Consider the following 72,089-nt stretch of genomic DNA (forward strand, 5'->3'; position numbering starts at 1 on the left):
AAACTTCCATGTGAGAACATTGGAGAAAGGCTGTAATGCTCAGGAGCATGGACGCTGTGCCATCAGCCCCAGGGATGTACCAAGAGCATCCTACTTTGCTTTATTTCTCTTGCCCAGCAGCAAGATGAATCACTCTTTTTGTGACATCAGTCCTACAAATCAATCTTACAATGAATCTAAATAGGTCTTGCTAGAACAAAACACAAGCCAACAGTGTCATGTCCTCCCACAGGCTCCAGGATTTCTGAAGAGAACAGCTCAGGCTCTCCCACACCCCCCAACACCACATTGGACTTGCATGAGGCCAGACCAGCCCTGGGGACAGGCATGACGCTCTTGAAATGTCAGAAGCAGCCCTGCAAGCCTCCCGTCCTCCTCCACATTCTGTGCGATGGGTATTGATTTCAGACACTGTTTCAGCGTCTTGTCAAGCACTCAGCCAGCCTTGCACTAGGGGCCTAGCACCGGCAGCCTGGAGCTGGTGCCTTTGAAAGCAGAGCCTGGCCCTCTGAGGCTTGTTTCCTCACTCCCTGAGATTCGATCAATGACGCAGCCAGTCAACATTTTCATTATTTTAACAAGCGTACATCGAGTGCTCAGACCAGAAAAAAAGGAAAGTTGAAGGAAGAAAAGAGAAAGCCTTCAGCCATCGGTGTTGACAAGATTCAAGCAGAATAAAAATGTCAACATGCTCTGATGCTTCGGTCTTTGATACTTTTGTGGAAGGGGTAGGGGGGTGGTCTGTTATCCTTTTGAAAAAGTCTGTGCCCACTCAGTAGACATTTCTTACGCATCATGGTAGGCTTTGCAGTAGGGAGTAGAAGACGAATAAGGAAGTCCTTGTCCCAAGGAAACTTAGAATCAAGAAAAGAAAACAGACGTGAGTATAAATGCCAGGAAGAAGTAAATCAAAGTGGGTGAGGAAGTGGGAAATGGGGAATGTGGTCTGAGCTGAGTTGGTGCTGGGGAAGGACCGATTTTTTAGTCGGGTCCCAGATGGATTACCAAAGGGAGAGAATATTAGGCTCAAGGGAGAGGCTTGTTCTTCCATCAAGTCCATGTGGAAATGCTAACATCAACAGGCGGCTTGAATTTGATCTCATCACCGGATAGAGAGATCATTTAGTCGAATATTCTCTTCACATTTTAAATCCAAATGATACTTGCAATATGCTAATTGCAGACCTTCAAATTTGAAGAACCCCATGTTTTGAGTGTATGATCCTGCAGACCATCTTTCCACAAGAAGGCGCAGAATGCGAGAATAAACTCACCTATTAGTAGGAATGTGGGGCCTGAGCAGGGAAACTGTCTGATATTGAAAGTGACCTTGAGGTTTCTCCCTCCAACCCCAAAGAACCACAGGAGGAACAAGCAAAATTAATGGTGGAAATAATGTAAGACAGGTGTTTAAAATGGTCTACTGTGCTATCTATTTTTAATGATCTCGGATGCTAGAAACCCAAGGAAGGAAAGTCAGATTTAAAAATAACCAGTGAATCTTTGCTTGGTATACCATATTTCACAAACTTTCTTAACTTCCCTGGATTACTTTTCACGATATCTTAATAATTAGTGTCCCCAGTGCTTAGAGATTATACAGAGATAGGGAAAATAAATGCATAAGGGAAGGCAGCTTTTATAAAAAAGACAGCTAAATAATAAGCTAAATGAATGGTTGAACGAAGCCAATGGTCAACCTACAGATTCGTAAGACAATCTTGGACCATTTGTTCATGCATTTATCTCATTCAGCCAATAAAACCTTACCAAGCTCCCAGTATTTGCCAGCAACTGAGCTGGGTTGCTGATATTCCAGAAACTTGTTACTCCATAGATCATGCTAAGAAATTGTGGGTGAACCCCGTCATCTTTCTTCATAAATCAGGAAGTACACATTAGTCATTCTACTTCTACCTTTCTCTCATTCAATTGTGTACCAAACAAAGTGTTTGTTTATATTTAATTTGTACCAGGCATTTTCTGTCTCTTTAGAAGATTAATATCTTGATTAAGATCAAGATTAATAGAATCCAGGTCCTGCCCTTAAAGAGATCCAGTCAAAGATTTTTAGCAATTCCAATTAATAGTGATCAATATAATAATTATTACACAAACAAAATGCTATAAGAGATACCAGTAAAAGGTGGGAAGAGAGGGAGGGAGTTTTAAAGTTTGGAGAAGAAAGAAGAGGTGGCATTACTCAGGGTCACCAAATATGTGTAGGAGCTTCCCAGGCCAAGAAAGGGCATTCCTGGTGGAGAGCACGATGTATGAGGGGCCAGGGTACAAGAGTTTCTGGAGAGTCCAGCCAAGGGAACCATGTCCTTTGGGCAGGTGGCCTGACTCCACACCACAAAGTCAGGTGCCAATAGGTAGATCTTGGCAGCCTTAGGAGAAGTTTAGACTGAATGTATGAGGGTGCTTCCAGACACCTGCCCCCAAACTTTAACAAGTAAGCTCAGAACATTTAGGTTTGGTCCAAGAGCAAATCTATCACGAGCAAAGAGCTATTTCATTTTGCTAAGGGAATTAAACACAGCAGTCCTTCAGGCTAGGCTGAATTTTGAGTGGACATGGAAATGTCTGATCTATGGGGACACACAGCGTCACTATAAGCCACATTTAGGGTTCCTTTGTCATTCCTCTGTGCATTTGTTCAATAGCTTCACATCAGTCCCTGCAGGATGCCAGGCACCATGTTAGAGCTCCACAGTATAAATCATGATGAAAATAGACATACAAGGCTTTGGTAGAAGTGTCAGGAGGCCGCACGATACAATATGTGTCAGAGGAACTCCAGAGCAGGCACTCTAGATCTGGCCTGGGAAGATGGGGTCTATGCCTTAGACATGAGTTGCCCCATGGTAGTCCATTGGGCAAGCCCATGTGGATGAAGTCCAAACACACCTACCACACAGTACCCACCAAGCAGATCTGGTCACCCTGAGTGGCTACATCTCCTACGGATATGCTTTTCCATCTGAATGCACACTGACAGTGAGGGATGCAAGTCCGCCTGCATGTGACAGAACTAGTTCCAGAGTCACCGTTTTCTCTGTCAGTCTAGAGTGACCCTTGAATCTTACTCATAAAACTCTAATTGGAAAGGAAAACAAACGTGTTTCATTGAAAGGCTGTGACTGACTCTATCATTTCCGTCAGCAGATAGGAAATTCAAGTGCGACTCCTGTATATAATTACCCATCACGTCTTGAATACAAAATTACTGCTTTCACACTGTAGACACATTCCACATAGAAAAACTGCCACAGTATAGAAGGAGAGTTGGGCAATAGATTTCATAAATGAAACAGATGAGTAGTAGAGACCTTTTGAGCCACTATTTTATTTTATGCCTCATGATGACATATACATGCTGCAAATTTGCAATTGCCTCTAGGATCAGATTTCTTTTCCTGTGATCACAAACTCTCTCTCATCCTCCCTTATTCCCCTCCTCATGGTTTCCTGGGGGCCTGGCAGCAGCACTAGACTAGGAGTCAGAAAACATGGCTTCTGAGACTGTCACAAAGGACCTTGTGCGGGCAAAGTATTTCACCCTTGCTCAGTGTTCTCTCCAGCACGTGAGCGGTGGCACCTAGCCCGCTGAACTCTCAGCCTGCGGGCAGAAGCCCTGGATTTGGAGGCAAGAGGTTAAAGCTGCTGTTGGGTGTTGCTGCCAACTGGCCTATTACTTTGGGTAGGTCACATAAATTCACTGAGACCAGGTTAATTCACCTGTGGAGGTCTAATTCCACCTGCCTCATGAATTTATCCCGAAGAAAGTAATCCGAAGTGTTTTATAAGCCACAGTTACTTATGGTAACATAAGGTATTATTAATTAGGATCAGATCAGATCAAGAATAAGATCTGATAACTACAGTGCTCTGAAGAGCACACGGTATGCGCGACACTGAATTCTTTATGCAGCCCACCATGCTGTGTGCATTCCCATACTCAACCTTCAAGTGCGAGGACCTTTTAGGGCCACCCCCCTTTTATCACCAGCAGGGGAAAGACGGGACGATCTCAAACAGCAGGATACTCTAGAGGGCCACGTTGCCTTGCACTGGTCTATCTTAGAAACATCAGATGAGTCTAAAACTCTGAAACTAAAGAGTGATGGCCTGACACTACTCCCGGGCTCGGGAAGGTGGGCAGGAAGAACGAGGGGCTCCTTTCTGCCCCAGGAATTCTAAGGTTCAATAGTAAGGGCGGGGTGGGGGGGTGGCTCATGTACTCTTCCCCTTGCTCTGGTCAGCCAGTTCAGTACTCAGGCCCAGGCTTGTTCGACAACAACCAGGAGAAACCCTTTTAGACTAATGACACAGGAGACTGAATTTCCAAGTGGCTTTCTGTTGTAGTCTGCGCTTCTAAACTCAAGTGCATCCACTTCACTGCCTCCCTCGATCTGTCAGCCGTTTCAGAAGCACTCAGGCTTCTCCAAACTGACCCACGCATCCACAGCACACTTGGCCAAAAAGAGAGGGAACATGCCGTCCACATATCCTCAAGTGTCCCCTGCATGTGGGACGTCTTGACCAGGAGCAATAGAAATAGCACTGGCACCTCCCTGCTTTGGCCTTGGTTTGGGGCACTGAGGGGCAGGGCGGGGGAGCCGGGGGGCAGCATTTACCGCACCCCATGCCAAGCCAGAGCACCAGGACATGCTCACCAGCTGTGCAGCCCAGGTTCCCCACAGTAACTTTTATAGCTCCGCTGTAGTAGTTACTTTTTAAAGGTCAAGATTTACATGTTTATTTTGACTGGTGTTTCTTGGCCTAATCCAGACTGGGGGGGGGGGGGTGACAAAAAAAAAAAAAGAAGATATTGACACAAATAGATTAATAGTTTTCAAGTGAAATCTACAGCTCATTTTGGGAAATCTCCCACGAGAGACTTGCTTTATGTCATCGAAAAGGTCAAGAAAGAGTGACATTTCAGCTCAGCTCAGGGTGTCCAAGGGAGCAAAGAGCAAGTCTCAGAGAAGAATATCTGGTTGGCTTGGACAAAGCACCAGAGCACCTGCACACTCCTCCTGTGTTTACTCTGTGACTGATTGTCCATTATCTGCACAAAGTAGATTTCGGAGCTGGAAACAGGCTGTTCACGCCAAGAAAGTCAGGAATGATAAGGCAGCCTGTTTAGCTTGGAAGTCTCCCCATCCCAGCATGGGCGGGCCCTGCTGAGCCAAGACAGCTTTGGAACATTTTTCTGCCTCGCGCCTCTTTGCTGAAACCTCTACAAGTTTGGAGCTGGAGAGCAGAGGAGAGGCGTTGGGGGGCGAGAGTGGGTAGAAGGACTCTGGGCCTCAGGATGCGGTTAGGATATGATTTATTCCTCTGTGATGATTTTCTGGCAGGGCTTTTCGTGTCTTAGCCTCTGGGAGGAGTTGCACGTATCAAAAACAACACCAACACAAACCACTTTAACACCCACACTTACAGGAAACTTTACCCCAGGGGCCAGAGTGCTTCTAAAAGAACGAGGAGGCCTGCCGTCCTTAGCTCTGCCCTTGGCAGCCGTGGATGGCAGCTCAATGCACTATTTCTTCTGCCCTCTTTTGAAGCCCCTCTTGGTCTAGAAAGAAGCATCCCTCACGCAGACCCCACTGGAAGAGGTCAATGGTGCCCACACAAAAGAGGCAAGCCCCTTCACTGCCGGGGTGGGGGGTGTGCCTCCAACCCAGCACCATTGCCTGTTACCACCCAAGTAAATGCAGCAGGGGGGGGCACCTAGGTGGCTCAGTGGCTGAGCATCTGCCTTTGGCTCAGGTCATGATCCTGAAGTCCTGGGATCGAGTCCTGCATCAGGCTCCTTGGAGGGAGCCTGCTTCTCCCTCTGCCTATGTCTCTGCCTCTCACTCTGTGTCTCTCATGAATAAATAAAATCTTAAAAAAGAAAAAAAAATGCAGCAGGAGTCTGGTAGGTATCCTGAGGCCATCAGCTTGGGGACCATCTGAAGCCTAGAATGAAGATGTGAGAAGAGTGTGGAAAAACAACAGAATCACATTTATTTGAGTCTCCGCTGAAGGCCAGTCTGGACAATTAACACTTTACATGCTTCTTCTTGTACGTTCTCCTGACAACTCTACTCTCCTTATTTCACAAACAAGGGGAAGGAGGCTCTGGGAGGTTAAGCAATTCTTCCAGATCACGTTACTCAGCCAAATGGGAACGCTGGGGTTTCAACCCGGGTCTATCTGCCTTTTTCCCACTGCATCACGTGACCCGCAAAAGGTTGCCACGCATGAATATCCCTTTCGTCTCCAAGTTTATTCAGAAAGACCCAGCATGGTGCTGAGTTGCTTGTGTGTTTCTAATGGCAGAGACTGGTCTCCATTTCCTCCCTCAAGCCTCCCCATCTCAGTCTGAGCACAAGAAGAACATTCCAGAACAGTGGAGGGTGTGCTGCACTAAAAGAATGAGAGGGGCTATGTTCAGTCCTGCCTCTCCCATCCTCAGCTTAGGTGTTCAATCCAGTTCTGTTTCACGCAAGAACTGCAGTGCATGATGCCATATATGTTTGCTGTATTATTTAAGGATGTTCAATTTGACTCTAAAAAATAAGAGGAACTGTGGCACCTGGGTGGCTCAGTCAGTTAAGCATTTGTCTTCCCCTTGGGTCATGATCTTAGGGTCCTGGGATCGACCCCCGTGTCAGGCTCCCTGCTCAGTAGGGAGTCTGCTTCTTCTTCTCCCTCTGCCTGACGCTCCCCCTGCTTCTTCCCTCTCTCTCAAATAAATAAATAAAATCTTTTAAAAAAAGAGAGAGAGAGAAGAAAAGAAGAGAAACAGACCAACAAGGTTAAAGGAGATAAAGTAGAGATGCAAGTAGCTAGTGAGACATGTTAAACACAGATAAAGTAAGTGGGGCATACTGGTGCCTACTGGTGGTAGGTGAGAAGAATGGAATACTTAAAATTACAGTAAGGATATCTGAAGCACTCAAAATTCACCAGGCCTTAAATTGGCCACTCATTGAGAACGCCCATCTTGTTTGTACCTATGCTCTGCCTAAAACACACCTTTCCCTCTCCCTCTCCCATTCTCTCTCTCTCTCTCTCTCTCTCTCTCTAAAAAAAAAAAGAGAGAGAGAGAGAAGGCTGATGTATCAGAGAAACAGAGAGAAAGAGAGAAACTGTGAGCATTGCCTAATACACGATCCAGGGAGTGTGATCCTTTTAACCCTGTTTGTACTCACCATGGGCGTGTTACTTCTCTATTTCATCTTTCCCTTTGCTTCTCACTGCATGTTTGAAACCAGTTTGTTAAACCATATGATGCAAACAGCTTAATTTGGCACTTGAGCCTTTATGTCCCTGATCTCTGCAGTTTGGGTGGCTTGGTAATGTACTTGGAGGGTACCATTGCTTCCCACTTAGAATATGACTTCCCAGATCCAGCCTACCTTTAGAATTTTGTGGTTCTTGGTCTTCCAAATATGGGAAATCCTGCTGGAATGGGTCAATGGCAAAGAAAAGCAGCTAAACCCAAGAAGATTAACATGATTTTTTAAAAAGACAATACCTATAAATGGTCAATGAACGTAATCGTACCATTGGAATTTGCATTCATTTACTTTAAAAAAAAATCCATTCAATGTACTTTGGACTCAGTCTGTCTATAGGCACTTTTACTATTCTCAAAGCCCTCTCAGCCATGTAGAACCTATGTGAGTGTTACACTGACCTTATCAGGTTCTCCCAACAGATAAAATTGTTCCTATGACAAATTGAATTCCTATTACAAATGAATAAATGTGCTCAAGTCGGTAGAAAGAATCACCTAAGGCTAAGTTTGCTACTAAAAGTTAAGTCCAGAGTTAACATCCTAAATAAATATTCTTTCTGCTAAAACATGTACACATGAAATGGATATAGATTCTTATTCCCATGTGGTAGACATTGAAAAATAGAGAGAGATAAAGATGGAAGGCAAGATGGGATGCCTGGATGACTCAGTGGTTAAGTGTCTGCCTTCATCTCAGGGTGTGATCCTGGGGTCCTGGGATCGAGTTCCGCATCAGGCTCAATGCAAGGAGCCTGTCTCTCCCTCTGCATATGTCTCTGCCTCTCTGTGAATAAATAAATGCATATGTCTCTGTCTCTCATGAATAAATAAATAAAATCTTTAAAAAAATAGATGGAGGGTAAGAGGTAGAGAAAGGCTAAAAAAGAAGATAGGTGGTAATGAATGATATAATATTTATATTTTACATACACAGTATATATAATCCTGTTTACTGAAGTCCTATTTGGGCTCCAGCAATATAATATGTGTCTTGTCAACAATATCACTTTTCCTCAAAGTGCCAGGCAATGTTATTCTCAATTCACACTTGGTGAAAGGAAGATTTAGAGGTGCTTCTGTTACAATGTGACGAATAACAAGTAGAAAACCCAGATTTCCAACCTAGATTGGCTGACCCTAAAACTCGCTTTCTGAGATGTAAGGATTGTAAATATTATCATTGTCAATTAAGAATCCATAAACTTTTTGAGGTTTTCAGTATTGATGTTAAGCATTCTACACGTGCCATCTTAGTTTTCCTCATACCAATCTTCAGAGAGCATCTTTAACAAGATATTACCTTCCCAAAAGAATAAAGTTTAACAAATAAACTTTATTGCAGGGCTGTAGACTTAAGAGGATGCAACATTGCAGGGGCAGGAGGGGGGTGGGTTGGCGCCTAGTTGGTTCAGTTGGAAGAGCATGTGACTCTTAATCTTGAGTCATGAGTTCAAGCCCCACATTGGCTGTGGAGGTTACTTAAAAATAAATAAACTTTAAAAAAAGAAGAAGATAGCTTTGCTCAGTGGCAGTATCGTAGTCAATGAGGTTTATCCGAGGGGCGATTATTGCTTTAAAAAAAAAGAAAGAAAATGCAATGAGGAGCAATCAAAATACCCTGCCAAAATGGGGATTGTCTTTAGTCCTTGATGCTGCCTTCGGATCGTTTCCCAGGCAGAGTCTAGAAGAAAAGACTATGAACCCAGGGACCAGGACTTGTCCCAGCAAAATGAACTAGAGAAAGCAGAATGAGTGACCCAGGGGGACAAACACAGCATGCAGACCTTCTTGGGATTCTACTTCTAACAAACTAAACATAAAAAAGACATCAAGGGGCACCTGGGTGGCTCAGTCAGTTAAGCGTTTGCCTTCAGTTCAAGTCATAATCTCAGGGTCCTGGGATCAAGCCCTGCTTCAGGCTCCGTACTCAGTGGGGAGCCTGCTTCTCCCTCTGCCTCTGCCCTTCCCCACCCTACCCCTGCTTGTGCTCTCTCTCTTTATGTCTCGTGCTCTCTCTCAAATAAATAAATAAAACCCTCTTTTTAAAAAAAGACACCAAATATGGAGTAGGTATTAGATGACACTAACAAATTATTTGGCTTTGGTTTTTCAAGGTGTGACAATATTATTGTGAATATTTCATAAAATATCTTCATTTTTTAGTGATGCATATGCACAAAATGAACAAAATTTACAGACACAATTCACGATTTCTTGAAAATGCTCTAAAATACCTCAGCAAAAGAAATAAATAAGGGCAGCCCCAGTGGCCCAGTGGTTTAGCGCCACTTTCGGCCCAGGGTGTGATCCTGGAGACCCAGGATCGAGTCCCACATCGGGCTCCCTGCATGGAGCCTGCTTCTCCCTCTGCCTGTGTCTCTGCCTCTCTCTCTCTGTGTGTCTGTCATGAATAAATAAATAAAATCTTAAAAAAAAAAAGAAAGAAGATGAAGGAAATAAAGTAAAAATGCCAACAATTCTAGTTGATAGGTATATAGGTGTCCACTGTAATATTCTCATAACCATTCCACTTCTATGTATTCAAAATTTTTTGTAATAAAAAGGAAGAAAGAAAATATGTTGGTGAGTGATGATGCTTAGACAGGAATGGTGGAGAAGAGAGCCTGGGAGGGAATGGTCTGGAATGAAAGTGTTGGGGGCACCTAAAAAGACAAGAAAATTGATAAAACCAAGAAATGAGCTCCGTGAGGTGAGGGGGATTTGTCTGGAGTTACTATGTATGCACGTGATACTGTGGCTTATAATAAGAAATATATATTTGCTCTCCATCCCTATTCTTAGCACAGAGCTTCTAAAACCGTGGAAATTTATGTTAATGAGATGATTTTTGGGAAAGTTCCTTGGTAACCCAAAAATGGGAGCTGGTTGCCAGGGGAAGCAACTCTGTGATTAGAGGGTTGAAACTTTCAGCCCCATTCCCCAACTTTGGGGGTAGAGGGCCAAAGATTGGGTTCAGTCACAGCTGGTCAATGGCTTAAACAATTGAGCCTTTGTAATGAAGTCCTCATTAAAAAAAAAACAAAAATACAAAAAAAAAAAAAAAAAAAAACACAAAAGGACAGGCTTCTGTGAGCTTTCAGGTTGAGAAATGCATGAAAGTCCTGAGAGAGTGGCATGCTCAGGAAGAGCAAGAAAGCTCTGCACTCTTTCCCCCATATCCTGCCCTCTTCCATTTGGTGTTTCTGAGTTATGTTCTTTTACCATAAACTGTTAACCTAGTAAGATGTTTCTCTGAGTTTTGTGAGCCTCTCTAGCAAATTAATCAAACTCAAGGAGGAGATTATGGGAAGCTCCTATCTATAGTTCCTATTTATAGGTCAGAAGCCCAGGGGAAAACTTGGGCTTGGGATTGGCATCTGAAGAGAGAGGCCAATCTTGTAGGTCCTGAGCCCTTAACCCACGGGATCTGATGCTATCTCCAGGTAGAGAGCATCAAAACTGAGTTGAATTGTAAGATACCCAGCTGTGTCAGAGAATTGCTTGGTGATATTGGAAAAAAAACACACACACACACACTATACTACAAGATCTTATTAAACTTCATCATCATGAATCCCATAAAGTATGTAATTGTGCCTAAGTGATAGATAGGAACACTGAGGCCCAGAGAGCTAAAGATCTTTGCTTCAGTTCCCATGGGGCCTGAGTCACAAAGGGGTGCCAATGGTTGGGGAGGAGAATGGAAAAGCCTATCAAGGAGAGATCCAAGGAAACTTCTATAAAAGCAACACCAAGTGTTTGCATTGATCTTCATTTGAACAAGGCACAAAAATCAAAGATTTAGAAAATTAAAGATGAATGCTTATCCCTTGAAAAATGTAACCCAAAGGTTAATGTAAACATAAAGGAGAGTCACAAATGAGAGTGCCCAAAAGTTACTTTTCAAAGTTTCTACATTTGGGTCACCCTCAACCTCACTGCAATTATTGCTACAATCTCACCCATAACTGCATGCAATTTGCACCCAGAAATTCCATCACACTCAGTACTTTGCTTAGGAACTTGAAATTGCTTGCAGGAAGGGGGAGGGGGGAGGGCCATGGAGAAGTAGGCTGGGGGAAAAAAGGATAATTTAATCAGGCAAGGCTAAGCCCCTGAGGTATGGTCTTTGAAGAAGATGCCAACTCAAAATGCTGCTGCCCTGGAACTATGGCATCTGATTGAGGCAGCCTTCAAGTCATGTGCAAGATGGCCTCTTAATCAGGGGTGGGGAGGCAGTGAGGGGGAGCATTTCCCTGCTTTGTCTTCTCCACTTGGGAAACCAATTCATACAGGCTCCTTAAGCCAGATGCAGAGCCTGCACTGATCTCTTTGTGTTAAAGTTGTCAGTGATGTGATTAGCATCCCATCTGCCACAACGATGGAGCTTCCAGGAACTGTGTAACTTAAAAATAATAATAATAATAAGGTTGGGTTTATGTTTGGCTGAACCCTTTGCTCACTGTGTGGCCTTGGGCCAGTCAGGTGACCTGCTTGTGTCCTGATAAGTCAAACCAGCTGGGAAATTGAGCAAGATACAGGGGCCTCACTGGAAAACAGATGCTACAGCGGAGCTGAACATTTTTTTGAAGTAAATAAATTGGGGGCTGGCCCAAGGGGAGGAGGGAGTGGGGAGTTGTTTGAAAACTTCAAGCAGCTCCAAGCTGAGAAACAGAAAGTGTTTACTAGAACCTCTTTCCAGCATGGTCACCAGAGCTAGAGTCTTGTCTAGTCAACCTCGCTGCCCACTCCAGAGACATTATGTGCAATCCCTTGGCACCATGGGGGTCCTAAGAACCTCTTCAAGCACTATTGGATCACAGGTAGCCTCCCTTTAGACAACTTAGCCCTCAAAGTGAAGGTCTCAGGGATCACATTTGTTAAAATAGCTCCTCACTGAAGCTGTACTGGTGCCTACTGAAGTTGCAAGCTTCACCCCAGCACTCCCTAGTCTCCACTCAGGTGTATTTTTTTTATAAATTTATTTTTTATTGGTGTTCAATTTGTCAACATATAGAATAACACCCAATGCTCATCCCATTAAGTGCCCACCTCAGTACCCGTCACCCAGTCTCCCCCACCCCCCACCCACCTCCCCTTCCACCACCCTTAGTTCATTTCCCAGAGTTAGGAGTCTTTCATATTCTGTCTCCCTTTCTAATATTTCCCACTCATTTTTTCTCCTTTCCCCTTTATTCCCTTTTACTATTGTTTATATTCCCCAAATGAATGGGACCATATGTTTGTCCTTCTTCAATTGACTTATTTCACTCAGTATAATACCCTCCAGTTCCATCCACGTCGAAGCAAATGATGGATATTTGTCATTTCTAATGGCTGAGTAATATTCCATTGTATACATAGACCACATCTTCTTTATCCATTCATCTTTCAGTGGACACCGAGGCTCCTTCCACAGTTTGGCTATTGTGGACATTGCTGCTAGAAACATCGGGGTGCAGGTGTTCGGTGTATTTTTGGCCAGCACCTGCATCGGTACCTAGAATCTCAGGTGGAATTACTTACATTCTTCCCCCACCCTCACAAGGATGCAAGCTCCTCCAGGGGAGCGAATTGAGTCCCTTTCATTCACTGCTGTGTCCTCAGTGTCAGACAGGATCCCCATGACTAGATTGAGTGTCACAGTTAAGATACACAGGAAAGCCACTAGTATGCTTATCGAACAATTGGTCCAGTCAATCTTTAAGTAAGTGGAGTGCATTTCTGTCAATGTTCTCAGTGTGACAGGGTGAATGATCCTGACATCATAGTAACAGACAGACATACCAGAGGTCACACTGCTCACACATGAATCGCCAGGATGTTTACAGCCTTATTCCTACCGCCCTGCTCCCAGGCTTACAGGGCTCCAATCCATTTCCAATCTGCTATCAGCCTGCTCTTCCTAAATCACAAACCTGACCCTCTGGCTGTCGCCACCGCCCCCCCCCCCCCATGTGGCTCATCAACTGTATGATGAAGTCCAGCTTCACATAAGGTTCTTCTTGATCTGAGCCCTGTTTACCCTTCCTGCTGCCATTCCTGCCCCTACCTCCATCATACCCTACCTGCCAGCCACATTCTCTCCACCTCTGCTACTTTGGTGGGCATGCCATACTCTCCATGTCTTCAAACATTTTTTTCTGCTCTCCCCTCTTTTGAGACTCCTTTCTCAACTGGCCACCAACTATCGGCTTGCCCCACTACACTCCAACACCAGTTCCTTTCTGGATCCTGCCTCATCTATTACTCCCCACACACAGGTCCCTCTGGAGAGAGGCTCTACAACACTGTGCTGCACGTATTATAAAGGCTTGGATTTTCTCTGCCCTATTAAATGGTTAAGGTCTCAGGACAGGAATAGAGTCTTACTTATCTCCACACCAAGCCCAAAAGTGGGCAAATGTACAAGCCCTCTGCAGCTATCAAATGAATGAGAAGTCAAATCAGTCTCCTTTCTCTGGTTTAAGAGTTCCCTGGCTTCCTTTGCCTTTGTAGATCATATTAATATACCGAATGGGTAGTGTAAAGCTGCTGCACTATGGAAAAAGTAGCTCTTCTTCTGTTGGAGTTTTCATCAGGTATGACAACTCTGTCATTCTCTAATTCCCAGATAGAAAGTTAAGATGAAAGGTGATAAAAGATAAACTTCGGCATATTTTTAAAAATTTAAGAGTTTGTTTGAGCAAAAATTCATTCCAATCAGGCAGCACCAAACCAGAAGTAGTTAGGAGCACTCCCCAAACAAGAGCTAGAGAAAAGACATAAAGTATGGAAATGGGAGCACCTGGGTGGCTCAGTGGATTGAGATTCGGCTCTTGGTTTCAGCTCAGGTCATGATCTCAAGGTCAAGATCTCAGGCTCATGAGATCAAACCCTGTGTCAGGCTCCATGCTCAGTGGGGAGTCCACTTGGATTCTCTCCCTCTGCTCCTACCCCAGCTCATGCTCTCTCTCCTTTTCAATCTCTCAGTCTCTTTCTCACATATAAATAAATAGACAAACAAATAAATAAGTAAAATCTTTAATAAATAAAGAATAGAAACAAAAGAAAGTATTTGATTAGCTAGAGTTTGAAGCCTAATTGGCTGTTTGTGACTGATTGTCCTTAGCGTTTAGATTTCGTAACATTCAGGTATTTACAGGCTCAGATTTTGGTTTGCTTACATAGGTCATCATGGTATTAGAGCCACCTCGATCTAATGACCTTCTTTATTTAACAGGAGTCTTGAAGAGCTAGGTCAACCAGATGCTTACAAGCAAGGTGTATTGCTAGAAAGCACCAATGTGTAGGTAGCAGACGGGGACGTGGGGGCATTGAGAGAAAGACTCAAACCACACACCAGGATTTCATGAAGTTTACAGGTATCTACAAGACTCTTCAAGACCATTTTCACACCTAAGAGTGTACATATCGCAACACATTTTTAAGGGCTTGTCTTTTTTTCAAGATAAAAAGCTGCTTGGAAGAAGAAAAAAAAAACTTCCAAAAATTCATTTTCATGTAAAAACTGCTAAAAAAATTCATTTCTCTTTAAGGCAGGAGGAGAGAGCAGTCTAGAAACATACGAGTAAATTTTACTTTTCAAGTGAAATATAACAAAAAAAAAACCCTTGCTTTTGCTCCAGTCTTCGGGCTCACACATTTCCTTCTGACACACTGGAAGACTCAGCAATGGCAACACAGTCATGGCTACTCAAAGCCCATCCCTTTCTTCTAGAACTCGTAATTGACTAAAGATGAGGCCAGTTTCCTACAGGGGGAAGCTAACCACAACAGTGTGTGGATTCAGAAGAGCCTAAGCTGACTCAAAGATGGGCTGGGGGCCTTTTGTCTTTGCCAGCCCTCCAAACTTTCTCCATTCCTTGCTCCCCCGCCTGCCACCACTGAGATTACTAAAACACTGTCTCTTCCTGCCTCTTGAATCTGAACTTCCTCCCCAATGGTGCTGCTCAGGTCCAAGCTTGCTTCTGAAATAATGAGTCCAAGTGCCATGTGAGCCGGGACTGTGTGTTTTTTAGTCAACCATGCATTGGCCCCCAGATCTGGGCCATTCCCTGGAACAGAACAGGCACTCCAGAAATGTTTGTCGAAGAATAAAAGCTAGGCTGTGTGGATTTTCTTTATGATTCCTGATCTCTTTGCTGCATCTTTAGACCATGAAAAGGTGGCCCTATACCCCAGTGTGCATTCTTCAAAATGCCTTTGCAACTGTTGGTTTCCAATGGACTGTGAAGAAGAATAAAACCCAGGAACCAGAAAGAAAGTAAGAGAGAACTTGCTTACATGGCCCCAGGCTCAGCAAATCCACTGGTGCAGATGGAGCACTTCTTATAATGCCTGTCCCAGGAGAAGGGATTAGTCACTATGACCTTAGTCATTCTCTTTATACAAAGTGGGAGTTTTGTTTGGGCTGGTCTTGACTCATTGATCTACCCAACAGATTATATCTCTTATTTAAAAAACAAGCCGTGTTTTCAAACTTCTTATATCTATTCACCTCCTTCTTTTTAAAGACCTTAATTCGTTTAGACCAGAGTTTTCAAAATTCTCTGATCTTCTTTAGGTGCTATAATCAAAATTCTTCACAGGTCTTCATATTGATTGTCTTGGGCTGCCATATAAAAGTACCACAGACTGGGTGGCTTAAACCACAGACATTTATTTCTTATGGTTCTGGAAGCTGGAAGTCTAAATTCAAGGTGTCTTCAGAGTTGGTTCCTTCTGAGGCCTCTCTCCCTGGCATATAGATGGCCACCTTCCCCGTCACTGCACGCTGCCTTCCTCCTGTGCTCTGTTTCTGTGTCCAAATTTCCCATTTACATGAGAACACCAGTCATATTGGATGAGGACCCCCCCATAGACCTAATCTTCACATGATTACCTCTGGAAAGATCTTATCTCCAGATGAGGTCACATTCAAAGGTACAAAGGGTGAGGACCCCAACGTATTTTGGGAGGACTCAATTTAACCTGTAGCAGTCTTTCCATACTATTTGAAACACTCAGGCTGAGAATTAGATGGACAGCATAGAGAAGCTGTCTTTTAAAAACCCCAAAATGCCAAAAATTAACTTATTGTACAGATCGCCAACTCTTTCTCCACCTCCAAACTAAAAAATAATAAATACTACATCCCAAAATGCCTAACTGCCCTTTATTTTTTAAGACTTTATTTATTTGAGAGAAAGAAAAAGAGAGAGTGGGAGGGAGAAGGAGAGAGAATCTGAAGCAGACTCCACATTGAGTACACAGCCCAATGTGGGGCTACATCCCATGACTCTGATCATGACCTGAGCCAAAATCAGGAGTCAGATGCTTAACCAACTAAGCCACCCAGGTGTCCCCTAAGTGCCTTTAAAGCAACCCAAGCTTGCCTGCTGAACTTCCCCATTCCTGACAGATCAATAACCCTTTTTCCTTGCTTCTCTGTTATTATACCCAGTTTCTCTATGTCAAGCCTGTCAGCTTAAACTAAACCAGTGAGCTTGACTGTTACTAGGTAAATCCAACCAAAGAGTTGTGCTTTCCTGATCATGATTTTCCCATGTCAGTAAATTAGGCATGTATTGCAGCATGCAGCCCATAAAGCCAGAAAAAAAAGCAGGCCCACCCCCAAGAGTTCACATAGAGAGTAGCCAACACATCACATCTGGACTGAGAGGCAAGAGCCAAGCTGAGGGGGTGAGCTGAGTTCAGTGGTCACAGAAAGACACTGACAAATGATATGCAGCATTCCAAGATCAGAGTCAAGCTCAACCTTTGCTTGGAGAGAGGTTTGAAGAGCTGCTGTGGGGACCCCCAACTCCATCTTGCTAGACATTGTTCTGCCATCTTGGGCTAGTTTAAAAGGCCATTGGGCTATGCCAAATATTTCCCAGATATCCCTCTGTTTTCTCAGTCCTTAGCCACTTGGCAGCTGGTCACAACTAAACTGCACACCTCTATTAATATCACAGCCCCAAGGAGGAAGTACCAGGGAAATAGTAACAATGCTCCTAAATCTTTCCAGCACCCAACAGGGCAGCACACACACTGTGGGAAGGTGTGCTTTTCCCATCTATTTTGTTATCAAATAAAAGATAAAGAGCAAGACTGAACCTACTGGTCTAAATATCTTTGCTGAACCCTCAAAAGATTGCTCAGAAGATCCTTGAAGACATCACAAATGGCCATTCTTCCAAAATACCAAAGTTTTGAGAAAAAAACTTTAGGACAGCAGGAAAACACATTTAACAGTGTTTCCTTAACAGTATAAAAATTAGTAACAGAAGAAAACACTACTATAGTCTAACATTTTTTAAATGTTATCCTTTGCTCTTCAAAATGCCATTTTGAACTGAGCAGAGTTAGTACTATCAAACTGCATTCACCAAAGGTCTGTTTCCTAATCAAAATAATTTCTATGATACAATATGCAGATTTCATAAGACTGAAATATCTCCATTATTCAGAAAATGCTAGATGCTGATTTTTTAACATTTATTTTTAAAATCTGAATGAGACATTAAACAAAGGAACATGAGCACACAGGTTTTCTTGTGTAGAGACAGCAATAAGAATACTTTGAAATGTCACCAAGTCTTCCCAGAAATTTTAACAGTTTCACCTTAGATTGGATCAGTAACCATGAACAAAAGTCTAAAAGTTTAAAAAGAGAGAATCTTGCAACCTTTTAGAGGGAGGTAAAATTCTGCAGCGCTTCTAGATGCTTTTGAACAGAGACATTTTGCTTTGACAAGAGCTGTTTTTCCAGAACTCATTTTAAAAAACTGTCAGGCTTTCAAAATTTGCATTTCCATTTTGAGGCGAGAGAAGATATTTTTATCAAAATTTTCAAGTGTTTCAATGTGGGTTCACATCCAGATGAATTGGTATAAGGGAGGTTTCTGCTTTCTCTCCTCTAGAAGGAAACACAGGCAGGCAATGTCTCAGTCTTCTGCAAGATGTGTGTGGGTGTCCTCAGCTGGCCATAAAGGGTCTCTCCCTCTTCGCTTGTTGGCTTACGCTATGGAAATATCTATAGCTTTGGGCTGTATATAGCAGGCTTCTCATTAGAATTATTTACTGCTTCCAAGTCTGCACAGCTTATGTCACCAGGACCCCAATTCAGTCACTGAATACAAATAAGCAGGCATCTGCCCAAGGGCCAGAGGGGAAGCTCTCATCCCCATTTACAGAGGTACAGAGTCACAGACAGTCTGAAGTTTTCATACTCGGCTCTGATTTATGTCTTATGATTCAGGAAAATGGACTGACCTAAGAATCCTTGTCTCATTCAGTTGACCACCAATGCCAAATGGATTTGGAAGAAAGGGCAATCTATAATGACCATCGTCCTGTATTAAAGAAAAAAAAAGTTCATCCTTCTCTGCATGGGTCAACTCAGACCCATACCAGCTATTATTTCCTCATTACTGCCCTAGTCTAACAGTAATCTTGTAGCTAAACAAAACCAGCAGGGCAATTACATTTCAAACTTCTCTTGGAATCTAGACTCGGTGGTAACCCTACACCTCGCTACTGACCTCCTGGGGAGGAAATTGGTGTCCTCTGCGTTTGGAGGAAGTGAATTACACCCTGGAGGCCCTGGGTCACAAACTAACATTCCATTCTGTTTGTGGGCAAAATGGTTTCTTTTTTCATGATTTTGCTATTGATGCCAGTAGGCAGTGATTTTATTGACCTAGAAATGAAGTCACCAGCATTGTCTCTTTAAGAGAAAACGATTGTTAAAAATATATTTGAATTATGGCCAGTAAAGAGATGCCAGGCATATATCGCTGATTGCCTACAACTCTTTTTCAGCATGTGGCCTAACTTTCTATTAAAGATTTCATCAAGATGTTTGCCAGAATATGTGCCACGTATTTGAAACACACACCCTAAGAGAGATTTAAAGAAAAAAAAAGTCTTTAACTCCCCAGTAGGAGCAAAATGGAACTAAAGGGCTTGTCGCTTTAAACCAAGAATGATGGCATCAGCTTCAGAGGGTTGACTTTTGCTCCTGCATCTGAAAACAGCATTTTTGGAGTGTTGGGCAAGTCACTGTCTCCCCATATTTGAAAAGAGACTCAAAAATTGTTTCAGGCACCCATAAAAAGGAGGTATTTGTGAGGATTTCTTTTTAAAATAAAAGAATTAAGTCACGCGGCAAATGGGTACTGGGCTTCTGTTGAGGGTCATGAGCATGTCATGTTATCATGTGTCCAAAGCTCTGTGAATGTGCTAAAAAAAGTGAATTGTATGATATGTGAATTACAAGTCAATAAAGCTGTGACATTAGCAAAAAGAACTAAGTTGTAATGATGCTGTCATTATCATACAATTATTTTTAAGAACTAAGCAATTCAAATAACCCTTTTCATAATAGGATTACATTTTGGCAAGGAAATATTTGAAAAAATAATTTCAACTTTGACTACCTTGGCGATCATTTTTTTTTATGTTTTCCACTGAGGGGTGCCTGGTTGGTTCAGTTGGTGGAGCATGCGACTCTTGATCTTGGGGTGGTATGTTTGAGCCCTACATTAGGTGTAGGGCTTAAAAACTTAAAAACAAAATCTTCAAAAATAATAATAATAATAAAATAAAATTTTCCACTGAAATGAAGAATACATTTTTGATCTGTACATAGATGTAACACTATATCGTATAATTGCTATAATTTAATTTAGCCAAGCCTACCTGCTTATTATAATCTGAGTGGAAAATGTGACCTTTTGTGTTAATTAGGTCCGTATCTGCCCATGAGACCCAGGATAGTGAAGGAGCAGCCAGCGCCCTTCTTCCCTTCTTCGGGGCTAAAGGAGTCGTTGCACATTGTGTATATATCACTGCAAGACTTAGAACATGATTTTTAACTGCTACAGGGATCTGCTACACGGCAGGTGAGACTGTAAACTGATTCAACCCTTTGCAGAAAGGAAATGGCAATAGGTATTTAAAAATCCTAAAAGATATCTGTATGCTTGACCCTGTTGTCACACGTGTAGAGATCCATCCCAAACGAAATAATGCAAAGGATGGTGACCAAACTGTGCATCCAGCATCACTTCTGATAATAGACTTTAGAAAACAACGTAAAAATGCACGTATGTATGTAGAGGAATGTATTGGGTGAAATTATGAAAATCCACTTTATGCTATAGTCTGCAGCCATGAAAAAGTTTTTCATTATCTTAAAAGAAGGGCAGCCCCGGTGGCGCAGCAGTTTAGCGCCGCCTGCAGCCCAGGGTATGATCCTGGAGACTCTGGATCGAGTCCCACGTCGGGCTCCCTGCATGGAGCCTGCTTCTCCCTCTGCCTCTCCCTCTGCCTGAGTCTCTGCCTCTCTCTCTCTCTCTGCGTCTCTATGAATAAATAAATAAAGTCTTTAAAAGAAAGAAAAAGAGGGGCACCTGGGTGGCTCAGTGGTTGAGAAGTTGCCTTCAGTTCAGGGCATGGTCCCGGAGAACTGGGATCGAGTTCCACATCGGGCTCCCCTCGAGGAGCCTGCTTCTCCCTCTGCCTATGAGATGCCTGAGCTCAGAAGCAGATTCTTCCCCTGCTGAGCCTTGAAATGGCTGCAGTCCCAGCCAACAGCTTGGTGGTGGCATCAGGAGAGAGTCACCCGAGCCTCCCGGCTCTCCCTCACTAAACCATTCTGGGAGGCTCCACTGGCAGAAACTCTTATGAAAAATTATTCTGCTGACTTGCACCTTGAGCTCGTTTGTCACTGCTGGGAAATGATTACATGAACTCAAAACCTGTGTCCATTTCCAGCTGCCTTGATAGGATTTTATTTTTTAAAAAATCCTCAAATTATGGCAGTTGTTAGTGCCTGTTTTAAGACACTAAATTAGGACAGTCTGTTGTGGAGCAGATAGATAACGAATACATATAATAGAGGAAAGAATTATGGGGAAATATACTAAAATGCACACAGGGGTATTTTAGTCCGATGACAAAACATTTTCCCTCCTTTTGTCTCTCCATTCAAATAATCTGTAATTGAAAGTCAGTCCAGCCTGGTTGAAAAATATTTTAGCTCCTTTACAAACAGCAATTAAACTTTTTCCCAAGCCCTATGTATCCAAAGGATGGGGACTTCATAATTGTTCAGAGATATATGCGGAAGAGGGGCGAAACGACTGTCCCCTTAAGACATAGCTGCTCCTGACACAAACATCCATGTGTATGCTGTTCTGTGCTGCTCCTTTCTTTTTTTTTTTTTTTTAATTTTTCTATTTATTATTTATGATAGTCACACAGAGAGAGAGAGAGAGGCAGAGACACAGGCAGAGGGAGAAGCAGGCTCCATGCACCGGGAGCCCGACGTGGGATTCGATCCCGGATCTCCAGGATCGTGCCCTGGGCCAAAGGCAGGCGCCAAACCGCTGCGCCACCCAGGGATCCCTGTGCTGCTCCTTTCTAAAGATGCTACAGACTGAGCAACAGCAAGGAAATCATTGAACTGTTTTCTTGCTCCTTTTGGAGTTCACACTGATGCAGCCATATTCTGTTATCTAGCACTTTTTTTTGACAAATGCTACAGGTTTCTAAGCTATTAAAGGAAATAAAACACTGCAAGCACCTCATACAGGGCCTGACACAGAAGGGCCCCTTGGATGGTGGAGGCCATGGGCTGAGGAATGGGGGGGGTGGGGGCAGGAGGGGGAGTTTCTGTCTTCTGTCCTGGCAGGTACTACCAAGCCAGGACCACTGGGTGGGTTTGTAGACACTTCGAGCCTTATCACAATGCCTTTTTCAGGAAAAATTCTGCTGACTTGCCACCTACAGCTCATTTGTCACTGCTGGGAAATGATTATATGAACTCAAAACCTGTGTCCATCTCCAGCTGCCTTGATAGGATTTCATTTCTTTAGAAAATCCTCAAATTATGGATGTTTATTTTGATCCTATACTAAAATAGATCTCAGGACCCCTGGGTGGCTCAGCGGTTGGGCGCCTTCCTTCGGTCCAGGTCATAATCCCAGGATCTGGAATCGAGTCCCGCATCAGGCTCCCTGCAAGAAGCCTGCTCTTCCCTCTGCCCGTGTCTCTGCCTCTCTCTCTCTCTCTGTCTCTCACAATAAATAAATATTTTAAAAAATAAAATAAAATAAATAAAATCGATCTCTGTGCTAAGGAGGGTGTGATTTCAGCTCTTGCAAAGCCAGGAGCCGTGATGCATCGGGCACTCCACATGCGGTGAAGAAGTAATTGGGTGAGGGTACTCGTTGGTGGATACACCACGGAGGCCAATTATTCTTAAGCACCAATATACATTTAATCAGGGCTTGGATTGTTTTTCTCCAAAGGTGGGTGTGCTCATAATAGGGCCTTCAACCCAATTTGTCCTTCAAGGCAAAGGACCTTTACAGTGTTTAATTAAAGATATACAAAATGGTATAAGTGTGCAAAGTTGGCTAAAACAGGGAGTATTTTCAAGGACTCAGAAAATGCTACTTTTATTTAGGAAATCACACATACTTGGGCTACACAGAGTGGTAGTAATTATAACCATGATGACATTACCAGGAAGATGGGCTGCCATGGTTAGGGCTTAACCAAGAAAGGCAGCCAATGCTCGAAGTAGGGACAGAATCTCACCCACTGCATTTTGGAGAACTGTGCCACCTATCCCCCAGAAAATGGACCATCTGAGCCCAGGGAGTGCTGAATCATGACCCTCCACAATAAGGAAAAATGAAGATAAATCTAAACTCCTAAACAAAGTAAACATTATCTTGGGAGGTATAAGCATGAATCTGCTCATTGAGATAGATAGTATTGATATCACTGGAGTTAATCAATTCAATCCATTGACCACACTGGCCTAGTTTTAAGCAAAACAAGACAAGAGAACATACTGGAAAGAAATACTGTTTCAGGATTCAGGTAACTCTGGTTCTAGTCCTGTTTCTCACTTTGACTAAATGTATGATATTAGCTAATTCTCTTACCAACTCTGCTGGAAAATGATTAAAGGAGCCCGAAGTTTGGGACCATTACCATTTGCATTGATAGGGTTTTATTATTTTAAAAATCCTCAAATCTTGAATGTTATTTTTATCCTTAACTAAAATCAACCTCTGAATTTGGGAGGGTATGATGCCAGCTCTTAGCTTCCTTCTAACTAAACTGGAGGGGGTGCACTAGCCCAGCAGTTCTTAATTAAGTATATGAATCAGAATCTCCTGAAAATATTGTCAAATTCTCAAGCCAATTGTTATTCTAGATAATTCTTGAATCTAGCATTTCCGGGGCTGGGGCCTTGGCACCTGTTTCTTGAAAACCTTCTCCAAGTGGTTTTGAGACATGTTAAGAACCAAAGGCAGGGTGAACTCTGGTTGCCATCCATTCCCATTATCCTAGGGGTCTAGACCTCCTTGCCTGTATAAGTTCTTGACAGCCCACTTCGCTTCCTCCATGACTGGTCCTGAAGCCCTCACATCAGGATGAACATCACCAGAGGAGAGAGGGCCACTCTCTCACACACACAAGCAAGTATCTGGCATCACCCGGAAGATGTTAAGTCTGAACAAGAACAAACTGGTGGCATGGAGATTCTTCCGATGTGTGTACACATGGACGCACACAGAGCTTGACGGCAACATCACTCTGCTCCTCAACCTTGTGCTGATGCCCAGTTCCTGGTCCCTTATAAGATCCAATGTCTTGTTTCACTGTGATTAGAGATCTGGGACCGGATGACAGGAGGACAATAAGTGAACAATTCCAGAGCACCCAAACATTGCAGGAGTCATTTCTTTGCATCAACAATTCAAGCCTGAGCTGTCCCTACTTATCGTGCAAGGAAAATGACAGGAGAATGATGGTGCCATTTAACCAACATAAATGGCTCCTGCTATGAAAACAAAGAACATAGACATAAAATGTTGAACCAGGGCTCTCCTTGTTAATACTGAACATCTGCATGCAGAAAGAAAAGTGAAGGACCAACCAGCAGAGAGAAGCCTGGGATCTCATACCTCTGTTCATAACACATCAAACTTATCTTTTCCCTTTTGAGTGAATATTAGCCCAGCACCAATCCATGGGAAAGGGACCCATGCCTCCCAAGCAGTCAAACTAGGAAAAACTATTACATTTGAAAATAAAGAGACTCAGGATGCCTGGGTGGCTCAGCAATTGGGTGTCTGCCTTCAGCTCAGGGCATGATCCCGGAGTCCCAAGATTGATTCCTGCATCAGGCTCCCTGCGGGGGCCCTCCTTCTTTCTCTGCCTCTTTCTCTGTGTCTCTCATGAATAAATGAGTAGACACTTAAAAAAAAATTGTATGAAAATAAAGAGACTGGGCAGCCCCGGTGGCACAGCGGTTTAGCGCCCCCTGCAGCCCAGGGCGTGATCCTGGAAACCCTGGATCGAGTCCCACGTCAGGCTCTCTGTATGATGCCTGCTTCTCCCTCTGCCTGTGTCTCTGCTTCTCTCTCTCTCTCTGTCTCTATGAATAAATAAATAAAATCTTAAAAAAAAAAGAAAGAAAGAGACTCACAGTGTTCAGGAGCATAAAAAGGCATATGAACTTGAAACACTCTAAGGGTTCATGACTACAGCAAACTCCACAGGCAAGTGACACATTCAGGCACTCTGGGCATTGCACTTAGAAGGCCTCATGGTTGGCTTCATGCTCTGCTGTTACTGTTTTGAAATCATTAATACTTTTTTTTTTTAAATAGGCTCCATGCCCCATGCAGAGCCCAACACAGGGCTTGAACCCAGGATCCTGAGCTAAGAACAAAAGTCAGAGGCTCAGGGTGCCTGGGTCACTCAGTCAGTCGAGTGGCTGTCTTCAGCTCAAGTCATAATCTTGAGGTCCTGGGATCGAGCCGCATGTGGGGCTCCCATCTCAGCAGGGAGTCTGATTTTCCCTCTGCCCCTCCCCCCACTCATTCATCCACTCTCTCTCTCTCCCAGAAAAATAAATAAAATCTTTAAAAAAAAGAGTTGGAAGCTCAACCGACTTCCAAGTCACCCTGAAATCATTAATACTTTTTTAACATGGGGCCCATATTTTCATTTGCACTGCCCCCCACAAATTACATAGCTGGTCCTAGTCATGGCAGTTATTCAGAGGAATAAAAAATTAAGGTTATTTTCCACTAGATGAGAACTTAGTTCTTAGAGCATATAGTATAAACTAGGTTGCCTGAGGAGGAACTGCTTTCATCATCAAGAGTTTGCAGGACTAAGATGTGGACTCCAGGCCAACCAAACCCAAAGCCTGTGACCCCAAGGCTGGGAGGTAATATGACTTCCTGAGACACAGAAGGACCAGCCACCCAGACTTAAGGTCTCAAGCTCTCACCTAAAGTGTACTGGGTCTGCCAAGGCAGCAAGCACTGGCCTTTGAAAATGACTCTGCCTGCCAGAGGGGGACCTGCTAATGTTTCTACCACACCTGAAACTGGGCAAAGAACCACACCACAATCAGACAATGATTATTTCCTTCTCAGCCAGACTAACTCCAGTTTACAGCACTGGCCAGCATGGCTCTCTCCATGAAAGCCAACAGCCATGGAGGACTAACCACAGGAAAACTTGTGAGTGCAAAAGTGGTTTGGGTGAAGGGAGTAGAGAGCAGGACAGGAATGCAAAGGCCCAGGCTCAGAGCAGAGATGAAGGCAACCAACCCAAGACTTATTCTTTTCCCAACTTCCCTTCAGAAATGTCTAAATATGAAACACAAACCTTGAGTCAAATATATGAGGTCCATTCTGAGGAGAGGGGCAAGAAGAACACCTGATGAACATGAGAACCAGGGCTTCAAGAGGAGGCATGGCAGCAGACGCCACATAGCATCACAAAGACAAGAATGTCATGGTCACATGCTCCAGGGGAAGAAGGATTGACATAACTCTCTGAAAGGGCAATCCCAGAAGGAAAGCTGCAGTATTCACAGCTCTTAGAAGGCAAGATGTTCCCCTCACAGCTAGCCATTTTGGAGGGCTCCATGTCAGGGCCTGCCACTGGAGCCAAGGAGTGCTCCATGGCTATGACCAGAAAATGTCCTTGAGGTGGCCCAGAGGAACAGCCCATTTCAGTGCACTTGAGCAAAAGGACATGTTTTGTGAGACTCCTCAATAAAATTGCCAGTAAAACACAGGACGCCTGTCAAGTTAGAATTTCAGATACACAATGAATGGTTTTCAGCATGAGTACACAATATTCGGGACATACTTATAATAAAGTAAATTACTTGTTACTTATCTGAAATTCAAATTTGTCTGGATTCCCTGCATTTTCATTTGTTACATCTGGCAGTTCTACTCAGGGAAAGCATCACTGTGGCCTTTGACTCTCTTCTCCCCTTGGCCCTTTCCATCCCTCAAGTCAGAGAACAGACTTGAACTCTAGTATAGCAGGATACTAAGCCTCTTGGATCCAGGCAGCTGAGAAATACACACACTTCTCTTCCTATCCCACACCAATTATTGCCATGCCTCCTCACCCAGTGTCTAGCCTGCACCCACTACTCAACTGTGATGCTACCCTCCTTGCTTCCCTCCTATGCTTCCTATGGAAGATTGGTGCCTATGGAGGGGACCACTCAACAAGCCAAGGCATGGCAGCCAGCTACAGCATTCATTCTTCATTTATTCCTCCCTTTGTTCCTTTCTTCAACAATGGCATTGGAGCCAAACAGATGGGCAAGACAGACAAGATTCCAGCTCATGCAGGGCCCAAAGTCTAGGTGGGGGAGAAGTCAAATCAACAGATAAGCAAGAAGATATTTCCTAAAGTGGTGAGAGATATAGAAAATTCAGTAGATTGATGCAACCAAGTGAAGGTGGGGGAGGGGTTGGGTGAGAGCATTGGAATACATTAAACCCCTATCATCAAGGAGGACACCCTGAAGAGGTGGCAGGCTGAAGCCCAATTAAGAGTCAAACATAGGAGCAGATCCAAGGCAGACTGCTCCAGGCAGAGAGGCTCCTAAGTGTAAGACACTGGAGCAAGAAGAAGCTTAATATGTCTCAGGAAGAATGAAGACCAGCACATCTGGAGGAGGGAGAGAGGGGAGTACTTGAGGATGCAAGCAGAAGCCAGATAAAATGGAGGCTTTGGTACCCAGGACATCAAAAACAACTATCTATCCAAGAGATGAATTAACTTGCTGAGGGTCTCATACTTAAAAGATAAATGATCCAAGTTTCAAGTAAGGGTCAGTTTGCCAACAAAGTCCAACCCCTCCTCAAATTCATGACCTCCCTTGCAGAGCCCCTGCAGATGCCTGTTCTTGGAGAAACTGAGGCACACACAGGGAGGAGGAGAAAGAGCCATGGTAAAGGAGCCAGCAGAGGTCCTCTGGGTCCTCTGAGGCCAGACCCTGAGCAGTGGATCCCCATTGATGGGCCTCACCTGCACATAGACCCTGTCTACAGCGGCCCACCCTCCAGCCGTGAGGTGAGCTGCCGCGCTAGCATCACCGTGATGCAGACTCCCAGGCCTTTATGTGGCCTTCTTCTGCGAACTATGCAGACACCCTTCCCAAACATGGCCAGGCCCACAGATTGTCCCAGGACTCCGTGCAAGTGAGACAGCAGTGAGAACTTCTAAAGTGCCAGCCTGGGCTGCAGCAGCCCCACCAAACCCAGAAAATACTCTGACTATGGTTAATTTAGAATTCATTATGTCTCTCTTTCCATGAAAGATAAACCAATAGCTGCCCTTGACAGCTGTTTTCTCTGCGGTCATTCCTTCTCGCTGCCCAGCTACTCTTTCTTTGGGGATTTGAGCGATGTAACGTTAGTACTATCAATTTCATTCAGTCCCTCCAAGGTAGTCTACAGGGACTCGGGGAGGCAGCCAAGCTGAATGCCCTTAACCGTTTGTGCCCTGTGCAAGCCAAGGGGGTGCAAAACAAAGGACATAGAGAGCAAAGTTCCAGAAAAGATTAAAAAAAAAAAAAAAAACCTTCTAGCACTGAATCTGTAGAAAATAGACAAGGAAGAGTGAGATGACAAGAACTTGGAGAGTGCAAATCAACTTAGAGCAGAGCCTGGTCCCTCACCAGGGCCAATGGGCAGCTTAGAGTTGCCTGTCCCAAATGGGATGCTCAACTATGAAAGTACAAAGAGCAGATACACCCAGAAAATGATTTGCTGGCCAAGAGGAAGTCCACCACTTCACACTTGTCTGTAGCTCCATTTGGCCATTTCATTGTAGATGGGCCTCAGAAGCCCGATACACATAATGAAAAGGATCCTGCACCATGGGTTAGAAGATGGGGAAGACAGACTCGGGTTTTCTGAGAACCAAGTGAAGTGGTCAGCATTTGAACATTAACCCACAGAAACCCCAAAAGGCAGACACAGAGATCACCAGTTTCCAAGCAGGTAAACTGGGGCTCTTGGAGTTTTGGTAAATTGCCAAAGACCATGCAACTGAGAAGTCAAGTGGCCGGGTTCAGAATATAGGTGAAAGTGGTTCCCTAGTTAGGGTGACTTCATCCCCAGAGGATCATTGGCAATGGTCTAGAGGTATTTTTCATTGCCACAGCCAGGGTGCTGCTAATAGTGGTTAGTGCAGAGAGGCCAGGGATGCTGTGAAATGTCCTACAATCCACATGGCAGCCCCTGCAGTAAAGAATTATCCAGCCCATGTGCCAATCATGTCATGGGTGAGAAGAACTAGTTCCAACTGACTCAAAGTCCAAGTAGCCACGAGGGTTGGGGAGGTCAGTGAAGGAACAGCACAAATCATTCAAAATAACAACTGTTGAAATTGCACATGATGTTTTACAATTTTCATTTCTGACCAGGGCAGCCTTGGTGCCTCCTCGGCTTAATGGGGCACATGGAGCAGGGAATTTCCAAAGCTCTACAGATGGTTTTCATGCATAACTACAATGGTTTGTCTAGTAGAAACCATGTGGACAAATCCTTAGGCAAAGCCTTGAGATTTCATCTCCAAGTTCTTCCCTGGCCTGAAATAAATTTTCTCAGCGTGTGGCATTTTTTAAAATGGTGGGCAGGGGGGACTCCTCCCTGCATGGATAATGAAACATAGTTCAGGTGTGGCCAAGGAGACCTCATCCAGAACTCTTCAGAAGCCTCTGTGCTTCATCAGCCCCATGAGCCACAGTCAGCTTGATGGCTTTCCAGGCTCTCTGGTTCCTCAGCAGAGCATGCATTCCTGCACAGACCTACTGGGGCATTTCCTTCTATCCTTGGAGGAAACTGCCAACTTAGAAACCAGGAAGAAAAATCACCTGGAAACAGATGAAGGTTGGAGAAAGGAGTGATCACACAAATATCTGGAAATAGAAGGGCCCATCCAGTGAGGTAAGCTGCACATACCTATGTGATCTAATCACCTCCCCACCTAAAACCCCAAAGAACACTTGCTAAAGTCTAACGCCCATCCTGGCAAGGGGTAGGGGAGCCTTCCTGATTTGGCTCCATGTAGCCCGCCCCAGATCCCTCCCCAACCAAAGACCACTGCCCAACCCCCTGCAGGGCCTTTCGCCATGCTGTACCTCTCTGGTAGGTTCCTTGGAGACACCCTGACTCATCAACCTGGGTAGTCAGCATTCCTTCATCCGTGTTCCTACAGCACTGGGGTTTTCCATGGTGGTAGTGCTGGGCTCGGCTCCCTGACAGCAGCTTACATTCCTCAGGCACAGAGACTTCTTCTTAAACGTTTCCATCCCCAGTTCTGGCAGACGGCAGAACTACTTCAGTAAGATGGGTGAAGGAAGAAAAGGCAGTGCGGCGGTGTTGTCACAAGTGGGTGACAGATACCAAATACGAAGTCGATGACACTTTTGCATCAAGAGGCTTGGGAGTCAGAAGGCTTAAGCTCACATCTCTGCTATGCCACTACTTTATGGGTGTGAATTAACCTCTCTAGACCTCAGTTTCCTTGTCTGCAAAATGGGGGATGAATAGCAATGCCCATCCGGTAGGATTACTGTGAGGATCAATGAGATCATGCATACAAAGCATTTAATTAGCACTAGGCCTGGGAAAACCACTCCATTGCAAAAAAAAAAAAAAAAAAAAAGATTAAAAAAGAAGAAAAAAAGCTTCTTTTTTGGTGGGACAGTTGACATTATGTACAGTAAGAAGCATTTTGCTTTAATTCCACATCAATGAAGAGAGAATTCAACAGATGCACCCAGAACCCCACGGCCCCCTGTCCTTTGCCACCAGGGGGAGAGGGCTCTTCCCCCGGTCTCGGCGGGCTGTCTGTGGCCAGAGCTTGGCCATCAGATGCCCTCAGTAACCAGCCGCTGATCAAAGCAAAGAGGAGGTTCCACACATTTTCTAGCAATGGCAAGCTAAATGCAGGCAACGACTGGTGTATTCGAGAAGAGGGAGGACGCCCCAGAAATGGGCACGATCTGTCCTGGAAGAAATAGAACCTCGTGTTCTTTTCAAAGTGGTTCTTTCCTCGGGCATTACCAGATTCCCGTGGAGAAAGCCAGTCACTGTCAAAAGGAATGATTTGAGGCAAAACTACAGAAGGCTTTTTTCTGGAGTCCTACTGTCCCTTCCCTCCCCTGTGTCCCAGCCCCCCCCAGCCCCCAGCTCACTGGGACCACCTTCTCTGGTATCCACTGCCGGCTTCTCATTAGCGCTCCGGGGAGGCAGGGGGCTGTAACCAGACCGGGAGGGCGATGCTATCAGCTGCTCCCCCCGCCCATGACTGGCACTTGGCTAAAAGCCTCCTCCGGCCTCCTGCACTGTGATTGAGTTTCCCCCTCCTGCCCCCACCCGCCCCTCTCCTTAGAGGCAGTGTCAGTGCCAAAGGGCCGCCAGCGCACCCCCCAGCCTCGCACCTGCGAATGTGAACCAGCCAGCTTGTCTGAATTAGGAAATCTCTCCCGGCTGGGCAGGCAGCCCTGTTAGCTGTGGGCGGGCTTGGGATCACGACCCAGAGGGCCCTGCCTGCGGGCAATTCTGGGCCCTTGGGTCCCCAGGATTCTGGGGTTCAAATGCCCCTGGAGGAGGGATAAGCGGTAACTCTGACCTCCCCCCTGGTAGGTATCTGGACAGTGTCAAAGGCAGTCCTCGGTGCTGGGATCTGAAGGAAGCAGCGAGCACAGGGCAGTTTTCTGGCCCCAGAAAAATGGTGATGAGGGTGGGGAGGGAGGCCAGGGCTATCAGAGGAGTTGAGGCCCTAACATTGTAGCCAAGAACCCCCTGCTGCTGATAATCCACAGCCTAAGGAACCCTGAGGGCAAGAGAGGGTTGCCCTGGTCGGAAGCCTCTGCTTGCAACTTTTACCCAAAAGGCAAAAGAAGCTGCTCCATCAGATACAGTGTTTACTCCTTAGTTTCCCCCAGTCCCAGTGCCCTTATGCCAATCGACTTGTCAGGCAGCCAGTGTGGCCACTTAAAAAAAAAATGGTTTTTAGCCCAGTAAAGTTGCTGCTGAGAAGGACTTTGGCAAGGTCCTGCTTTATCAGCCAAAGGCAGCTCAGCAGCAATCCACCAGAATTTCAACAGAAAACCTAGCCATTTCATAAACCTGATGTCTTCATTTTATTTCCAAACACTAATAAATTTAGAACTTATGCCTCCAAGGAGAAAAGAAACCAACATTTGTTGAGATCCTACCGTGTGCTGACCCGTCCCATACACTACCTCGTAGAAGCCACACATTGCCGAGGGGGCGGGGGGGAGTAGGTGGAGCAGTTCCTCTCTCTCCCCATTAACCCCAAAATCTCATGACAACCTGGGATCTGCTTTCCCCTCTGCTGCCGTCAGCATGCTCCGAGCACTAACAGCTTTACCTCCCAAATAGTTCTGGATTTTATTCCACCCACCCATCTTAACTTCTACATTTCAAAACCCAGTGTAACTACTGCCTCTTCCAGGTGGCCCACAGAGTTGGATTCTCCTCTGTGCTCCCTGCCTACAGCTCTGATCAAGTCTTCTTTTTATTCTTTACATCAGATGCTATTTTATGTTATTTTATAATTGTGTCTGCCTTCCCGTCAGCAGCTTGCAGGACCAACCTCAGCCTTACCCACCCCAGAGGGTAGCTCTCTCTGTCCCGCATAGGTGGGATGAGCAAGGAAACAATGATTTACAAAAGCAAACAGTATGTGCCCAACCCCAGGGCCCAGTCCTCACCCGGGTTGTTTGCTGCAAAGCCTCTGTGTTCATGTCCGGTGTGAAGCCCAGTGTAATTCTGAATCTTCCCTTCCACCGGCTTCTGGAAGGGATTAGTGTTTCTGTGACCCCTGTGATACAGAAATGTCTACAAGGCTGCAAACTGCAACCTCAAGGACACACTCTGGCCAGAATACAGGTGCTATAATTCAGCAACAGTATCAGGCAGGAAGATTTTCATATGCTGTCCTGCAAAGGTAACAGACCTTGTTTCTGAATTCTAAGTGATTAATTCACAGAATTTTAACTCCCAAAATGTTCTCCATGCTTGATGAACTTGACTTGAACAAGATTAGCTTGACTTATCTTCATAAAGATCCTACACAGTCGTATTATTATCACGCCCACTTTAGAGGTGAGCAAAGTGAGGCGAAGAGTAAGTGTTATGTCCAAAGTCACAGGATTTAAAGACACAGAGTTTGGCTCCAAAGGTTCCTTAATCTCTATGCAAAGTTTCACTTTCCTTAGACGTTCATATACTTTATTCAGAAGAAGCCTAGAAAATGTTCCCTGGAAAAGATCTCAGAGAAAATCTAATATAATTTCCATTAAATTTGGATGAGAACAAGCAGGCCCTCCCTCATAACCCATTTACTCTTAGTTTATATGCAATTCTAACAGGTTGCCTTGCTTCCTGATCAAAACACACAAAATGCAGGAAACTATAAAGAGGCAGGAAAGCCATTATATATTAGCTAACAGCTTAAAATATCAGGGAAAAAGAAAAGAAAAACCCCTGCAATGGCAGGCTGAAAATGCACAGCAATGGAGATGTTTGTAGAAGGGTAAAAGCTCTAGAATCACTGTTTTAGCACCAGACCTGATATCCATCACAATGACTTTGCATTATCAAGAAAATTGCAAGTTATGTTACGTTCTATTTAAGAAGGCAGGAATGAATGTGCAAAATACATTTGACAAAGATTTGCATCAACAAAGTTAAGATACAACAGAGTTTTTTTTATTTTAAGGGAGGGAATTAGTGGATTACAATCATATAATTCAATATAGCATATGTCGAATAGAATTAAATAAAATTAAAACTTACATGGATGATGATTTTCTAGATTAAAAAAAATAAAGGATTTAGGAAAAAATTACCTAAAGTCTTCAGCTGGCCTAATATTTAATGAAGATTGCTAGGCCAAAAAGAAAGTTTCATTCAGAAGAAATGGTCTGCATAGCTCAAGGCATCTCTCAGTACCTATAAAAGTGCATAAGGAAGGAAAATGAACAGTTTGATCACAGAGGAGATTTCAAAAAGCTTGTGAAGGGGAACATCACAGCGTCTATGTGGAGGGGATTCCCACCCCTTACTGGGTGATTCTGGTCCTAGTGGCCAATGGTATCTTAGTATTTTCATTTTTTGGTATTAAATTTTAATTTAATAATAATAAAAATAATTTATTCGAGTATGTGTGAGGGTAAAAAGGGAGTGACCCAGAAGGAAAAGATTAATGACTAGATTGCAAAGCACTGTTCTTTCATAGAACAGTTTGGTCCTTACCCGGGTTTTTGCAGACTTAACCCTAAAGAGAGACAAAGGGTTTTTAGGACCTCTATGTACTCATTTCTGATACGAGAATGCTCTGAGTTCAATGTTCTTGGCTTTTTTTTTTTTTTTTTTTTTAATTCATGAGAGAGAGAGAGAGAGAGAGAGAGGCAGAGACACAGGCAGAGGGAGAAGCGGGCTCTGTGCAGGGATCCCGATGCGGGACTCGATCCCAGGTCTCCAGGATGACGCCCTGGGCCGAAGGTAGGCGCCAAACCGCTGAGCCACCCGGGCTGCCCTATTCTTGGCTTTTAAGATGGTCCGTTGTAGGGGTCCCTGGGTGGCGCAGCGGTTTGGAGCCTGCCTTTGGCCCAGGGCGTGATCCTGGAGACTCGGGATTCAGTCCCACGTCGGGCTCCCGGTGCATGGAGCCTGCTTCTCCCTCTGCCTGTCTCTCCGCCTCTCTCTCTGTGTGACTATCATAAAAAGATTAAAAAAAAAAAGATGGTCCATTGTACCATTTGTATTTTAGACTTTAGCTCCATTGTAGGATGGAAGCTAGTCCCTTATCATTATAAGGGTTAGACTGAAATATAACTTAATCCAAGAGGCCCCTCCCTACCATCTCCCTACCATCCCTCAGCCCTTCCCCCATCCCTGTACTGAAAAGGCCTCTAATCACATCATCTTTTCATCACCCTTAAACCACAGCACACCCCATCTGGTAACTGGGGACATTGGAAAGGACATCTGAATGTTCCAGATTCTCTGGTGCTTTTAAATTTGAAATTAACATATTGTACTGTAATGCATTGTAACATTTGTATCATGTATATATATATGATACATATATGTAAGATATATATTTATGTGTGGTCTGTGTAAGATACAAAGAATACGTGTAAGATACAAAGAACCCTAAACTAATAAATACACTTGGACTCACCTCCTAGTTTCAAAAAATGAATAATGAAATGGTCTCTGAAATCCCTTTTGATACTGTCCAAACCTTCCTCACCTATATAGCCGTTATGCTGAATTTTACTGCTCTGTATAATTTTACCACATTGTTTATAGGTATGCATGCAGTTTCATTTTGCAGGTTTTTAAATTTTAATGACATGAATGATACAGTATGTATTCTTCTATCACTCACTTTGGGGTTCTTTTTGTACCTCAATATTACTTCCTTGGAGTTCAACCAGGTTGCTGAACATAGCAATAATTCATGCTATAAAATATGCCATTGTAGGACTATCCACACTTATCTATCCTACTACTGATGACGTTAGAGTTATTTTCAGCTTTTGTTATTACACATACTGCTGTCATGAACATTCTTGTTTATTCCTCCTGGCTCACACATGCACTCCCATTACTGTGGAGTGTTCTTGTTTTCTCTTGTTCTAGTCTCACAGGGTTTTATTATTTTCTTACCTAGTCAAAGATTGCTTAAATTAAGCACATATTTTCATACTCTTAATTTGTTCTTATATTTCAAATCTTCCATCTGGGGTCAACTTTCTATCTGCTTATGTTATGTTCTTCATATTTTACTAATTTAGGAAAAGTCTATTAGGAAAGAAAAGTTTGTGTTTATGTTGGTATGAAGCATCTTTCATTTGCCACCTGTTTTTATCAAAGACTTTCTGCTGGGTATATAATTCTAGCTTGTCCATTGCTTTCCCATAGTCCACAAACTTATAATTTTCTATTGCTTCTATTAAGTAGTAGTATAAGTTTCTCATTCAAGATATTCAACACATCTTCACATGCTTCTGTCTTAGGTAATATAGAATTTTTCTTTTTTTATATATATAATTTTTCTAAGATATTTCTAGATGTGGGTTTGTTTTCTTTTGTTCAGAATTTATCTGGCTTCTCATGTCTGTGTATTGCTGTCTTTCAAAGTTCTTGAAAATTGTTAACCACGTCAAATATTGCTGTCCTGATTTTTCTCTCTTCTTCTGAAACTGAGACATGTACTGGAAGATCTCAGTCTAACCTATATGTGAATATATAATCAACTTTAATGAGGTGCAGTTTACATACAGTAAGATTCACCAATTGTGTGTATTTCAGTGAGTTTTGAAAAAACTGTAGTCATGAGAATTACAGAATACATCCATCACCACCAAAAAGTTCCTTTGTGGCCCTTTACAGTTAATCCTCTACTCTGCCCTTTGATGCTTTGAAACTGCTGGTCTGCTTTCCATCACTATCATGTGGCCTTTGATAGAATTTCACATACAGGGAAAATTTCGCATACTATATATATTATTTTGTTTCCATATTCTTTTACTTACCATAATGGTTTTGAAATTCATCTCTGTCGTAGTGTGTATCCATGCTTCCTCCTACCTGTGTAGTGTTATTTATTCACTCGTTAATGAGCATTTGGGTTGTTGGTAGTTCTTAGCTATTATGAAAACAGCTGCTCTGAACATTCGACTACAATCTTTGTGTGAATACACGCCTCCATTTCCATTGGATAAATAAACTCTTTTTCCAGTGTCTGCAACATTTGGCATCCCCACAATCATGTATAAGAGTTCCTGTTGCTGGATATCCTTCCCAACACTTGCCATGGTCAGTCATTTTAATCTAGCCTTTTTAATGAATGCGTAGTGGTATTTCATTTCACCATGTTTTTTCTTTCAATTTTATTTTTAAATAATCTCTATACCCAATGTGGGGCTTGAACTCACAACTTGAGATCAAGAGCCACATGTTCTTCCACCTACTGAGCCATCCAGGCACCCATTTCATTATGGTTTGATTTTACATTTCCCTAATATTAATAATGTTCAGCATCTTTTCATGGGGTTATTTTCTAATTGCACATCTTGCTTGGTGAAATGTGTATTCAAACTTCTGTCCATTTTTTAATCGTGTTGACTTTTCCTTATTACTGAGCTGTAAATGTTCTTAATTTATTCTGGATACAAGTACATCATCAGGTATCTGTTGGCATGTCCAGTTTATTGATCGCTTTTGTATTTTCTTAACAGTGTCTATTTAGGAACAAAACTCTTTAATTTTGATGAAGTGTGACTTATCATTTTTTTCTTTTATGGTTTTATGTCCAAACTATGAATTCTTTGACTACTCCAAGATCACACAAAAAAAAATCTTCTGCTGTGTTTTCCTCTACATACTTTGTCACCTTTGCTCTTCTTATATCTATATTTACTTTCCTTTTTGGGTTAATTTGGTGCACAATAAGAGGAAAGTTTCACTTTTTTTTTAATTTGGATATCCAATGGTTCAAATATGAGTTGTTGAAAAATTGGTCCTATCCCTCATTAAATTACCTTGGCAACTTTGTAAAAAATTAACCAAATGACTGGGTCTATTTCTCTATTGTTTTATTATTCTATATGTCTATCCTTATGCCAATAGCACACTGTCAATCTTTCATAGCCAATCTTTAAACCAAATTGTGAAATTTTCCCCCATTTGTTCTTTTTCAAAACTGTTTTGTCTATTTGATGTGGTTTGTATTTCCACATGAATTTTAGAATTTACTTATCAGCTTCTAATTTTGAAAAAGCTTGCAGAGACTTTGAGATTGCAAAGAACATACAGATAGACCAAATTTTGGAAGATTGATTATCTAATAGTAGTAAGTTTTTCAATCTACGAACACCATTTTTACATTTATTTAGTTTTCCTTTAATTTCTCTCAGTAATCTTTCATCTTTTTAGTGTATAGGTATTGTATATCTATTTTTTAAATTATCTCTAAGTGCTCTATATATTGATAATATTTTAAATGATAATTTTTTAAATTTCCATTTCGGATTATGCTTAGCTAGTGTGTAGAAGTACAATGGATTTTTTTTGTTTCCAGAGATCTTGCTAAACTCACTTATTATTTCTAGTAATACGTCTATAAACTCCCCAGGATATTCAACATAAACAGTTATGTTCTCTGTGAATAAGAACAATCTTATTTTTTTATTCTCAGTCTGTGTGACTTTTATTTCCTTGCTTTGCCTAGTCTATACTGGCTAGGACCTCCAGAATAATATTGAATAAAAGTGATGGTAAGAATGAATAGCTTTATCTACTTACCAGTCTTAGAAAGAAAGCATTCACTCTTTCACCATTAAGTGTGATGCTAGCTGAAAAGATTTTATAATAGATGTCCTTTATCATAAAGAGAAAATTCTCTTCTATTACTAGTTTCCTAAGAATTTTTATCATGAATATATATTAAACTGTATCAATTTTTTTTCAGTATCTATTGACTTTTTTTTGTACTTGGTTAATAGGATGAAATACAATGTGTTTTTGAGTATTAAACTAACCACATATTCCTGGCATGAACTCCACTTGGTAATGATGTCTCATTCTGTTTATATAATGCTAAATTCAATTTGCAAAATTTACTAAGGACATTTGCATGTATGTCCATGAGGCGAATCAATCTGTAATTTACTTTTTTCTTAAGAGTTTATTTATTTATTCATGAGAGACACAGAGAAAGAGGCAGAGATGTAGACACAGAGAGAAGCAGGTTCCCTGTTGAGAAGGGACCCTGATTCAGAATTCGATCCCAGGACCCCCGGATCATGACCTGAGCCAAAGGCAGACTCTCAACACTGAGCCACCCAGGTGCCCCTGCAGTTTATTTTTCTTGTGATGGATTTATATTGTTTGGTCTCGAGGTCATGCTGACCTCATAAAGTGAATGAGGGGTTGTACCCTCCTCTTTTATTTGCTTAAGAGTTGGTGTAGAATTGTTTACTGAAGTAAAGCAAGAAACCCCTCTGGGCCAAGAATTTTCTGTGTAAGAAGATTTTTCACCATAAATCAACAATTATTTAATAGATATAAAGCTGTTCAGGTTATTTATTTCTTCTTCAGAGAGCTTTGGTAGCTTGTGTCTCCTTAAGAATTTATTTCATCTAAGTTGTTGAATATTTTGGCATAAAGTTGTTCACAGTATTATGTATCCTTGTACTCTTTGTAGGATCTCAATGTTTTATCATTCTAGACATTAACCTGAGTTTTTAATTTTGCTTCTTGGTCACCCTGACTGGTGTTATATCAGTTTTATTATTCTTTTCAAAGAACTAGCTTTTGGTTTTATTGGTTTTTAGATTTATCAGTTTTATTTATCTTTTCAAAAAGCCAGATTTGAGGTTTATTGACTTTTCTACTTTATACATTTCTGCCTATAATATCTCTTTTTTCCTGCTTGCTTTGGGTTTCATTTGTTCTTCTATTTTTATTTTCTTAAGGTGGATACTTAGATCTTTGATTTGGGACCTTTCATTGTCTTTTAATAGAAGTATGTTAGTTCTGCTAGGGCTGCCAAAACAAAGCACCATAAAGGTGGGTAACATAAGCAACTGAAATTTATTTCCCACAATTCTGAAGGCTGGAAGACCAAGATCATGGTGTAAGCAGGGTTGGTTCTTTGTGAGGCCTCTCTCCTTGGCTTGCAGATAGCCATCTTCTCCCTGTGTTCTGTGTCTTAATATCTTCTTACAAGGACGCCAATCCTATTGGATTAAGGCCGACTCTAAGAGCTTCATTTTAACTTAATTACCTCTTTAAAGATACTGTCTCAAATATGATCAAATTCTGAGGTACAGGAAATTAGGACTTCAACATATGAACTGGAAGGGAAAGTGGGGAGAAGACACAATTCAGCACACAGCAGTTAAGTAGGCAATGCTACATATTTCTTTCCAAATGTTGTTTTAGCTGCATATCTCAACTTTTGATATGTTCTGTTTTTTTTTAATTGCATTCAAAGCAAATTCAAATTTCCCTTGTGACTTTGTCCTTGACCCATGGTTTAGTTAGAGCAATTTTGTTTACTTTCCAAATATTTGAAGAAATTTTTTCAGATATCTTTCCATTTCTTATTCATAGTTTCATGCTCTACAGGCAGAAAATGCACTTTGTATGATTTTAATACCTTAACTTTATTGAGGTGTTTTGGTCAATATTGTGGTACATCTTGGTGAATGTTCCTCCTACACTTGAAATGAATGTGTGTCTTTCTGGTTTTGGCAATCTATAAGTGTCAGTTGAAGCACATTGGTTGATGGTATTTTTCAAGTCTTCCATATCCTTATTGATGTCTTGTCTATTTGTTTATTCAATTTCTGAAATATTAGTGTTAAACTCTCCAACCATAATCATGGATTTGTCTATTTATTCTTTCAGTTCTAATAGATTTTGCAATGTACAATACGATACGTTTGTACATTACATTTGTAATGTATTTTGAAGCTCTGTTCTTATGAGCATGCACATTTGGGATGTTAGATCATCCTGATGAGACGACTGCTTAATTAATATGAAAATAGGCCTTCTTATCATTGGTAATATTCCTTGTTCTGAATTTTACTTTGTCTGATATTAATATACCAATCCTAGTAGTTTGATTAGTGTTGGTCTAGGATATCTTATTCTATCCTTTTCCTTTTAAACTAGCTGTATCATATTTAAAGTGTGTTTCTCACAGACGGCATATAATCAGGCATTTTTTTTGCTATTCCATGACTATCCTTTTGATTTGAGTGTTTACATCATTTCACCTCATATAGTTATCAATTATTATTAAATATATTTAAATAATTATAATTAAATAATTATAAATTATTATTAAATCTGTCATCTTGATATTTGTTTCCTGTTTATTCTGACTGCATTTTGTTTCTACTTTTATTCTCTCCTTCTTTTGCTATTTTTATGCCATTTGTCTCTGTTTTGCTTCCTTGATTTTACTTTTTTGGGGGGGTTGCTGTAGAGTTTACAACATCTATCTTTAACTTAGCATTGATCATCTTTAAATAATGATATAACACATAACTTATCATGCAAGAATCTTACAACAGTATCCTTTCTGCCTCTCCTATCCTTTCTGCGATGGCTGTCACCTCTTTAAACATATACTGTAAGCCTATCAATGGATTGTTATTTTTTAAAAAATAATTATTCTTTTAAGTAATTAAAAATGAGAGATATCTTTTTACCTTTTTTTTTTTATAGTTTTCCCATCATCTTGGCTCTTTTTCTGGGATTTTAGTTCTACTTATTTGAAACCAGTTGGCATCTTCCCACATATCATTAATTCTCTGTTCCCTTTTTAAGTAGAGAGTATCTTTTATTTTTTCTCCATGCATTTCAGTTTGAATAGTTTCTAACACCATGTATTCAGGTTCACTGTTCTTTTCTTTCACAGTATCTAATCTTTTATTAATCCCACCTAGTGTATCATTTTTCCTTTCAGAGATTTCTCATTCCTTATAGTTTCATATGAGTCTTTTTTTCTATCTCCCATTTCTCCCCTCACCATGCTGATATTTTCCTCTACCTTCTTGAACTCATGGAGTGTAATCACTTTTTTCGGTGACCTTTGCTATTTCTGTCATCTCTGTCATTTGGGGATGTGTTTCTACTCAATGACTTTTATCTTAGCTATGGTTCATATTTTCTAGCTTCTTACATGCACATTAAATTTGAGGGGATGCCAGACATTAGAAAATTTAAATTGTTGGTTCCTGGATTTTTTTTCCCCTTTAAATACTGTTGATTGTATGGGGACACCTGGGTGGCTCAGTCGGTTAAACAACAGACTTGATTTTGGCTCAGGTCATGATCTCAGGGTCATGGGATCAAGGCCCATGTTGGGCTCCATGCACTCATTGTGGAGTCTGATTGAGATTCTCTCTCTCCTTCTGACCCTCCCAAGCCTCTCCCCTCTACTCTCGCTCTAAAATAAATGAATAGTTATAAAAATAATAAAAAATGTGGGTTGTATTCTGGTTTACAGTTAGGTTGCTTGGAATCAATCGTATCTTTTCAAAACTTATTTTCAGGCTTTGTTAGAGTAGGTTCAGAGTAGCATTTAGTCTAACATTAATTTAGAACCATTATTAAGGATCCCTTTTGAGGATTTATCTGATGTCTCATGTATCATGAGTGCTTTTCACTCCACTTGGTGGGAACCAAATTATTCCAAACCTTGTTGAGTGCTGGAAGTCCCTGTCTGCCTATTACTCAATGTCTAAAAATTGTTGTTTCATGTGTTTTGCCTGGTTTTCTAGTTGTTTAAGGCAAAAGTAAGTATAAAAATCTGGTACGTTTCATTCAGTTTTGACTAAAAGAAGAAATATCTAACCCTTGAGTTTCAAATTTCAATTATTTTTAATTCTAGAATATTTTATTCTTTTATGAATCTTTTTGTTCTGTATTCAGTTTCAGGTTGCCCTTTTGTATTTTGAAGTTTATTTAACAGATTTTTTTCTACATCTGATAATTTCAATCTAAAATCTCCAAGAAAAAAAAAATAAAAAATAAAATCTCCAAGAATCTGATGTTTTGCTGTGTCTGCTGACTTTCACTCAAGGTAGTTCGTTTCCTTGTGACTTTGCAATTTTGTTTACTGTGCATTGATTTTTTTCCCAGAATTTAATTGAGAATTAGAATAAATTCTTCCAGATGGAACCAGTGTTTGCTTCTGCCAGGCATTTATGGAAATTGCCAGACTTACTTAAGCTAAATTCTCAAACTGAGATTTTTGTAGGCTTCTCAGGTGGCAGGTTTAGGAGGCAGCAAATAGGCAAAAGGTCTAGTCTGTTACAATTTCTCAGGAAATATTCCCATCTCCTCATAAAACTCCAAGTTTTATGTCAAATAGTTATTTTGTTGCACTCTCCTGCAGATGTGGGAGGTGAGTTTTGCCCTTAAAATGATACATTTCTTTAGAATCCCAGCTCTATGGATGGTATCTCCTACTCAAAACTCCAACTTGCGTAGATGTTGGGCACATGAGTCCTACCCATGACATTGGAAACCATGCAAGTGGTGGCCTAAGCCAACACCTAAATCAAAAGCCAGATAATGAGTTCTACTTATTTTTCAAAGATACCATGGTCATTTTATTTTTGCTTTATATTCTTTATATTTTGTGTCATCGTGTATGCATTTGGGAATTTTAAAAAATATATTTGTTCCAATATTTCTAGCTGTTTTCAGCAACAGAGCCTGTCTAGGTGCCTCATTCATCATACTGGCAGAAACATAAGTATCACCATATTCTTAATTTTGACTGTAGTGTGTTTGACAAAAATATTTCAACAAAGTCCATTTTAGCATCCCTTTCCTTTATATCTGCTATCATTGCTTCATATTAAGTGATCCAGGGGGGAAAAATCATTACTTGTTTGTGTAATACTTTTTTAGTTTCATTACTTATATTTAACTATTTAATCATTTGGAGTCTATTTTCTGAATGATCCAAACTTATGTTTGTCAAAATAGTTAACCATTCATCTTGGCACTTTACAGTGAGTAATTTGTTTCTGGTTTGTGCTATTGTCTGTATATCCTTAATTGTCATATAAGCTGTTATCTGTTCTTGCACTATCCGTATTGGTTTCTTGATCCATCCTTGGATCAATTATTGCAACAGTACTGTCAGTTTCTGTAAATATTTAGGTTGTTTACATACCCTCTAGCAGGGTAAGCTTCACCTCTTTATTCATTCCTACAATTTTTCTTTCTTCTTTAATGAACTTTGCAATGGTATTTCTAAGCTCACAGCAAGATTTAGACTGAGAAGTCATCAAAATGTGTAAGTTCATTTGTCAAGATCTGATGTTGGATGCAATCACAAAGGAACTCTATTAAATTCTTATACTAGTCTTCTCATTAGGGGTCATTTTTCACTATCCCATGAAGAAAAGTCAGTTGACCCATGACTTTTGTGGTCACTCTTTTTTTTTTTTTTTAAGACACTATTTATTTATTCATGGGAGATGCCGAGAGAAAGAGGCAGAGACACAGGCAGAGGGAGAAGGGTCCCCACAGGGAGCCTATTGCGGGACTCAGTCCCAGAACCCCGGGATGACAACCTGAGCCAAAGGCAGACACTCAACCACTGAGCCACCCAGGCACACTTTTGTGATCACTCTTAAGTAACACAGAGTCATATGGTCAGTTTGTCATAAAACAGTCCCATTCCAGAAGTTAAAATGTTGTTCCATAATACCTTACATTTCAGTCTTCATCCATATTAACACCTGTCTGCTGTTACCCCTAGCCACCCTGCCTGCAGAGAACAGAAACCATAGACAGGACAATGGTGTGTGTTCTGCTCCTTCTCTCTTCCCGGGAAATACATGCAATACTGACCCCTCCAGTATTGGTTAGAAGAAACGAAGGGAGAAATAAGGAAAGTTCTTACTGACCTGGCACTGTGAGAAGCTGGCTTTTTGTTCTGGGCATGGCTGATGTTTTGACCTGATTCATACTCTGGTGGGACACTTCTGTAATCCTTTAGAATCCATCTCTGGACTATCGGCAGGGTTCTCCCACTTTCTTTTATGTGTTCATATGCTTGGCTTTTCCAGATGCCCACTTCCTCCTTCTGTTGTCCCCCAGAAGCTAGCATTCCTTTCAGCCTCTCTCCAAAGAGTTCCAGTTGCCTTCGCAGTGAGTCCTTTCAAACGAGTGCTTAGATAACCTCACATCTGGTTTCAACAGGACCCACTTATGATCCACAGAAATGTTTTCTTTGCCCCAACACACTCTGGAAGTGCATGCATACAAAGCAGCCACCTTGCATTAGCTTAGCCACCCACACCTGACTGGTACATTTTTCACCCTTCACTCAAACAGGAAAGAGTCAGGTGGCAGCCACTGTAGTTCTTACTTAAAGTGACATGTATGAAGTTTTTTACATGTTTTTGTTAACCTTAAGTGATCACCACACACACACACACACACACACACACACACACACACTCCTTACTCTATAAAAGTTTATTTTTAAGTAACCTCTACACCCAACGTGGGACTCAAACTCATGACCCTGAGATCAGGAGTCCCATGCTCCTCCCACTGAGCCAGCCGGGTGCACCCATTTGGGGAATATTTTTGATATATGCTTTCAAATTATATGTATTTGTTAAATTCACCTTTATCGATATATAATGCCCTTGTCTATTTTAAGAGTTTTTGACTTAAAGTCTAGTTTTTTTAAATATAGACTCCATGCCTCTTTTGTTACTGCTTATAAAATAACTTTTTTCATACTTTCATTTTCATCTTTTTCAACATTACACATGAAGCAAGTTTTATGTAGATAGGATAAGGTTAGATCTTGGTTTTCCCCTCCATTCTGTCAGTCACTGCATTTTGGAGAGTTTTCCCCATTACATGTAATTAACAATAAGGATTTCTGCCATTTTTCTCTTTGATTTCTACATACCTTATATTTGTCTCCTCCAGTACCATATTCTTTGGAGCTTCCTTGATTTTTGTTATTGTGAACTTTTTTGATTCTCTACTTTATATTTTTGAATATATACTTATATATTTATTTTAGATATTTAGTTATTTTTTTAAATGTCATGCAGATTACAATTGATCTTCTAAATTTATAACAATCCAGTTTGGATTGATAACATTTTAGCTTCAAAACACAAGTCTGCTTCTCCCTCTGCCTAGGTCTCTGCCTCTCTGTGTGTCTCTCATGAATAAATTAAAAAAAAAAAAAAACTCACACACAAAAAAGCCTGTGTTCCAGTGAAGTACCTATTGCCTTCATACCTCAATCAGAAATAAGAAGAGTTCCCTTTGGAGATAGTATTGGGCCAGGTCAGGAAGTGAGGCAAGGAGTGAACGTGTTATACAGGCACTTTGAGGATGATGGGTTTGATACGCAAACAGAGGCTCATAGCACTTAAAATTGTAACTACACCTGCTCCAAGAATCCCTAGGCTCTTAATTATCTCCAGTATCCCTCCCTCAGAAGCCTCCTGACCATAGCACCTGCTGTCCTTCTACACTTCCCAAGTATACCCTATTATATCCTTCCTATGCCCCCTCTCCCCACCACCAGCTTCCATTTTCACCCACTATTTCCCACTCACCCTCCTATTTATGACTGTCAGGTGACCCTGCCTCTGAAACTCCTGCATTCCTCACAAAAGAGGCTCCTCCTAAGCATTTTATAAGTCTCTTATGACTGGAAAGGGATATTCAGCTTCATCATCAAATGACCTTTCCAATGGTGCCCTCCTTCCACATCAGATAAGTATCCTCTTCTGCAGGGAACACTCATGACCACATCCCATCAAGTGTCACAGTTATCTGAATGGCTGTCTGGACTTCTATGGATATAGGACCTTCTGTGCCATGGAATGCAGTTCCATGGACCCTGAGATGAGCAGAAAATATGGTTATGGCACAGACTCAGCCTCCAGGCCCACAGAGGAGAACTCACCCACAGGGTAAATAAGGACTCTGGTTTATTTCTAATTTTTAACCCAGTCCATGTTTTAAAAAATATATATAGGATACTAAAGAGCCAGAGAATTCTGATCGTTGCCCCACATGTCTCTGGCCATTAAAAACCATAGCCCTTTGCAACAACATGCATTTCTGACATGTTATCTATAGATCAGTGTTGGTCACTTAGAAGACACAACTGTGGGGCACCTGGGTGGTTCAGTTAGGCACCTGCCTTGGGCTCGGGTCATGATCTCAGGGTCCTGGGATTGAGCCCCACATGGAGCTCCCTGCTCAGCAGGGTGTCTGCTTCTCCCTCTCTCTCTTTCTCTGTCCCTCACCCTGCTCCTACATGATCTCTCTCTCCTTCTCTCTCTTTTAAAAAAAAAAGAAGAAGAAGAAGAAGAAGAAGATACAGCTGTGTCATGGGAGTAAATAAACCCCAGATTTTTCTGTAAAAAGTAGGATATTGGGTGGAATGTCTTCTCAGGTTCCTCCCTAATCTAAAGACCCAGCATTCTGATCACAGATACTTCAATTTTCCTTTCTTCTCTTCAGCTGGGCCACAAATGAACTTTGGCATGGAGCTGAAAGGGAAGGACAGGGGGCATTAAAGGAGAGGCAGTGAGTTCTAGACTCTCCAGAATCTTCTGGGGTGTCAAGTTCCGTCTCATGCCATTCATCTATCTCCATTCAAATCCGAAGACTTGGTGAAATTCCAAAGATACATTTTTGTCTTCAGACTTCTTTCACTTTTCTGATCATTTGTAGAGGGTCCTCTGTGCTGGGAGAAAGTGAGCAAAACAACAGGCACAGCAGCACTGGAAAATCTGCTCCCCAGCTGTGCTTATCAGAGGCCTCTTCCCTTTACATAAACAGCACCAGATGGAGCTTAATTAGGATCTTAAAATGTAAATAACACAAAACCCAAGTTGGTGTTTTTCCTGTCACCCAATGGACAAGAGGCTGTGAGTGAAAAATAAAGAACACTAAACAACACTGCCTTCCCCACAATGGACAGAGAAGCCAAGGGGGTCCTGGCTGGGCAGAAGTGAAGCTCTTCACCTCAGGCTTACTTCATGCTGCAAGCCAACTGAGGCATAGAAAGAGTGGTCTCCACTGGCTACCAAAGTCTCCTTTTTCAGAGTGCATGTTTGTAAACATATTTTTCTGAGAAATTTTTTTTTTTTTTTTTTTTTTTTTTTTTTTTTGGCCTGAGTTTCCTTCAAACCCTGTGGTCAGAGAGCCAAGAAACCTGGGGCTATTTTCCCAGTATACTCATTATACCTGGTAACTCCAGGATCTATCTAGAGGTTGAGGCAAGTTCTATCAGCCCATTTGGCTTATCCCAAATCATACAACATTCAGCTTCTAAGTAAGCAGACCCCTATACATAAGCCCTTCGTCTTAAAGCCAACAACAATTAGACATTTTAGAAATAGAGCAATCACAGCATCCCTAAGGATACCCCTATCAGTCATGTTCTGGGGAAGCCCCTCCATTAAAGGCATTGACTACCCAGCCTGGGAGCAAACAGAGAAGTAACATTCCCGGGGCGGGGGGGGGGGGGGGGGGGGGGCATCTTCTCTGTCACCAGCAAAGCCATGAAGAGATATAAAGTCCCTCTCAACCTCACCCCTTCTGGCTTCTCCCCAGCAGAGGCACTCACATAAATTATGGCTCAAGAAAATGATTTGATTAGGCACTCAGAACTTCTTTTAAAAAATGGCAAAAGAGGCACGTGGGTGGCTCAGTCAGTTGAGCGTCTGCTTTCAGATCAGGTCATGATCCCGGAGTCCTGGGATCAAGTCTCATGTTGGCTCCCTGCTCAGCGGAGAGCCTGCTTCTCCTCCTCCCTCTGCCATTCCTCCTGTCTGTGCTCTCTGGCTCTATCTCTCTGTTGAATAAATAAAATCTTTTAAAAATTTTTTTAAATGGCAAAAGCACTCTCTCTTGTTCTACTAAATTCCCAAGAAAGTAAAAGCTGAACACGCAGACACACATACAATATGACCATGAGGTAGTCTTTTGGTAAATTGAGTGGCATGTAGAAATTTTTGCAAACTTAAATGAAAATGACCAAAGCTGGCATTTTACAGCCATATGAAATAATGCTGCCTTATCTTCTTAAAAAAAAAAAAGTAGAAACAACTTAATCCCATCCCCTGCAGGACTACCCAATCAGGGCTGGGATCCACCCAAACAAAACATTAGATGGCTGCCTCTCTACTGCACAATGGATGTCCTTAAGGTGGCCAGAGTGGTACTTTCACCCCCAACCTCTGTTCATCTGGCTGTTCAGTAGAGTACTAAAACTCCCAGCAAACAGGAACACAGATAGCCCGGGTAAGCCAGGTAAGGGAGGTAAGCCAGGTAAGCCAGGACAAGGTAAGAAGTTAGAGGATGTGATATGGAAATAGACGCCCTGACAGTAAAATTCTGTGGGAGACTCAGAAACACAAAAGACTCAGGGAGCTGAGCTCAATGAATACTAATTTTTCATTCTTCCAATCTGAGCAATAGAAACACAGGTTCAAAGAACCTGCCAGTGGATTTACCTGACCTAACCCAATTTCAGCCATAGATGTGATCATGGGCAATCTGCACACTCCATAAGTTGGCAAATGCTGTGACTGAGCACATTTTGGAGAGTTGAGGAGCTGGGAGGAGGGCACACATGCTCACACACTCACATAGGCATAAAGATAAAGGTTAGGTCTATGTAAACACAGATTCACTGACAGGCATTTTGCAGTTTAGTTGATAAGGGTTCAGAATTAATTAGAAATTGCTTTGAGTATAGTTTGTGTCTCCGCTCCCCAGCACCACATTTCCCTGACTTTGAGTTTAAGTGTATACTCAAAAGACCCAACCATAGTACAATGATTACACAAAGAACAAAATTTGACTTCCAGGGTCATTCCATCTGAGGACTTATTTGTGTTTAAAGTTTAAACAGTGAACATAGTGATTCTGTAAGACGTAGGGGTTTTTTTTGGGGGGGGGGATGTTAAGGGCAAATATACACAATTAAGGTCATTGTGCAATATTTTACTGAAATTTAATATTGAAAATGTTCTTTAAATTACTTTAAAATGAAAGAGGGAATCAAAATGATTTCTGGTTGTTGCATGATTATACTGGCAATAACCACTGTATAGAGGAAGAGGTGTAAACACTGATCCACTTCAGGTAGCCAATCCACCTGCCACTCCTTTGTATTTGCTGCACCCACTTCCTGAAACATTCTCCCCCAGAGAGCTCTGTGGTATGGACCTTCATGAGTCTTCAGGCCTCTTCCCAAATGCTACCTTATCCAAGAAGCCTTCATTGACCATCCAGCAGTTTGTCTCTCCAACTAGATTTACTTTTCTTCATTTTACCAGCCACCTGTAAGAACCTGATTGGTTCTTAGTTCATTGAGTCTCTCCTTCCCTAGAAACTCATTGCTCCGTGGGACAGCAGAGACTTATTTGTTCACACGCTGGCTTTCAGCACCCAGAACAATGCCTGGGCCCGCTCCCAAGCAGGCACTTGATCATTAACTCAGTGAAAAATGATAATTTGGTGATTTCTGGGTCAGCTATTGCATGACTTACATTTTACTGATTTGGAATGCCACATTTATTCAGTGAAATCACCACTAGAGATGCTCAAGGATACTAGCCTGCATTTATAATCTAGAGGGTAACCATGTTGGTGATGAGGTAGAGAGCGAGTGGATGAATTTCAGCAAGAAAAGCATTTGCAGTAGCTGCAAGTACATTTGGAGACACCGCATCAGCTCCCCAGGCACTGCTGGATGTCAGAGGCTTCCCACCGCCCTCCTTCACCTTTGTCTTCATATCTTTAAAGAAAATCAAGAGCACCAAACCAACATGTACAGAACTCTGGCAGATCTCAGGGTTCTGGCTATAAAAAGCATGAAATACCAAAAGGAAAATGGCTAAGCAGCTTAACATGATGTGACATGACACAAATCAATGGGGATCTTGCGGCCAGTGACACCCTCGTTCCAGTCTTTGCACCATGATGGCAATGAATGGGACACTTACTTTGCTTTTCCCCAAACTGCGATGCGTCTATATTACTGAAAGATCTAAATGGAAATACCACTCCTCTAAAAAGCAGATAAGGCAAAGAGAAACCCGTATCTGAGCTTTTTTTTTTTTTTAATTTTATTTATTTCTGAGAATACACAGGAGAAAGAGAAGCAGAGACACAGGCAGAGGGAGAAGCAGGTGCCATGCAAGGAGCCTGACATGGGACTCGGTCCCAGGTCTCCAGGATCACACCCCGGGCTGCAGGCAGCACTAAACCACTTGAGCCACCCGGGCTGCCCTGTATCTGAACTTTTTATTCTTTGTCACTGACCTATTTGGCCACCAGCTTCATACTGTTCAAACTATTTCAGATTTGCAATATGTTTCAAACTCTAATGATACAAGCTTTTACTTGCTACTTATTTTGTGTGTGGGTGGAGTTTTACTTGTTCTTCCAAAATAAATTCTTCCAAATAAATATTAGAAATATTATTCCAAATTCAATAAACTCCCAGTGCTATTTTGATCGGAACTGTGTCAAATGTAGGGATCCATTCGGGGAGCGTGAAGTCTTCACCTGGCAGCGTGAAGTCTTCTCTCCATGAGATGCGGTGAGTTGCCTTAATTCCTGCTGAATCTGGAGCTTGACCATAAACTGCTGACAGGTGGCTGTTAGTGGAAAAAGAGACACATGGAAGACAGGAAATGGTCAAACCCTTCGCATCTGGGCCCCTTGTCCCTGCACACACTCCCCTAAAAGCCCAAGCAGCTCTGAGCTGACCTCCTGGCTTCTCCTCACCCCTGCAGGAAGTAGAGAGAAGCTCATACCTAAACCTCCTCCTGATTACCACTGCCAGTCTGTCATTTCTGCTAACACTGAACGAGTTTGACTTACTTCCTTGAGATGTTAGGAATCTGCTCATCAAGACTCTTGATCTGTCTTGACCCAATTCCCCCTCTTGTTCAAAGCCCTGAGTTTCTTTGGCCCCTTCTATGCTTTTCTATTCCAAATGCCTTCCTTTATCTCTCCTTTTTACCTATACAAGGCCATTCATAAAAATTAGCATTTTTGATTTCAAAAGTCAGTCTCTCTTAGCTTGAGAAGGTGTTTCCCAGGGACCATTTTTGGAAGTGCTCTTGACCATGGGGTCCAAACTCAGCAGAGAATAGCCCCAAACAGGCCATAGAAAACCTGAACACCATGACATCAAAAGAGTCTTTCCCTTCTCCATTTGACTTTCCCCTCCTGGATGAAACAGACCCTCTTGTCCCTACCTCTTTCCTTCCCAGAGGATTCCTATCTCACCCCCTCACCTGAAGACCATCTGACAGCCCTTCCACTAGAATGTCTGCTTGAGCACTTATGTTTTTTCAAGATGAAAAGTTCTTTCAAGCTTAGAAAATGTCTTTATCAGGATGTGAGCTTGCTATGTCCTGCTCAACTGGTTGATGTTCCTACTTAAATTTTCTTGAAACCACCAATATAGTAACAATCAGAAAATTCCATTCAGAAGCTATAGACAGAGCAGCTGGCTGGTCACCAATGTCTGCAGTGACACTATGACATAATGAGCCTTGTGGCATAGTCCATGGGTTTCAGATTGAAGGGGGGAAACATGGCAATGGTTGATGCTTCATTGTCCAAATCAGGGAGATGTTTCTTCCCAGAGCAGAGCACTTCCTGGATTCATTCATTTGTAGCACTTGTCCTGCTTCACTGTGCATGTGAAATAAAATATTTTTGCAAACCCATAGAAAGTATTGATCCAGCTCTCATGGACTCCTTTATATCCCAGAAATTCCATGCCAGCCTAGAGGTGCTCTCCTCTGATACTTCCCATTTTGGACTATCCTTCAATGCATCAAACATTTGGTGATGATCTACCCTGTGGTAGATCAGTGAATGGAAGTCACATTTCTAAGTATCCAGGGAGAAGCACCTCTGCCTCTCTGTATCTGTAACTTAATGGCAGCTTGATGAAGATTAAGTAACATTAACTATGACCTTCCTCCAGGACAGTACCAGAAGGTTTGTATCTACTGGAACACAGAAATATGTACCACCATACTCCACTGAAATTTTCTCCAGATTTTCAGCTTTATGAAAAACCTAGACTCTCCCAACATCTATGGCTCAGTCCAGCCATCTCCTGTCCAGAGAATCACCCTTGCCTCCCTTCCACACCCCTCTCTCCTTGCACTGCTATTCATGACACCAAGGTCATATCTTCTCAACATGACCTTTAGACACTGTCCTTCCTAGAGAAACCTCTCTGTATTACAGTCATGTTATACACAGGAACCAAATGTAAGGAATAGAAAAGGCGAAAGGAAATTATCGATGAGTTCTTTCCTCATGGATTCCTTGTCTGTACATCTGTCTGTGGTTAACAGATTACTTTAATTTTGTCTGAACACCAGCTCTGTTGTGGTCAGTTGGATAGGCAGGCTTATCCTTATTTTACAAATGTAAAATAAGTGCTCACAGAGTTGCCTGAGATCACCTAACCGGGAAAGGAAATCACTTTCTAATCCAGAATGCTCTCCTCACTTCCCAAACACCTCCATAACCACTTTTGAGAGGCCAATCATTGGTTTCATGTCAACTTATCAGAGAAGATTTTCATGACCTAAAGTTGGGTACCCTCCATCTTCTTATTCCCATTGGGGTTTTTCTCCTTCATAGCATTAATCATAATTTGTAATTATTTTTTAAACTTGTGTCTGTCTCCCCAACAGAGTAATTAGCTCTGTTAATTCAAGTGCCATCATGATGGTTGCTGAAGTCTAGCATATATGGAAGATGCTAGAACAAACATTTATGGTCTCCTGACACTTAACTCTCTACCCTTTCCACTCTAATAAGCATTCATGGAAAACTTCAAACTGATCCCAATATGTAATCCTAAACTTGAATCTTATCATCCTTACTATTTAATCATTAAATTAGAATGTCTAATTTTTGAGCAGAATATAGTCATATCAATAGGAGATGGAGTTTGTGCCCACAAAGTCCAAGAGTCTCATGTAAATTGACAATGCCTCATGAAATCGTGATTGTATTTATCAGCATTTGTGATGTGTCTGGCTGTTCTAAGCATTCTATACAAAATTTAACTCCTAGAACCCTCAACAATCTTCTGGAATAAAGACTATTCTATTATCCCCACTTTATAAATGGGTAAATCGAGGCCTGGAGGTACAATGCTGTCCACCCCCCATCCTTGGGAGAATCATTACACAATTATCCCTTCAGTGTCATGGTGGCCACCTCTGGTACCCACAGTGAGTGTCCTGCTTCCCCCTGAAAGCCTATTTCTTTGTCTCAACATATGTCTTTCCTTGGAAGGCATGTTGAAGCCATACATCACATCCAAGGGGGTCTGAAAGTGCACTTTCTGCCCTGCGCCCACCCTCCACCTTCTCCCCATGACCTCAAGCCTGCACCTTGGCAGGATGGCCCCTGCCTCTATGCAGTAGAGCTTTACCATCAGGGACTCCAGTTGGGGGCTGTCTGGAAAAGCCAGGCACAAAACAGCAGCCAGCCCAGTGCCTTGGCAGGGAGTGAAGGAGCCTGCCTGCCCTAGCTGTGGCATCCTGGCCCAGAGAGTGGTGGAGGGGATCTGATAAAGCCCATCTATCTGCTGAGGTTGTCTTAACTTGTTGCCCTCATTGACCCTCCCAGCTTCTCTCAGCCTGCCTTCCCATTCCCCCTTACTCTAGGCCCTATGTATGGCCTATGTGCTCTGAGCAGCTCTAAAAAGTCTGGATGGACTTCAGAGATTTTCTTGGAGTCTGCATAATTTTGGAATAACAGTCCTTATCCTTGACCTGATCTCCTCAGGGACCTCCAGAGCCTCACTGGCTCTCCTTCTCCTCCCCTCTAACTGTTCTCTTACTTTTGACAGTGACAAACTCCTTCTGCTTCTTGCCTAAGAAACATACCTATGCTGGGGGGGAAGACAAAAAAACACTTCTTCCTCTCTCAAGACCCAATGGGCCATGGAAGCTGGACTTCTTGGAGGTCAGTGGTCAGAGCTGGCCTTTCTCTCACCTCTGACCACCTCCCCCCAAATCAGGCTTCTTAATCCCCACAACATCCAAGGAGGCTCATCTCCTGTACCTTGGTCTTCTTGTTCCTTTTCTTTATAATGTTCTTAAAACTCACAGCCCATGGACCTGTAGACAGAGAAAATGCTCCCACCCAGGCTTGAACTTCCACGAGCTTCTTCACACCAGTTCTCGATTCTCAGATATACCTGTCCCTGCCACCAACTCTAATGGAGTTTACCAGGGCCTTCCTTGACCCTCCTGTCCAGACTTTGAGTGCCTGAATACCTTTCCCAGAGGGCATTCACACTAGTTTCCCACTCTGCTCCCTACGTCTCACATTCAGGAGGAAGGAGATATGTTTGTCATGAAGGCAAATGGTTATGGCGGGAAACAGATACTCTCTCAAGGCTCTAGTGATGCCACAACTCCCCGACATCTCCCCTACTTCTCTGGCTATTCCTCTTTAGCCTCCTTTGTGAGATCTGCCCCTCAAGGTGCCCTTACTTTTGTGGTCTTTCCCCCTGGTGAGCTCCACCACTCCTAGGGAGTAACTCCGTAAAGCAGATCATTCACCAATGGCTATCTTCAGGCCACACCTCTCCCAGGAGGTCCCTACCCAAACATCCCCTCCCATCAAAGGCACCTCAACTCAATATTCCCCAAACCTACTTACATTTGTGTCCCTCCTCCAGTGTCTGCATTCGGGATTCCTCAATCTATGCCCATGGTCTGCCACCCCCCTCCATGTGGGTCACATTTTAATCACTTCTCCCCAAGCCCCTCCAATCCTAGCCACTCAATGGGCTTCCTGACCAATCTCTACTTCCCTTCTCTAAGTGGTGTTCCACGCAGCTTCTCATGTCCTTTTCAAAAAGCCCCAAATGTGGCCATGTCTCTCCTCTGCTGAAAACCTTTTTGTGGCTCCCCAAGAATTCTCTAGGACAAAAACTAGAATTCTAAGCTTGGTATGCAAGTTCTCATGGCACCTTGGCTTTTGTCTCCATGCTCAGCTTACACACCAGCTGAGCATGGAGACATACCTCCCTGTGGCTGACATACCTCCCTGTGGCTAAGTGTCCCCTTCACACAGGAGGCCCGTTAGACTGGACGTTCTCTTAAGGGTGAGCATCCATTTTTGTTTGCCTGACACTTTGAGCATCCCCAGCCTCAGCCCCTACCTAATGCCTGGCATGTAGGTGTTCAACATATATTAAATGAACAAATGAATGGATAAATGAGAGAAGAGCAAACTATGCCCAGTCCCAGAAGCACCTAGAGCTAAAGCCTTAAGCCAGCTTATACTGGATGGGCCCTTAGCTCCCAGGTATCAACCATCAGAGTTTTATTAAAGACACAACCAAATAAAGGAAGCCCCAACTTTCCCAGTTACAACACAAGCCCAGAAGAGAGCTGGCTAAGCCTAAGTGATTTCAGGAGGAGAGGGTAAGGGGCACAAGTTCATACTTCTTAAAGATAAACACATTTGTGACCAAGGGGAAGCCACTGTAAGTGACACTTTTGCACTGTCTCTTTGAGCCATGAGCATGGTCTGCCCTCCCCATCAAGGCCTAGCCCTAGCCTTAAGGCAGAGAAGCAGAAGTAGTTATAGGCTTAAAGCCAGAGTGGCTTTGGGGCAGTTGCCACCATGAGCAGCTGCAGCCAAAGGCCTGAGTTGCCTTGGGGCCTGGGCTGAGTGAGGTGGCAGGAAGGACTTTGGCCCCTAGTTTCCCTCAGCTGGGTCTACTGATGAACAAGACGGTTCTTCTCAGCTAAAGCGGAGAGAGTCCAGTGAGGTTGTGACACCATGCCAAAGGGGTCAGGCAGGCAGCCATGACTGCCTTGAAAAGTTGAGTAAGGATTTGATGAGAAAATCGAATCACCATGCTTTGCTGTGTGGTTACTGCATACTGAAGGCTGAGCCAACTCAGGAGGTGAAAGCCGGGACCTTGTGCCCAAGATCTTGTAGTCTACCCAGCTATAGAGCCCAGGCACCAACCCCTGAGAATTTTAAGGATAGAACATTCTGATGGCAGTTGAAGGCAACAGTTGCAGCCAAGGTCCAGGGCAGGACAGAAATTATAGTCCAGGGAAGGACACAGATCCTTCAAAGAGGAGCTCAGTAAGGGGGAGGCCCCTGGAAGCCCTGCAGCCAGGGCTGGAAAAGATTGCTGGAGACAGAAAAGAACAAAGATGCAGGCAAGGAACCTGCCAGGATATGAAAGAATATCTGAGGGTCCAGGGCACTTGAGGGGGTGAGGACCTAGAGGAGCTGAGGGCCCAGAAGGCAAACTGACCCCTCTATGGCTCTGCTGGGAGCCTACCATGGAGAAGAAAAAGGCTCAGCCTCTTCCCCAGCCATTGGGTTACTAACAGACTCTGCTCAACAGCCAGAAACCATGGCTGCCTTTGTCTCTAGAGTTTTGCTAAGGGTGTTTGTTGAGAATCAGGACAACAAGTCCAGATGCATCATCTCTATAGACACAAACACTAGTTTCAAATACTAAACCCACTTATTCATTCTTTCAACAAATACTTATTGTGCACCTATTGTGGGCTGGACATTAGGAATATAATAGTGAGCAGAAGGACAGCCCATGGAGATGACAAGTAACTAATACTTCTCTGTGGTAGGTGTTTTTAAAGGAGCAGTTCATAGCCCTGGGAGAGCTTAAAGCCCTAATCTAGCTGTAAGGCTTCTCCGTGAACAATGGAGCTAGAATCTGAAAGATGAGTAAGAATTGCCTAGGTGAAATGGGAAGAGAGAGGAACAGTGTTCTAGGTGGAAGGAATTGGCAGGAGTGATACCTGAGAAGAAAACATGGCAGACTTAGGATGCCCACAGTGGGCCAGAGGTCAGGAGCTCCGAGAGGCCTGGGGGAAATGATGCTGGGGGGAGGGGGCAGACATGGGACAAATCATGGGCACTCTTAAAGATCAGGTGAAATGTCTGTGTTTGGAGTGCATGTTGAATTATCCTGGTCTTGATGCTGAAGGCAAAAGTCCAGGCAGCCAAAGGCAAGACTGTGGCAGGAGCCAAATACAGAAGGCCCAATAGTGCACATCCTAGGAAAAGATGAGTGTATGTATACTCATAAGCAAGGGGGTCACACACCATAATCCACCAGTATTAAGGAATCCCCGTTCTTTCCCTTGGCATCAGTTATGGAGGGAAAAATCCCGGGCATCTCGAGCACAGCAGCTTTGTTGTGTATGTGTATATATGTGTGCATAATTCTCCAACCCAAATCTACATATCAAGGTAGAAGAGTCAGGTTACCATCTCATTATCAAATAAAGAACTAAAGCTTAGAACACTTAAATGGCTTGCCAAAAGTTACAGAGAAAGGGACAGAATAAAGACCAGAGAGATCATTTTCTCACTCATCATAACAGGCATTTTCTAAGCACTCCCAACAATGCTGAGAACTGATAGTCAAGAAGAAAGTAAGATAAATTTGTTTCCACAAAAATAATTGCATTCCTAGATGCTTGTGAAACAGTTGGATAATATATATTGACGAAGTTCCACTCCTAAGTTTGTAACTAAGGTTGCTAACTACTGACTAATTTGCCCATCTTCAAAGTAAAGTGATTTGCTTAAAGACATCCTCAAAAATGATAAAAGGAAAAAACAAAAGAACCCGGGATAACTGGAAAGCTAAATGGGGTAAATTATAATGATGTAAATTCAGCTAAATACACCTTAGGGTGGTAGTACTAATTAATAAGCAGCCTTGTCCATTATAGAACTTGAAAACTTCCTGGTGAGATTCATCTGGAAGGCAAAGTTGTCACGTCTACCAGAGAACAGATGTTCTAGCCACTCCAGGTTGTAGAATAGGAACCATGAACATGACCACCACTCAAGCCATATTTAAATGGGTTGATGAGAGACAGGGAGGGGATTGGCAATGGTTTGAAAAAGAGAGTCTGAGAAATGCAGGCATGACAGCCTGTGGATGAGAGCAGGTGCTGCTAGACAGAGCCCTCTACTCCCAGCCCCGGGCCCTCCTGCCCGCTCCTACTTACCAGTCGGCTCTGACATCCCCCAAAATATGCCCACGCTGTCACCTGCCAGCGCTCCTCATGACAAGCTCCCCGGTGGCTCCCAGCCACCAGCCCCACACAGCCCAGGGTTATACACATCCCTCAGATTTTGAGAGCCTCACCTCATCTTCCCCCAAATCCAGCCAGTTGCACCTACTCCCTTCAAGCACGCAGCTCACTTCATCCAGCTTACACATACCAGAAGCTACAATACCCCATGGAAACAGACACCGTGGGTCACATGTGCACTCACAGCTAAACTACAAGGTCCCCTAAAGCAACCAGGGCATGGCCCTTCCCAACCCAGGCTTTCTGGGTCCTAGAAAGTGTGAGCAAGAGGACCTACAGGCCCAAAACAGCTAAGCTGTTCCAGGAGGAGTCAGGTGCTCTGTTCCTCTGTCCTGACCCCTTCCCAAACTGGGAGTGGCCCCACTCTGTTTTACTCCAAAATGAGCAGGACTCAGCTGTGATGCTCAAGGAAATGAAGCATGCCAACCTGACTTCTTTTAAGGAATAGAGAGTCTCAATTGATTGGAGAGACCCTTCTACCCCTTCCACATCCCGACAGAGGCTGTGAGGCTTCCTGCTGCTCTCCAGTGTAGGGAGCTGGGCTCCCAGCAAAGTGTCAGAGGGGCCAGACTTGGCGTGGGAGGGCTTGACCCGCATCCCTCTCATGGCTTTGTTCCCTGAACCTCCCCACCTGCCTCTCTTCCCACCGTTTATGACTTGCTGGCGTGAACGGCAGCTGAGCTGGTGTCCCCGCAGCCCTGGTGGGAGGGGAGCGGGCAGGGAGAGGCGGGCGTGAGCTGGAGGAAGGGAAGGTGCCACCCCAGCCCCAGGACAGCTGTAGGCACGGCAGCCTCGGGACCAGGCTTAGCTCCCCTGGCTTCCCGCCAGGCAGAGGACCTCATCTTTCAGATCCCAACCCCTTTTCTGCACCCAGACAATCCCTTCCGTAACAGAGGCCATCCGTGACCCTGAGAGTACAGAGGAGGCTGGGTTATCACCCACAAACCTGCATCCTCACCACCGATCCTTTGAGTTTCCTTCTCCAACCAACAATGACCTAGAATCCTGCCTATGCAGTTGCATGTTCTGTTGTTGGGTGAATATCTTCCCCTTCCTTCTCCAAGAACTCCCTTTTCCTCTGCCTTTATGAGATGCCAGGAACTAAACAAAGAATGATATTGATCCTGTTCATTGCTCTTATTTTCCTTGGCATACATCCGCACATCCCACCCCAGGCTTCATTGCCCCATGAAATCCTCAGCATTGGTCATCATGACATTTCCTGCCAGGGCCACAGCCTAGGCTATAGCCGCCTCTTCTAGAAGGCTTTGGGTCCTTGCTCTTGACATTCCCTTCTTCTCAGTCTTTTTCCAAACCCATGTATATGTTTACAACCCAGGGCACAGAATTTTAGCAATCAGAATGGAGTCTGTCGTATAATTTCTTACATATCTAAATGTTAACATTTTCCTAATGAACTTGACTTTGATGATATGTTGGTCTTCATATCAGGCCTGGATGGGCTGATGCGCATGTTGAGCACTGAGGGAAGAGGTCCAGCCAAATGAAATGACCTGGAAGAAGATACCCTTGGATGAGTCCCTAACCCCCAGGGAGCCACAGCAGCCTTCTGTTCATGAGCTGCTCTTTCCAAGGCAAAGTATCTTGAGAGTGGGGCCTTTTGTGTCTTTTCTAATGAACTTGACTTTGATGATGTGTTGGTCCTCGTATCGAGCCTGAATGGGCTGATGCGTCCCATGTTGAGCCCTGGGGGAGGAAGTCCAGCCCTCAGATTCTTGGTCCTCTTGAGTCAGGCACCTGGAGCTGCCTTTCTAGAAAATAACTCAGGCTGCCTTTCCCCAAGCACCCCACCATATAAATCTCTCAGAATTGTTTTTATATCTGGATGGACTCGACTACTGCTGGTGCCAAGATCCCATGCCTCTTATCACCCTCTGAAGGAAGAAAGGGGATGAAATCATGGGTGTCCATGGTTGACTTTGAGAAGCAAAGAAGTCCCCAGCCTGGATATTCCTTTGCACAATATGTACAGATTAGGGTGCAAATACTCCGGCTATGCTGGGAGTTGCATTATTGTCAGACTAGCTGAGAAAAAAAAAAAATCACAGAAGCCATAGGTCCTTTTTCCTCTCATGTAAATTAGAAGGATGGGAGGTGGGGGGGTTCTCGATGGTCTCCAAGTTCCCCTGCAATTCAATACTCAGACCAAGAAAACTGCCCTGTGGGGACCTCAGTGGCCCTCCATTCCCCCATTCTCAGAGATACCTCTGGGGGCAGAACATGACAACACCATATGGCAAGGTCAAGGCCTAATGCTGTTTTTCGTAATCAAACTTCATTTAAAAATATGTATACTCTGAAGCAAGAAGTCAGAGCTTCAAATCCAACACTTGTGGAATTTGCAAAGCATTTTCATTCCGCCAACACTTACTGCATACCCCTTATGGACCACGTACAAGGATGGAGAGTGGTCTTACCAACAGTCTCTGCCCTTGAGCAGCTCACAGTCTAATTGTGAAGATGCAGGAGCAGGAGGGTCTATGGCAAATGGATCCATCTCGGAGGGGCTAACCTAAGCCAGGGACCTACACCGCCACCTTCGAATTAGCAGGAGACAGAAGTTGCCATGAGGAACAGGGGTCATAGGAATGACCATTCCTTCCATAAATGTCTTTGCTATTTGCTATGAGCCATATAAAGGTGTATCTTCTAGTGTGACAGTTTTGGCTGATTAGAATATTTTCAGCAAAGAGAAAGAGAATTTAGATTTAATAGGGAAAGATATTTGCATAGCTGGCCTCGACTCTCTTTTGCTTTTCCTGGGGTACAAAACTATGTACAATCAGCAATTGTCCCTTTGCACCACGGAGAATACAACATGAAGCTTGGGTGGTGCAGGTTTTATTGGAACCAGCTCACTGAAGCACTGTTGAAACAGGAGCAAGATGGTTTATGCAGAAACCTATAAGGAATTTGCCCTGAGCTCTGAAAACAGGGCTTAGGAAGTAAATTCATACACACAATTCCAGCTCGAGTGGTGGTTTCTGCCCAACGTTCAAGGATGCTTATCAGAGCAGGAATCATAGACCTTAAGGGTTCTTAACGTTTTTGCTAGGTTTTTTTTTTCTCTTTATTCAGAAGCATCAAATGAAGGCATTAGTTGGACTTAAGTATATTTCAGAATCCTGAAAGTAGAACTAGAGAGTTCACCGAGCCTCCCCCTTGCCCACCCCCCCCCCACATGCTGCACTCACGCTCCCTTTCCCTCTCCCTCTCTCTCTCTCTCTCTCTCATGGTCTCCAACTTTCCAATTCCCCCTAGGAATTCCCTCTGATCTGCTCCATCAGAGCCTCCAAGGAGCTTCAGGGTTCTGCCCTCCTCACTGGGACAGTGATGTTGGTTTCCAGTCCTTCCTAGGGATGTCTTCCACTCAGAACTTCTTCCCAATTCACTGTCCTGGCTGCCTTGATCATCTTTCCCAGGGTCGTCGTCCTGCTATCCTCCCCCTCAACTGGATCTGACAACCAGGAGCCTGGTGTGCCGCCACCTCTGCTACCCGCTCAGTCTCCTATGTCAACCTTTCCCCAGCCTGGGTTCCAGGGGCCTTTCCCCAGTCATCCCTGAGTCAGGGGCAGAGCCCCAAGAGTCGGTCTTATGAAAAATGCAAAGCACCTGCTTCTGGAAACCATCCCCATCTTCATTTCCAAATGACACAAAACAGGGTCTTCTTGGCCTGGCCCCCTGGCCCTCCGACAAGCTGTGTTCTGGCAGCCCTCTCTGCCTGGCCAAGCCCCAAACCAGCCCTCTTCTTGCTCAGCAACACAAACTCTGGGAAAGCACTGTCCAGCCAACCAAATGGAAGACCTTCTGACGGCACCCCGCGACAGGAGTCTGGTACACGGGCTTCACCTTTCTAGAATGAAGGGGAAATAAGAAGACCCCATCAGAGACACTGTGGCCTGCTCTTGGCGACAAGTAGTAGGCCAAGTAACCATCGGCTGGTGACACTTCCCTGATGAAACTGGGTATCTGCAGGCAGAGGAGCCCTCTCACAGGGAAGCCCTGGCAGCCACCAATCAAAAGCCCCACTGAGGACCTACAGATGCCTTAGGATCCCCAGCAGGGAACATCCCACCCCAAGCCCAGAGCACACAGAGGATGCCACTGTGTGCCCGGGCAGACCACGAGGCCGGGTCACAGGGTGCCTTGGGAAGGGTTAATGCAGTGATAGAACGAGAAACCCGAAATCCAGCCAGACTAGCACTAGTGAAAGAGAGCTTTCTTTTAAGTAGAAAGGAGACTATCACAGAACAGAGAACAGAAACTGGAAGAGCAGTCTCAGCATCTCCATGTCTCTCCCGCTAGACTGGCGGGTCTGCTCCGAGGCCCCTCTGGGCAGAGGAGTTGCGTTGATTCCTGCCTGCATATTCGCACATGGGCAGCAGAAGGGAGATCCCCAGGTTGCCGTGCATGGCAATGGCCCACAACTGTCTATTTCTCAGATAAAATTCTCCAGTGAGAGCCACCAACAGATTCCTTATCCTCTTCCCCCAACCCCCCACTGCCTACCCAGGGACCAAAGACCTGCCCCAGACCAGTACCTCGGGGAAAAGAGAACAGGATCGCCTGGGAGGAACGTGGCCCCAATGGTGAAGCAAGAAGGGAGGTGGGGGAGATGGGAGCACACACCTCTGTATGGCAGGGGTGACAGTATCGTGTCAAGTGGCATGTACCACGCCCACCTAAGGCCTGACTCTGCACCCCCCCCCCCACTAGAGTAGCATGACCAAAGTCACAGGTGGGGCTCCAGAAAGCAGTGGTCCTGCAGGACAAACTGCCTCCAAGAAACCAAGAGGCCTGAGCGCCCAAGAAAGGTCTCAGACTCTTGACCCAAAGTCCCACTGGTCTGCAAGCAGAGGCAGCAGAGGGGAAAGGAGATAGAGTAGCCAGCCACCTGGGCAGAGGACAGGAAGGAAGAGGTGACCCAAGAGGCTGAGTGAGGACCTTCTGGAGAAGGAGGGGTTGGAAATGAAGACTGGAGGTGTAGCCCTTTCCCAGAGGGCAGTGTCCACCAGAGGAGGGACGAGTGTTAGGTTTGAACCCCAGCCCTGCAGGTGACTCTAAGGTTCTACTCTGTGCCTCAATTTCCTCTTCTGTAAAGCAAAAGCAGCCCATATTTCACAGGGATGGTATGAGGATCATACACATTCCTTGCTTGACCTATGCTGGCTTCATGGTAAGGGTTCAATAAATGAGGCCTGTTAACAGTCCAGAAGCTTCCCCCATGTGAGGAGAAGCGATTCCCTCCTCTGGACACACATCATCCGCGCTGATTTTCTCTCAGACCTTAACACACACCACCCTGGGCTCCCTCAACTCCCCACCTAGCCGGCCAGGGCAGGAGGGCCCCATCCTGTCAGCCATCCCACCCTCACCCAGGGAGTGACACAGGGCCAGGCACCCATGCATCTGCATATGGCACTTAGTACCCTGCCCATCCCTAGAAGGTGATGTAGATGAGTAGCTGAGGGGACCTCCTCCTGAGCCTCAGCTTCGGTCCAGTCCCTGGCCACATGTAAGTAAAGAATGCATATCTGTGGACCTCAGTGTCCTTATCTGTAAAATGGGACTCCAGGCCTTCAAGCGCTCTTAAAGGCCTCTCTCAGAAAAGAAGCCAATTTTTTTTTTTTTAAGGAAACAGACTCATCTTCTGGATTTAATACACTGAGAAACATGAGAAAGTTACCCTCACAGAAAATGTCTGATTCAAAAGTGCATTAGATGATAAGAAGTGGTCAAGTTGACCCCAGACAGCTCCACCTGAGGTCAGAGTAGCATTATAGTTAAAAACAAACAAAAACAAACAAAACAAAACAAACAAACAAACAAAATACCCCAGAGCAGGCGATGTCTATGAAGAAGAAAAAAATTCAGAAGTGAGACTGGCTCCGTCTTAGTGAGCCAAATCACAGAGTCCTGTCCTCCATGGTCATACAAACCTCTGTGTGGGCGAGGGCGTTTCAAACCCCATAGAGTCTTGACCAATGCTGAAAATGTGGCCTTACAACAGCTGGGAGGCCCCCGTCCACAGGCAGCATGCCCTTATCCTCAGAGAGGCCCTGCCTGGACAGGATGATTGTTTGCCCTCCTTACCCCTCCCCACCCCACCGTCCCCAACCTGCTCAGATCCACCACCCAGGCAGGCCCTACAGCTGGCATGTCTGCCACCCCCGCTAGACTGTGAGCTCCTTGAGGGCGGGACACTGTCTTCCTCTCTCTCTCCAACGAGCACACACACTTTCAGACAGCTGACCTCAAGAGATGACTTAAATATTTGAGACATGTTTTAATTAGGCAACAGGCTTTGAGAAGTAGTGGTACCACGGAACTAAAGGGATACAGACAGAAAAGATGTGAGGAGTGAAGACTGGCAGTGGACTCAGTGCCACTGAGATGGGTGTGCCAACCAATGGCATCCAGCCAGGTGAAAGCACCTGCAGAGATGGGGCTAGCACTCAGACAAGCAGCTGGGAAGATGTCTGGGGGAACTGATGCGTTGGCGAAGTGCCCTGGGCCCATATGAGATGAGCCTAGGAGAGAAAGGTGACCGGGGCTCTGAGGCTGTGGTTCTGGAGAAGCCCCATCCCTTAGAGGAGGGAGGCTGGCCTCAGAGCAGAGAAGCAGAGGGAGAACGAGAAGGATCATGGAAGTAAAGGGAGGAGGGAGTTTCAAGAAGAAAAGGCTGAATATTGAGTCAGGGTTATAGGTTATAGAGTGGTTTTGAGAGAGATGTGGCCAAGGGCAGAGAAAACACCAGTGAAATGGTGATACCAGTGGTAAAATTCTGCAGAAGAGAGAGGAAATAAATCGAGGCATGATAATAATACAATGAGTAAAAGAGGAGCAAGGAAGATTTCTCATAAAAAAAAGCAAGCACGGGAGCCTTAGCCAGCTCTCTGTTTTTTTCTTTTTACGGGGAAAGTCAAATTTTTCCGCACTCTAGTAACCAAGTTTTAACCAGGAGAGAAGGAGTTGAGGTTTTCCAAGCCTTCTTTAAATTCCTCTTTGGTCAGCCCCCTCTCATTCAAGTGTGCCACTTATACCGTGGGAGAATGGCAAGAGGGAGAAACTCGCATTAGGGAAATTCCCCAAAAGGACAAATTGGAACCCTGTCACCCGCCTGGGCTCTGTGTCTCACTGCACAGAGCACAAGGAAGTGTGGGTTCTTCCAGAGGCGAACATGGAAAAAATTTGCCTTCCCCACATCGCAAGCATAATCTGCATCTACAGACCCAAAGATCACCTCCCATGCACTCAAGAGATTTCTCAGAGGAAATTGTGCAAGGAGAGATGGGGCAGGTGGGGATGGCAGCAAAACACCTGCCCCCCAAAACACAGTGCACGTGTGGACTCTGCACCTCCATGCAAAAGTGTCAAGGTTCTCTTGAGTCTGGGAATCATCCAGACCTGAATCTGGGGGCACTGAACCCACCGACGGCTGACCTTGAGTAAGAGACATTAATTCCTTGAGGCCTGTTTCTTTGCCCATAATACAGGATGACTTTCTCACTTTTTTGTGAGCACTGAAATAACGTATTCAAAGCCCCTGGCACAGAGGCTGGCATACATACTGAATGAAGAGTTGCTGTTATCACTATGGATACAGTGTGAAGATGGAGTTCATGCCAGATTTGGCAAGGTGGGCAGGGAAAAATGCAAGGGGCTTCTTGGCGGAAGTAGAAATTTAAATTAGCCTTTCAAAAATAAAAATGAAAAATAAGATAAAATTCACCTTTAAAGATACACAGGGCTTTACCTAAGCAAAGTACTGCTTAGGAAGTTTCATCTATTCACCCAGTCACCCACCCATCCATCCATCCATCCATCCATCCATCCATCCATCTATCCCTTCATTCATTCATTCATTCATTCATTCAACAAACATTTTTGGAGTGCCTAGAATTCACCAGCATACAAGGAGCATTAGTAATGTTCACAGTGAGTCTTTTATTTAATCTGTGTTGTGCAGACATTAACACTAAGGCTAGGTAACATAGTTAAGTGACCAAGGTTTTCTAGTCAGGTGTCAGAAAATAAGCCAAACTGCAAGCCCAGGACATTCCTATTTTCCTTTTTCTTACACATAATCAGAAATACTGTAGAGAAATGACCTGTGGCCTGGATCTCTAGAACCAATCACACTGTATTTCTTAGTAGAATGTTTCCTTTTCTTTTCAGCAGCCATGGCTTTTCACAAAGAATCAGGTGTACACATTGTGGAATTTCTGCTTAAAACATCTTTCCTTCTCATATATAATGGCTTTTAAAGTAATTCTTGATATGTCCTTTTGCTGGAAGTTCTTTACTGGAGAACCACTCTTTGCTTCCCCACAGGGAGCGTACTCTCCACAGCAGAAGCAAGAGCAAATGAACACGAGAATGGGGATGATTGGCAGAGGGGGTGTGAGAGACTTGAGGGTCTTTTTTCTGGCCAGAATCTCACTTTTGCGAAGAAAACTCAAGTACTTAACGAAGTTTGACTGATTTGTTCTTTGTTATCCAGTCTCATATGCCCATTTTTCCAATTTCTCTGTAGAAGTCAAGCCCATGCTTTTTCACTATGCTCCCTATTCCTTTTTCCCTATTCTAAGACAAAGCCAACAGGTAGCCTATCCCAAACCCAATGGTACCTGGAGCTAAAATTCCTGCAAAAACAAAAGGGTAGAAGCTGTTCAAGGTTGTCCTGGACCTGTGGAGCCCAGATCCTACGGTTTGAAAGGGTCTTCGACCATCCACCTACCTCTTCCTGAAGCTCTTTGCACCTGGATATTCCATGTCCTCAGGAAAGAAAGGCTAAGTCCTGTCTTCCACCTGTATGTGGGACCTGGAAGAGCTATAGTCATACTTTTGTCAACCGTGGGGTTATTTTTCCCATGGCTGAATCATAAGGCCTATCATTGTGGGTGGCTTGGATTCCCTCTCCAGAACGAAGCCATACTAATCTACTTTGTGGGTATCTATCTGTCCAGAAAGGGAGCTTAGGTACCCAGCACATGTCTTTAGAAAACTTGGTGTTTATTACTTGTGTTGATTCATATCATCTTCAAAACAACCATTAAGAGCCTTATCACTCAGAGTGTGGTCTGTGAACCAGCAGCATCACCACCATCTGGGAGCTAATTAAAGCTGCAGAATCTCAGGCCCCGCTCCAGGCCAAGTAAGTCAGGATGTGCATTGTCATAAGCTTATGGGTGTTCGTATTCCAGTTTGAGAGGCTCTGCTCTATCTAGTAAGTCCTAGTGTCCCCATTTTATAGATAAAGAAACCAAGGTGCAGAGAGACGAGATAACCTGTATTAAGAATATGGGAAGAGAGGGATCCCTGGGTGGCTCGGTGGTTTGGCTCCTGTCTTCAGCCCAAGGCGTGATCCTGGAGTTCGGGGATCAGGTCCACATCGGGCTCCCTGCATGGGGCCTGCTTCTCCCTCTCCCTGTGTCTTTGCCTCTCTCTCTCTCTCTCTCTCTCTCTCTCATGAATAAATAAAATCTTAAAAAAAAAATAGGGGAAGAGTAATTGGCAGAGCCAGGATTCAAACCCAAGATGTCAGGGGCAGAGCTCATCCTTTTCCCACTACACAACACTGACATTTAATCACAAGTTAAGTATCTTCCCAAAGTAATTTCTTATTCCCAGCCCCAGCCCTGAGTCAGAGCCCCCACCCCTTTGTTACCACAGGCTGTCTGAAGTACTACGCTCCCCGTACTTCCCTGGATAGCATGTTCAGTGTCTCCCCAAGACTTGAAAGACCAGGTCTAAATCCTATATGCTAGGACAAGACCTCTGACAATATGGCCCCAAGGCAATGCCTTGCCAACTTCATCTTTCAGCTCTTCCTGCCTCCCCACTCATGTCACCCAAACTCATGGTACTTTGTATCTTCTCATTTACTGGGTATTCTCTCAACCTATTATGCTCCTCCTTCCACACCTGGTAAAAAGCCAGACCCTCCTACAAATCCCAGCCTTAGTGTCCTTTCAACATGGGAGCATTTCCCAGCTGCCTAGATCAAATATTACCACCCCAGGCCCTCTGCTCTCATCACCTCCAGTTCATACCACTCTGGTAAATCTTAAGTGTGTTTCCAGATGTATGTCTCTCCTCCAACTCAGGATGTGATCTCCACATTCAGAGGCCACACTATATGTGTTTTTGAGTTCATGTTGCCCACCACAGGGGAAGGCTTCTACTGGGAGTCAATGCAAAGCGCAGGCTACCTGGTCCTATGGACAAATGGCGGGGATCAGGATGTCTTACAGAAATGAACCCTCTGCTTGGTAGAGTAAAATGGCCACCTTTCAGATTGTGTCTTCACTCGAATGAGGCCTGGAAGAAGTGGCCGACATTGGTCAATGAAGAGCCTCATCTTAAAAGGCACAGGTTGGAGAAGATGGTGTTGCTACCAGAGTTGTTCCCTCTGTATCAGAGACCAGAAGGAATTCCTGCAATGTTCTGTGAGCCAAAAATGATAGCACATATGAAGCCTACAACAACCGGGCCATTGGGCGTGGTGCAACCGGACTCTTCAGGGTGGAGAGGGAATTATTTCAGTTGTTCATAATTCAGGGTCATTGGTTACTCCAACGTGCATTTTCTTTTACCAAATTTCAATGTCTTATGCCAAATCAACTTGCCCTTCACAATAGGTTTTGGGGAAGTTTGGGTCCTTTTAGAAGCAGTCCAGAACACAAAACCAATTCCTTGACCATATCCACTTGCGTGGCAATATTTGGTGTTTTGTTTTGTTTTGTTTTTTGAAAAATCTCAGATGTCAACACCTCCTCCAAAATATTCAAAGAAAAACCAAAAAATAGGCCGAAGCCTGTGTCAGAAGAAGGAGCTTGAACAGCTTCTCCATTTTTTCTTTAGCATTAGAGATCATGCCTATTTGGAGAGAATCTCTATCCTCTGTATTGTAACTTCATTACCCCCTGAATTTTCAAGCCTTCATAATATTCACAAGTGACCTCCAAAGACAGTGATCCTGGAGGATGTGCAAGATGTGTTTCTACTTCTCACTTCCCTGCTGTGCGGAGACCCTAGGAGTGGTCTGTGCATGTCTGCCATGGAATATTCCCTTGCCCAGTGCCACTCCAAACCTTCCATGCTATCAGCCCCCATTTCCCCAGCTCTCAACCTGGGTGAAGACAAACTGGACAACTGACTCCAGGCTTTTAACAGCACTCTTCTAGGCACCTGCAGAATTGCTTCACACTTGCCTGTTTGTCACTATTCTAAATCCAACCAGTCTCTCCCAAGTACAGTTCCTCTGCCGGCATGGAAGGTTGTGCCATGAAAGGCTACCCACAGTACGCCCACCATGCCCACCGTGAAGCCCTCCCTGCCACCTCCCTTCACTGGTAAAGAACTTTTGAAACTCAGTGGTAATTGATATTTGGCATACCTGACTCTATGTTTCCACTATATTGATGGCAGGGGCTAAATTATGCTCCCATCTGTCTCTCCCCAAGGTACCTGGCACCTTAGCAAGTGCTCAATAAATGTTAGTTGGATTACTCGGGTGAATAAGTTCCCTACTCTTACGTGTGCACAAGTTTGTGATTATCCAAAAATCTATGTTTAGATATTTATCTGTCCTAAGTACAAATTTAAATTTTGCTGTATTAAGATGAGGCAAATTCAAGAGTGAGAATATTCGTAGGAGTCTGACTCACAAAATCTTTCTTTTCTGTTAGTTTTAGGAAAGTGCTAGTAGCTGCCAGTAAAATGGTGGTTACATCCCCCACGCAATAGGGATGAAGCAGTAAGGCAGTAAGACAGAAAGCCCAGGTGAGCCAGAGTTTTGCCACCCAAAGGCAGCTTTTTACCTCCATAGCTACTGCTGACAGGAGGTGGGGGTGAGGGGGATCTGTAAGGATATTGAAAAATGCTATGGAGGGAAAGGGGGTTGAATTAGAGTAAACGAGCCTTGTGTGAGCAGCCCTCAGACAGAGTCTCTTGAAAATATGTATAACTGCAAACAGCAATAGGAGTAACCATGAAAATAAAAATAAAGATCCTGCCTTCTGGATGTCTGAACCCTAGTGCTCCTGTTCTTATAAAATTTTGAAAATTCATTTTGAAAAACTGTAGCAGAGTGATCGAGATCCCTTGTAGCATCCAACTTGTGGTGAGAAGCACATGTAGTGGTTCAGAGTTTAGAGCCGGGCTGCCTGGGCTGGAAACTGGATCCTCCATTGACCAGCTATGATCTTTAGCAAGTAACCTAACCCCATTATGTCTTAGTTTCTTCCTCTGTAAAATGAAGGTAATAGCTTATAAGGCTGCTTTGAAAACTAGAATGGTTCATACTGAGGAATCGATGAGTTAACATTGTCAAGTGCTTAGAACATGGCTTGGCACATTTAAGCACTGTTGTTTAACACAGAGCAACTTTCAACACACAAGTGATAAGTGTGAATCAGAAAAAGATACAAAGCCAAAGATAATAGTATTCATATTGTCTTCTTCTGTGAAGTGTCTGTTCAAGTGTTTTGCCCATTTTCATTGGGTATTTTGTCTTTTTATTATTGATTTCTGAGAGTTTTTTATATATTCTAAATGCAAATCCTTTGTCAGCTGTGTATATTTGCACTAAATGCAAAAGGGGCTCTGTATCATTAGTCATTAAGGAAATGCAAATTAGAACCACAATGATGACACTTGCCCACAAGACTGCCTAACATTAAAAAGACAGATGATGCCAAGTGTTGGTGAGGATGATGAGCCAACTATGGCTCTCAGTGTATCGCTGGTGGGAGTATAAAATGATGTGACCATTTTGGAAAACAGTCTGGCAGTTTGTCCCAGAATCAAACATTCACCTACCGTATGACTTGGGTATTTAGCCAAGAGAAATGAACACACATGTTTACACAAAGGCTCATACCAGAATGTTTGCAGCCACTTTGTTCATAATAACCAAGCACTGGAAACAACCCAAATGTCCATCAACAAAGGAATGGATGACATCTCTTGGTATTAACATAGTGGGATTGATACACACAATGACTGAGATGAATCTCATGGATAGTATGTTTTATCTAAAGATGCCAGACATGGAAGAGTACATACTGTGTGCTTTCATTTATGTTAAGCTCAAGGACAGTCCAAACTGGCCCGTAGAGCTAGAAATCAGAAAGTTGTTACCTCTGGGAGAGAAAGGGATTGATTGGAAAGAGCCAGAAAGGAATATTCTCTGGCAGTGGTTCTAACCGGGGGTAATTTTGTCTCCCAGGAAACATCCAGCAAGGTGAATGTTGACATTTGATTATTGTGCTTCTGGCAGCTAGTGCACAGATGCTGGTAACCATCCTACCCTACGCAGGACAGCTCCCTGCCAACAAAGAATGATCCAGCCCCACATGTCAATAGTGCAGAGGTTGAGAAATCCTGCTCTAGGGTAAAGGAAATGCTCTACATCTTGACTGGTTAAATGAGTTCTGTGAAGTTCACTTTGTTATTGTACCTCCACTGAAGAATAACACTGAACAAAATGACAAAAGACAAGGAACCAGACCAGGAGAGAGGTGTTCACTTAGGCACATTTGGTTTCTTTGCTAACCTTATCCCGAGGAAGAATTGTCAGTTTTACTACACCTATGCTGTACCTATACCAATATTTTATGTGTTTTTTATTTTGCTTTAGTTAACCATTAGTCAATATATATAATTCACATA

General features: G+C 43.5%; 1 long non-coding RNA gene across 1 annotated transcript; it reads right to left on the reverse strand.

Annotated features, from left to right (window-relative positions):
- Positions 1 to 16,525: 16,525 nt before the first annotated feature.
- Positions 16,526 to 47,358, reverse strand: LOC119871617. Its single transcript, XR_005357016.1, has 3 exons — positions 44,136 to 47,358; positions 33,528 to 33,630; positions 16,526 to 18,636 (listed from the first exon to the last, which is right to left on the reverse strand). It is a non-coding gene; the product is annotated as an uncharacterized LOC119871617 (long non-coding RNA).
- Positions 47,359 to 72,089: the final 24,731 nt, after the last annotated feature.

This window comes from Canis lupus, chromosome 3 (genome assembly GCF_011100685.1).
Source record: "Canis lupus familiaris isolate Mischka breed German Shepherd chromosome 3, alternate assembly UU_Cfam_GSD_1.0, whole genome shotgun sequence".
Lineage (NCBI taxonomy): Eukaryota > Metazoa > Chordata > Mammalia > Carnivora > Canidae > Canis > Canis lupus.